At 39.6% G+C, this 64,833-nt stretch overlaps 2 protein-coding genes across 2 annotated transcripts; one reads left to right on the top strand and one right to left on the bottom strand.

Moving 5' to 3' along the window:
* Nucleotides 1-4,216: 4,216 nt before the first annotated feature.
* On the bottom strand, nt 4,217-13,491 carry sec23b (SEC23 homolog B, coat complex II component). Its single transcript, XM_085410603.1, has 19 exons — nt 13,333-13,491; nt 11,575-11,802; nt 11,119-11,176; nt 10,805-10,891; nt 10,057-10,293; nt 9,828-9,910; nt 9,575-9,719; nt 8,430-8,588; nt 8,230-8,345; nt 7,999-8,122; nt 7,782-7,862; nt 7,600-7,689; nt 7,235-7,341; nt 6,560-6,713; nt 6,312-6,389; nt 6,017-6,178; nt 5,789-5,875; nt 5,449-5,670; nt 4,217-4,829 (listed from the first exon to the last, which is right to left on the bottom strand). The coding sequence occupies exons 2-19, from the start codon at nt 11,793-11,795 to the stop codon at nt 4,740-4,742; spliced, it is 2,301 nt and encodes a 766-aa protein (XP_085266729.1). The 5' UTR covers nt 11,796-11,802; nt 13,333-13,491; the 3' UTR covers nt 4,217-4,739.
* Nucleotides 13,492-13,885: 394 nt separating this feature from the next.
* Nucleotides 13,886-37,519, top strand: ccdc85al (coiled-coil domain containing 85A, like). Its single transcript, XM_085410604.1, has 4 exons — nt 13,886-15,298; nt 16,585-17,683; nt 33,892-33,949; nt 36,464-37,519. Exons 1-4 carry the CDS (start codon nt 15,053-15,055, stop codon nt 36,480-36,482), a joined length of 1,422 nt encoding a protein of 473 aa, XP_085266730.1. The 5' UTR covers nt 13,886-15,052; the 3' UTR covers nt 36,483-37,519.
* Nucleotides 37,520-64,833: the final 27,314 nt, after the last annotated feature.

The raw sequence follows: 64,833 nt of genomic DNA, 5'->3' as shown, positions 1-64,833 counted from the left end.
CTTTTCTTTGGTTACCGCTTCAAAATATCCTGCAAATTAAACGTCTGTGACCAAACAGGAGTGAGAGGATGTCACAAGGAGGTAGGTATATTATTTTCAGAGTCTACAATCAAGAGACATACATGAATGGAAATGCAGAGATTTCATAATAAGTTGCAGACCAGTGATTACATTGAAGATCAGGAAGATTATATTTAGCCAGAAAACATCTAAAAGAGCATGTGCAGTACTGCAAAGAAAAAAATCTCTGGACAGATGAAACCAAGATTAACTTGAACTAGAATGATGAGAAGAGGAAAGTGTATAAAAGGAGAGAAACAGCTTATAATCCAAAGAATACCAAATTATCTATCAAACATGGTGGCAATGTTATGGAAGGGCCAATGGAACCGGGTCATTAGTGTTTACTGATAATGTGATTGCTGATAGAAGTAGCAGGATTAATTCTGCAGTGTCCATACTATCTGCTCAGAAGGGATTACAGTCCTAATGACTTAAAGAATACTGTTAAAGCAAACCAGGAGTTTCTTGAGGCATGGCCATACAGCAGCGGTCCCCGAGCCACGGTCGTGAGTCGTTTGGTACCAGGCCGCGAGAGTTGAGGCTCGGGTGTGAAATTTATGCTTTTCAGGAGTTTTATCATTTTTTTTAAGCGTTTTTATCGTTAACTCGGTTTCCCTGGGTCTTTTCCTGTGTGTTATGAATAATTCTTCTTAGGTACCGGTACTGGTTTTATTTTGTTGTATTTAAAGGCCGGTCCGTGAAAATATTGTCGGACATAAACTGTTCCGTGGCGCAAAAAAGGTTGGGGACCGCTGCCATATGGCATACTTTCAATCACTGAAGACAAAACTGAGTTGAGGAAGAGTCACAAACAATCAACACCTGAAGGCAGTAAAGGCCTGGCAGAGTATCTTAAGGGAAGGAAATACAGCATTTGCTCATGTCCATGGGTTCTTGGCTTTGACCTTGTGTCCACAGTTGTCGCCATACTCTTCACAGTCATAGTCAGGATGCTGTAAGAGATACTAAATGCAAAAAATCATCTTGCAGCTGAGGTAGTTCACACATTGTCACTGCTGTTCACTGGATGGCGTGGCATGTTGCTGCAGGATGCTGTGGTAGCCATGTTGGTTCAGTGTTCCTTCAATTTTCAATAAATCCCCAACAGTGTTAGAAGCAAAGCTCCCCCACACCATCACACCTCCTCCATGCTTCACAGTGGGAAACAGGAAAGTAGAGACCATGCATTCAACTTGTCAGAGTTGCACAAAGACACGGCGGGTGGAACCAAAGATCTCAAATTTGGACTCATCAGACCAAAGTACAAATTTCCACTGGTATCATGTCCACTCCGTGTGTTTCTTGGCCCAAACAAATCTCTTCTGCTTGTTGCTTTTCCTTAGTAATGGTTTCTTTGCAGCTATTTGACCATTAAGGCTTGATTCGTGAAGTCTCCTCTGAACAGTTGATGTAGAAATGCGTCTGCTGCTGGAACTCTGTGTGGCAGACAACTCTGTGTGGGGCTCTAATCTGTTAACTTGCGATTTCTGAGGCTGGTGACTCGGATGAATTATTATTTTTTTTTTTACCCTTTTAGACCTTCAGTTCTTAAAGTAATGATGGACTGTCATTTCTCTTTACTTAGCTGATTGGTTCTTGCCATAATATGAATTCTAATAGTTGTCAAATAGGACTGTCTACTGTGCACCAACCTGACTTCTGCACAACACACCTGCTGGTCCCAACCCATTAAGAAGGCAAAAAATTCCACAAATGAACCCTGAAAAGGCACACCGTGAAGTGAAAACCATTTCAGATGACTACATCATGAATCTCATCGAGAGAAGGCCAAGGGTTTGCAGGGCCGTCAACAAAGTGTAGGGTGGCTATTTCAAAAATATAATCTAAAATATAATTACTTGCTACGTAAATCCATATATCTTGCTTCATATATTTGATGTCTTCAGTTTGTATATACAATGTAGAAAGCAGTAAAAATAAAGAAAACCACGAGAGAAACCATGAGAAGGTGTGTCCAAACTTTCGACTGGTAGTGCATAGACATCTTAGCTTTCAGGCACAGAAGCCAGAATGGATTTCTCTAGTTGCTGGAATATAAAAATACAACTGAAATGTTAGGATTCGATAGGAGAAAAGAAGTTGGCACATTTCCTTACAGCTTTTCCTAAGCCTAGGGCACAAGCGTCATGAATTATCATTGATGGAAGAAGAGAAAAAAAAGGAAAAAAACTAAAGCATTAAAAGCAATTGTAATGTTCTTTTGTCCCTTGGAACATCTTTGGGTGACAGCTTTTGCACGAATCAAGATGACCAAGTATATAGACACACAGATTAACAGACACAAATTTTCCTTCAGGAGATTATTTCATATCTGTGTTCTATATGACCACAAAATACATGCAGCATAGCAATTTTTAACTGCAAAATGCATAGATTTACAAGGATATTTTGATAGTATGCACAGCTACCCATGTCAAAAGAGATTAAAAGTCATTGCACTTATGTTTTGATTTGGTCATGAATACCTTTAAAGCATATGCAGTCTCATAGCGCACATAGTAAGGGCTAAGCTCTTGACAGACACAGCATTCATTTGTATTTCCACAGCAACTTCCACTTAAAGCTGCTAAGAGTAGAATGTGCCTCTAAACAGATAGCCCCTAAGGATTAGTCTTCATAATCTGCCGTTCACTGATCCTCGAAATCATACGGTCTGGGTGCTCTGAAATCAGCTTACAGTGATAGTAGATGGTGTGTGAGTGGTTTTATGATTGGGATTGTGTTCTATGTGGGCTTTTCATACAGTAGCAGTGAATGAAAAAAAAAAAAAAGACAATTGTTTGGGTATTGGGTGTTGCGTCCAATCTGCACAGAGGATGTAGACTGTAGCAGCAGCACGGTTCATGCCATTCCAGTGCTCACACTTGCACGCAACCTTTCATATTTGCAGTGCTAGACAGTAAAGAGTATTCTTTATTCTGTTCAAGAACCTTGGTGTCTGCACTGAGCATGTTTGCCAAGAGAAAATCCAGAGCTGATGACAAAACATGATTTTACACCTAATATACAAGTGCAAGGAAAGACTATGCGGTTTCCCTGTTCTACAAAAAACAGCAACAGTGTTTTACACAGCTGTACAATATAATAAAGTTTGAGTTCAGGAGACACCTGACAGTGCACCTGGGTTGTGGAGAATGAGATAGTGAATAGGACAGGATTATAGTACACTCTAAAAAAGAATATCTAAATGTTTGTCATAGAGAACATACTCAGTCACAGCTGAGCTGAACTGATTAACTTCCTGTGGTGGGGCGTGGACTGCGGTTCCGTGTGGACGCACCTGCACGGAGGTAACTGGAGCTGCAAGTTGCATTGTGGTGTGATGCATGTGCGGCTGGCAGCCGCAGTCAATAAAGATGGCTCAAAACTATGATCTCTGGACCCGCCGTGTCTCATTCACACCCCACTTCCATTACTCAGAATTATTCAGGGAGAGAAAATCCACAGAAAACATTTAAGATCTTCCTGATGCATGCTCAATCACCCAGGTAAGTAAATCTCCAAAAGTTGATTCTGTTCATCTGGACGTAGCGTTTTGAGGGAGAAACGTTTCGTCACTCATCCAAGTGACTTCTTCAGTCTCAGCTGACTGCAGGTTTCCCCAAATCGCATAAACAGTACATTTGCATAATGAGTGAAACCAGCCCACTGAAGGAACAATGGGCTGGGAGGTCAGTTCCTTAATCTTAATTATGCAAATTCTCATGACCATTGATCAACAACGACTGATCAATGGCCATGAGTACCATTCACAGAGAGTTGGGGAATGGCTGCAATCACAGCATTGTAAGATGGCGATAGACGTACCCTTAGGCCCCTCCTCGATTCAGAGATGGTCTTTTCCTTTACACGTAAATGGGCTCCTTGACTCCGCGCTCAAACCAGCGTTCCTCCCTGTCCAAGATGTGTACTGGCCAGGACTCTGCAGTCTATTTACACCTACAGGCCAGTGGACACTCTTTCAAGGATGAGGATGTACACATCTTGGACAGGGAGGAACACTGTTTTGAGCGAACTCAGTTTTTCACTGGAAAGCACTTTGGTCAACCACGTTGTTTTTAAAGTGCTGTATAAATAAAGTTGGATTGGATCGGGACAAGAAATCAGCACCAAGACGGTACAGCATTGCGGATATTTTTTAAACAAGTGGTACCATTATAATTTATTAATGAAAACATTTCTAGACATGTCAAATTTAGCTATAGACAAAAGCAGACACAAATAATCATCTTATTAAACCTTATACACAGTCTGATGCAGTAGATACATATTTTATAAAAAAAAAAGATGAAAGTATTAGTCTAATCATTCTGCATTTCATAGGTAATACCAAATATTAAACAGAAGTAGGGATATTATTGATATGAGGACAGTTTGGTTGAGGAGAACTCTAAACATTTCTCATAAATAAGCTGTTTATTGAAAATGAGTAGACATGTTATTACTATCTTTTTTTTTTTAATATACCAATGTGCCATCACCCTTTTTTGTGTCGTATAAACATCACATTGGCCTCCAAACAGCAAACTGAAACAAGCACAAACAGTAGACTGTCTCGGTTTGGCTCCTTTACAAAACTGCAGAAATGTTAATGGATCCCGATGGAAGAAAAATGCTGTATCAATTCTTTTCTCTTTGAGGTGGAATAGCGAGTTCTATGCTGAGCTGGAAACAGCCAGTTTCTTCAAGTGGTCCATGAAGACCTGCAGGCTCACGTCATCAGTAAGGATTGGGGCTCCTGTCTCCTATTGGAACAAGGGAGGAGCAAAATGGTGATTTACTCACTTTGCAAACACATCTCATCACAACATAACTCTGACCACTTTAATGAGCAAAATGCTCGCTTTGAAGATTGGCTTATGCAAGACCACGCTCTGGTGATAATCCTATTCTCAGACTTCCGTAGATTTTCTCCTTTTCTTGCAGTATTTGTACAAAGCACTTCCTTGACTTGGGAAATAAGAGATTAGTGCTATTTTCAGCTTGCAATCTTCTACAGGTTAGCTTATCCAAGACCTGTATTTACTGACAGTTTGCCTGTCCTGTGGGTGAAAAACAATCAGGATGGATGTCTCAGAAGACTTAAAGTCAATCCTGGGATTTTAGTCTATACTTGTACAAATAGATGAAATGGAAACTTTATGGAAAATAAAAAAAAAATGTATGCATGAGGCAGGAGACAAATCCACTACATTTGAGAATTTTACATTTACATATTTGAATGTAGCGCAAAAGATATAACTATAGTAAAACTGCAAATTTGGTGCCTTTCATTAAACTAAAAACAAAACAGGCTAGTTGAGAATTTCAGTCCAAACGTTTCAAATACAAATGCAAATAAAACAGTATATTTTAATACTGTACCTGTCCCCAGGCATAGAGGTTGTTGTGGGTCTGCGATGGGTTGACCTTGGAGAGCAGGAAGCGAGCCTGGGAGCCTCCGTGCTCAGTGTCAATGTAGCGTGGCATGGGGAAGCGTGTCTGTAGGATCTCTTGAGCGTCATCCAGTGGAGCCTGCAGCAGCTGTTTGAAGTTCTCATACTCTGCCATTTCTTGGTAGCCTGCTTTTCGCCATTGAGCAATGGTCTGGAACAAAAAGAAAAAAATCCAAATGCATCACAACATACAGAGTTTTGTGTAAATAGTTTAAGCATATAAAATAACATTTTTAATGGATAATTTGTTGAAAAATCTGCTGCCTTACCTCTCCATGGTAGATAACCAGCTGGAAGAAGGTGTCCATCAGCAGGATTCGATCTGGCAGGATACTGCTACTGTCCAGGAGCACAGGCTGTAACACATCCATGACACAATGCACAACAATTTAGCACCAAAAATATAAACACTTTTGCTAGGAGCTGGCTGTTCAGCTGCCAGTGAGTAACACAAAACATTGATGATAGGATGATAGTGTTGAGCGTATGAGGCTGACCTCTGGTGGTCCGTGGAAGGAGTACGAGTAGAGGATGGGCTGGATCATGATCAGGGACTGGGTCAGGTCTTGCCTGACAAAGTGATGCCTGTAGTAGGAAGACTCATCTGGGCTGTTGTTGAAAACTTGCAGGAATGGTGACCGTCGCAAGTGGAACATAAACTGTAGGTGTAGGAGAGAAAAATGTTCACACAATGTTCACATTGTTTTTCCTAGCAGAGTATTCCAGCATAACTGAATTAAATTAGGGGGGAGTATGATAATCATAATAATGGCTACATTTGAAAGAAATTACCTGTGGATAGAGGGACAGAGACTCTGACAGTCTAAAAGATGTCGGATCATCTTTGTTGAACTGGCCAAATTTCTGACACTGAAACAAAGGAACAAGATAACGTGGTTTAAATACGTACCATGCATGACGTTCACATCAGGAGTCACAATAGATAAATATCAACACTATTCACAACACGGGTATCGGAAGTATTCCAACTATGTATTGTTAACATGTTGCAAACTCTGCTACGTAGGAGTGTCACTTACCAGGCGGATGAGCTGCCTGTCAAGCCAACGCAACACATCAGGACCCTCTTCAGACTCTGCCCTAAAGACGCCCAAGCGGGCCATGAGCACTGCAGCTGCTTCTTGGTCGAAGGATGATTCGATGTGCTGAATCTGAGATTGGGCATCTGCCCAGCTGGAGTAGTTTAAGAAAGAAAGAGAAGCGAGAAAGAGAATGGGAGGGATAGAGATAAGAAGAATAGAAGAAACCAGAGAAGCAGAGGTCAGAATAGGTGTGGTGTACATGACGCACATGCAAACAGGTCTCAAAGGCGTTGGTCTAAATTGCAGGAATGCAAACATCCTTTCTAGAGAGGAAAATATTTATGCAGTTGTCATTCTCTTGGCCTCATTAAACCAACATTTTACACTCCCAGCAATTACTTTATTGAGAACATACCAAATTTAAGTACATTTTAGGTGCAGTCTAGTTGGCCATGGTTCACATCCATTTAGATGAACAATGAAATGGTGGCAGCTGTCATTCTCTTGGGTGTATTGGAGGCTCATTAAACCATCATTTTACACACCCGACATTATCTTTATTAAGAGGAACCGGTTTGGTAAGAACATACCAAATTTAAGCGCATTTTTAGGTGCAGTCTAGTTAATCATGTTTCATATCAATTTAGATGAACAATAAAACAGGAGTCTTACTTCCTGGCGATGGTGGTGACCCGTATCCTTCTTTGTGTGTTTGAGTGCTGGTACTGGGTTACAAACTGGACTGCCCCACGTCCACCCTGAGGGACTGGTGCATTGTGCTGCAAACACAAAACAGTAGAAACAGTAAGAATGCAGTCGACAATCATTTCTATTTTACTGGGAAAGGGGGGAAAAAAAGAAGAAAAGAAAAACCCATACAGAGACACAAAAAGCCTTTGTCTGAAGAATCTTTTACTAAACAAAGCCACAATTCTTCATTACAACTATTCATTGTTTGGCCTCCTAACATTTCCACTCTTATCAGCTTACTGTAATTCTATCTAGCTAAAATGCTGAGGTTCAAGTTCTTATTTTACCTGATTCACAACTTCAAAATAGATGCCCAAAGTAGTGGAGGGGTTGAGACCGCACACCTTCCATTGGCTGGTGCCACCAATGCCCAATTCCTGCACAAAACAGAGAGTGCAATTTGATAAATATCCCAGATTACTCAACATGACAGTAAAGAATCCAAATCATATCTGGCTCAGTCACTCACATTCTCTGATACACAGGGAGACTTTGAGTTGAGTGAAACACACGGTCCAATTGCACCGGAAACCTTCAGCTCTCTCGAGGTCTATAAAGCCAGACAGAGAAAGAAATACAGTTAACGTTTTCAACAGCTAATATATGTTACCTTTGTTCTATCATTACAAATCCCAATATAGAAAGTAATCACACGTATAACTCAAAGGACTAAATCAAGCCTTTACCTTGACTTCCAGGACACCTCCAAAGGCCATGCGGAAGTCACCATTGTAGTCCTTACTAAAGACTCTCTGGAAGGTTTGTTTGAACAATGAGGTATTGAAGGAGTCTCCCATCACAATGTGCCCCCTGAAACACAGCACAATAAATTGTCAAGATTCTTAATTATTTTTTTAAAAGGGCATACTAATGCAATTACACACCTTCAATGAATGTAATAAATAGTGCTTACTTACCCAGTGAGATTAGATAAGCACTTCATTTCAAGCAGTCCAGTCTGGTCTAGGGCGCAGGCATAGATATCAATACTGTGGCCATTTGTTGCTGAACGATTGGCCAAGGCTTCATAATACTGTGAAAAACAAACAAACACGTTAAATTTATGTAATATGCAAGGAAAGGTTTCAATAAAATACAAGTACTACTGCATGCTTACCTTGGTGGCCTTTTTCAGATGGCGAGCATTGTCTTTCTGGATGTCATGCCAGGAACGAATTGGAGTTTTCAGCTCATCTCCCACCACCATTCCAGGGCCCTGGGTGGGTGGTCCTCCAATAAAAAGCATCACACGAGCCCCTGTGTTGGGGAATGTACCCTGAGGAGACAGGAAATGGACTTCAGTTGGGGTATAATGATACTTGCACTAAGTTAACATTCAGCAATTCTGTGATCTCGTGTAAAATATATCGTCAAAACTTTTTTGCTTTTATAACAACCAATATGTGCAAGTGGAATTTACATCACAAAATAAAACATCATTAACCAGTCCATTTGAAAATGAACCATAAAAGCATAAATGTTGAATTAAGGGAACGAGTTAGAATAAATGGTTCAAGGAACACGTGTAAGCAAAGGGCAGACGTCATAACCAACTCTTCCAACAGTGAGGTCCAGAGTCCAAGAGTCTGGGAAGGTCTGAGATAGTGAAATATTTGGAACTCAACCAAGTAGCCACCAAGCAGCAGGAATTTGCTTTAAATATGATGTCTGTATTTGATAACACATTCTATATAAAGGCTGATTCATTTACCAAAGGGACAAAGAGTTATCATTCAAAGAGAACAAACAAATGAGCCAGCTGATAATTGATGCCAAAAGCTGTTTGCGGTTCTCCTTTACATGGAAAAAATAAATAAATAAAAGACTCATTCATTTAGTCATATCCCTTAAGACAAATCAGTGAATCTGAAGTCAGTGAAAGAGCAAAATGTATTCTAGTACAGCTGGGGAATGTTCTGTTGTACTATCAGTTATATAACCACACAGATTAGCAGTACAAAAAGGGTGGTTGACAGTGGAGGGAAAAAAAAAAGCACAAGGCAAATAGGTAATATTTACTGTTTGTCTGATCATTATCAGACAGCGTGTGCTGTTCGGAAGAGGTACATGTGGCACAATTGTCTTTAAGAAGCTAAAGTTCAGGTTGCTGTGAATTACTGTATTTGCTTTAGTTGTAGATAAACCTTGTAAATGACTGTTCCTGTGATCATAAATGGCTTTATGTGTTCCATTTCAGATTATTGACAGTACAGCATCACTTGTATGCACTTAATGTATGAGATAGTTTTTTGTCTTTCGTACCTCCAGCAGGCCGACAGCGACAGACAGCGCAACACCAGTGGATCGGAGTGGCCGTTTACCCTGAGGGACAGGCCACGGGTCTCTCTGAAGCTCTCCCAGCAAATCTGTCAGATTCATATCGACTCGATGCACAGGCTGAAGAAACCTGAATATAAGACACACACACACGTTTTAGAAAAAAAAAAGTGCTTTGCTTTTTTTGTAAACAATAACCATCAACTGACAAACATGAATTGTTTGTGCTCCGACGTACTTGCAAGTGGCAGCAGCATCCTGAGGGGCCAAAGGACGACCTTGTTGTCCTGTTACAGCTGGCTTTGTTAAACCCAGCATCTCCTGAAATGAAAAGCAAAGGTTTTACACGTTTAACAATAGCTAACCTTGTTTTTTGTACTTTTTAATCTAAATGGACTTCCTGTTTTTTCCCCCCTAATAAGTGTGTCACTCACACCAGACTACCAAAGGCCTTTGGCTGGACTTACCTGTATCTGTTTGGCGGTAAGATCCTTGGTGCCTCGGAACACATAGCTCTTAGCAATCCCCTCGCAGCTCAGCTCATGAACTTGAACCATGCGGCCAAATGTGATGAGGCCCACAAGAGCGTTGGGGGGCAGCAGACTGAGAGACATCTGGAGAGACTCCTTGAGAGCCTGGAGATCTTCTTCTTCCAAACATGTGTCCACCACATACAGGAAGATGAGAGGAGCTGCAGGACCACGCTGTAAAGAGGCAGGAGACTAAAGTCAAAAACTGATGAAATCACATTGTATCCAAACAGTCATAATCACATAGTGAAAAACAATTGAGACTATTGTTTATGTTTTCATGTGGTGCTGTGTGGTTTGCTGCTTGCTTCGTATATATTTCTATATTACCGGCACTAGCAGAGATGGCATGTGAACATCAGAAGCTCATAGTCATACTTTCTGAATACACTACACATTATAAACTAGTAGTAGTATTGTTACAAATGCCAACCACAACAGACATCAGGCTCAAAGTGGTTTTGCTTTTATAATTACCATTTAAAATGTTTATTACAGCTACCTGTATAATTTAACTTAGGTCTACTTTTCTGTTATTACATCTGTCACTGTCAAAAATAAGGCATCCCTAAAAAAACATATGTGATACTACTGAAAACTGTTAATGTTGACCTTTATACCTTACATCTTCTGGACTTAATACAAATTGTTAAGGTCAGAGTGCAGACATGTATGCAGTATTTACCTGTACTATGTACTCAATTGTAGAAAACTGTGGCATAAGCTCAGCTGGCTGGTTCACGTCTGATATGCCTGCGTAAGAGGGAGGGAACTGCGCACACACACACACACACACACACACACACACACACACACACACACACACACACACACACACACACACACACACACACACACACAGAAAGATATCAAGATTAACCAACCTAAAAAAGGAATGTAGCTCATCAGCATTAAGTTATGAATGCAGAGACACGTTTTGGCAGCGATACGTTTCAAATAGCAGCAAGACTAAACTATGCTCTCAGCCACAGTACTTACAGGGTTTCTCTGGAAGCAGAAGTTGCAGGCCCATATTTTTGCTCTGAAGTCAACTTGACTGTAAAAAATAAGAATAAAAGTAAGAAAATAGAGGTTGTATCTAATTGTCACAAGTGTGGCTGTGACTGAAATATACACAAGGTGTATTTAGTGTTTGCAGTTCTCATGCACCACACCCAATACTAAGAACACCTCAGCATTTAGAAGTGCTGATGTGTTAGAAAAAAAAGTCAAATTCAAATCCCTGCATCTCCTTTCACTCACATTTACATTTGCAAATATAACACTTTAGTAAATAAATGTCAGGAACAGACATCTGTGGCTTTAAATGATGAAACTAAAATACTAAAAGTCAAGGAAATTATATCACATACATATACCAAAACACATGATTAAAATAAACATTCAAAAGGATACACTTTATAAGCTAGAGTACTGTTTTTCTGTGAAACTCACCATAGTGGGTTGAGCACTGCCTTACAGTTGGCCCGGCTGCAAAGAACTGGCTCATACTGGACCGGTGGCAAGTTGGGCCTCTCTTTGAGAGGTGTGAAGAGGCAGGAGACAGGGACTACCAGCCTGGTGGCTTCAAGGCGGCTCGAGGGCCAGAGGTTCCAGCTGAATCTCACCCCATCTCTGTCCTCATTTTGTTGAATGAACTCCTGGTAGGTTGTCATCACTGATCTTCAGAAGGAAAAGATCCCCCAAAATAACACAGTGAGGTTATCAGTCCCGCTGAAGAATTAAAATAATAAGCGTGGAAGTGGTAATCCAAACGGTACCACTCCAGATCTTCCGATGTTCCCTCTCTGCTGTGTACCGGCTTTCTTCTGCTAGCTGCAGTCAGCGCCTACTCTTTATACCTGTGATCTTTTCTCTCGTGTGCTATAAAAAGGAACGGATTTTCGAAAGCACGACGCACAAATTTTAACATTAGAAAACCTGACCAGCAAGTTTTCAAAGAGTGCGGAGGAATCCTGCAGGTATTTTAAAGCTCTACTTTTGTTAGCGGACGTCACTGAAACATTGGTGACGCCCTTTGCAAATCATTGCCAAGCATGCTGTTGTAGCAACTGTATACTCTCATTCTTTCTCATGACTATGTGAAGCTGCATAGTCAAGAATAAACATCAAAGGACTGCAAAAACATGCAACGTGTTTTTATTATTCACACATTACATTATCTGTTGTAATTTTTTCCCAGTTCAGCCAACTAACTTATGTGTTACAACATACCCCAGAGCCAAGACTGACAGCACAGGGTCCAGAAATTCTCATCTCATAAAACAAACAGAAAAGGTAGTATAGATTCACACAACTAAGATGAACTTGTACAACTAATTTATATTCACAGGGAAATCTATTGGTTTTTTTTACTCATTTGTTGTATTGCTCTAAGCCACTTTGCAGTAGTTTAGGTATACAGGCTATTGTTATTCTTTGATTAACTAATCTATTGTTGTAAATTATTGAAAGCATGCACTTTCATTGTTTACAAAATGCGCTTAATACACAAACTTTCCTTACTGACTGTAATATTTGGGAATGACAACTAATTTCTGCAAATACTGTTTTTCTGTGTATTTTATTTTTATTAATGCTGTCACCAAATTAATGACTCGAATTTCTCTTCAACTCTATTACTACTACGCCTGACCGCTTAAGATTGCAATGCTTAAGGCAAAGAAACTAAAAAGCCCCCGCACAATCTAATGACATATTCAAGTTTGGAATGAGGAAAAGATTTTGTCCTTTTTAAAAAAAAATGTATATTTTTTTAAACAAAGTACAAGGAAATACGGAAAAAACAAAAGAAAAGTCAAAATTTTAAGCAACTTTTCGAATTTTATGAATCTGAATAGATTTCAACACAACACACAGGCCACGTATTATCAGCAACGAAGCCACCAGTGAGAGTTGGTCTTTATCAGAACTCGTACTCATTCAAATGCTTATTTACGCTTTGTATGCTGATAGCCAAAACACAACATAACAGCAGTGGCGTTTATAGAAGACAGACTAGTTTAACAGTTGGCCTTATTTTATTAATCTTCGCTGTAAAACCGTCTCTCTTTACTTCTCTGGCACTCATCTGCATGCTAACGACACCGGGTTAGCTAATGGAATGTAGCATTAACCTACTTCCTGTCCCTTCGTAAATGAAAGTTGAATTCGGGCGGTCTACTTTCGAAGAAATTTAAGGCGAGCTCTTACCTTTTATATTAAGTTGAGCTTAGGTATGGACAACAATAAAGAAACTGTTCGGTTCGAAACGAGTTACAGCATCTGGAGGTAAATGGAGACGGATGCCCGAGAGGACACAGAGACGACGTTGACGAGATCACTCCCTATCAGCCGGGTATGCACTCCACTAGAATGACGTGTTACTCCAAGATCAGGCGTATCCTATTGGCTCGTATTTCCATGACGTTCGTACGTCATGCTTAGCGTATGCAGCGGAAGCGTACAACTATGGGAAAATGAGTTGTTTAGATCCGCTGCAGCAGTAACGTAAGCTCCGATAATCTCGGAGTTGTAGAAAGTGTTATGTCCACCGAAAATTTTGTACTGTGTGATAACGTGTTGTTCGACAGTTGTGCGGGACTTGTATTATCTCACTGTACTGACACATGTACATTGATGTACTAATGAGTATTTCAGCTGTATGCCACTTTTCTTCTACTTTACTAAATTTCAGAGAGAAATAATGAACCACATGCTTTGCCTTATATATATTTCGAAAGTTACTGTTAATTTCAAATATATGATTTTTTTTAAAAATTGTTTCCTACACACAGTCGTCAATATGTTCAAAAATGAACAAATGGTTAACGGTTACTACCCATTCTTGGTTTTTAGAGTTCATTACTATTTCTACTACTACTACTCACTTCTATTAACGTGGTGTAGTTGGGGTGTATAAAAGAAGAAAACAAATAGATGAACATCAACAAAAGCATTATTACTATTATTATTATTTATTTTTTGTGCTCAAATATGGGGACTTTTGGTCCAAACCACTTAATATAGCTACACCATACCTACCTATTTCCCACAGAGGAAAGTTCCGGTATCTAAAATATCAGCGGCTTACAATTTGAAAATCACAGACAGTAATTTAAACTTAAAGGACTACACGGTGCAACATGAGGCAGTCGAGTGAGGTTACGGACATCAGTGGATAGCCTGTTGTTAAGTTTTAGAGTATAACCTGTAAACCTGATTATTAATTCATTTATTATTATTATATTTTGGCGCTTATACAGCCTATGTTTTCTCCTAAATCGTCACACTTGCAGAAATTATGTCGTTTGGAGAAAGTACCAGAATCTTAACTTCAGAGTACCCCCTGTAATTTCAAGCGAATCCGAGAGGTAATTAACGAAGCATTTCAGAACAGTTTGCAATAATTTTGAACGTTAGGTGGCGCTGCAACCAAACTATGATTTCGGTGAGGCTCAAGCCCCCGGAGGGAGAGACCTGGAGAGAGAGAGGGAGAGAAAGGGGAGAGCTGTTTCCTCTCCCTGTGTTTCTGCTGTGCACAGCGTACTATCTCCTCTTTCTCACAGTGTGCTGAGCCTAGATGCGGCAGGTGTGTGTGTAAACCGAAGCTTTTCTCACTTTGACCACCTGACCGACAGAATCTGGATTCTAATGCATATCGGCTGCGCACAGAGTCCATTTCGGCTGTGAGGATGTTGCAGTGATAGTAGAGCATCTTCTCCGCTGTATCGCGCCCAGCCGGCATCGTCAGCTGTTGCTCTAGGAAGAGAGTGGAAGAGTGGGGAGCAACAGAAAAGGCCAAACTATGCGACTGATTTACAATCCGTAACCGTTTCCACCCTAAGTCGACCGGGGAGCGGATGCGAGCAGAGGTTGCCAGCGAGCCTCTAAGTATTTTCTGCTCTTTGTCGGTACCGGAGGAGCTGTGCCAATGGAGAAAGCGACTCCACCGCCCCAGCCTGGGCTTCAGCTCTCGATAGCGAAGACTGAAAGTCCAGCAGAGGACATCTCCGGTCTGACTGACGAGGAACTGCTCAAGTGGACCAAGGAGGATCTGGTGCGCCGACTCAGGCGGTCTGAGGCCGACAAGATGAGCGTGATTCTGGACCACGGGAATCTCATCCGGGAGGTCAATCGTAGCCTCCAGCTGCACTTAAACGAAATCAGGGGGCTGAAGGTGAGGGGGCGCGCATCGGTGAAGGATGAGATCATAGGCTTGGAGCACACCTGAGAACGCGCATAGCAGGAGCAATGCTCTGCTGTTTAGAGAGCGCCTCTGCAAACATGGTGTGAGAATAGATGGTATATCTGAAGTTCAGTGTGCCATTTCATGGGTCATATGCGATCATTTGGGTTTAGATGGATGTAAAGTATATGTGCAGTTTTGCACATGCAGGAGCTAATAAAAGCCTCTAGTTTCCATTTTAACTTTTTTGAGGTGGGAAATACGGGCTTTTAAAGTGAACTAAAAAGGGAAGGGATGTTTGTGCTTGTTAGCAAAATCAATACCAAGCTGTGCCCTTTCCACTCAGATAGAGCAATGACGAGTAGGTTTCACTTAAAAATGCTTTCTTCTAACAGTAATGTCCGTCAATAAATCAGTGGATTTGTTCATGCAGTGCTCAAATCTGATCTTGTCTTCGCATACTTTAGATTCCTAAAAAAATTCCTTCACATAAATCTACAGCAAGTGGAACACAGAATCGAGTGGCAGATGCTCTGAAACTGTATGCAGGCTTTCTCCATTTCAGTAACCTTTACCCAGTGCCTTCATTTTCTAATAAAATAATTATTGCACAGTGTCCACAGTGTTTACAGTTAAATTCTGAGAATCAGCCTGGGGTTGTCTCAGCTGAAGCACATCGGGATCATTTGCTTTTCTTGGAGACCTCGTCACCTCTCCACCCATCCAAGCAGCCTAATTACACAGGAAAGAGCTGGAGGGTACAAAAGGGGGAGTAAGTAGGAGATGGAGGATAGCGGAGAGTTAAGTTGTTACAGAAGAGGAGAAAAGAAGGAGGTCTCTTGGAGGTGAAGAAAGAATCCTTAAGTAAATGTTGCTTAGTATGAAATGTTTATGACCTTGCCTCATTTCTGTGTGGCCTTTTCCTGTCCTCCAGATGATTCTAATTTACATTATGTATTTCACATGGTACACAGTGAGTCACTGCATTTATGGGAAAGGACGTAGGATTAGGATTTAATTTCATTATGATTGCATACACCATTTGATTGCTATCTGAAAGAGCAGTGAAATGTATTCAAATTGCACAATGGCTTGAGTGATTTAGTCGAAGTTAAGTAACCCATGAAAAATGACTTTGTTTTGCAACATTTCAAAAACTAATTTGTGTTCCTTAAGGAGCATTTTTTTTCCTCAGGCTTTCTGGTTCATACACGTAAACTGTGTGTCGCTCTTTTCTAATTTCTAAATTTCTATTATTTCTCTTCTTGCTTTCACAGGACATTAACCAGAAGCTGCAGGAGGACAATCGTGAGCTGCGGGACTTGTGCTGCTTCTTAGATGATGATCGTCAAAAAGGAAAGCGTGTGTCCAGAGAGTGGCAGCGTCTCGGACGTTACAGTGCCAGCATAATGCGTAAAGAGGTGACCCTCTACCTCCAGAAACTCAAGGAGCTAGAGCTTCGACAAGAAGAGGTAATCCGGGAGAACCTGGAGCTGAAGGAGCTCTGTCTTCTACTGGATGAAGAAAAGGGGGTAGTAGGTGGTGGAGGTGGCATTGGAGGAAGTGGAGGTGGAGGCAGTGTGGGAATGGGAGGGTGCCGTAACTCCATAGACAGCCAGAATAGCTTGCTGCTAGTGCCTGGCCAGGGGTTGCTAATGAGAGACGTAGGGGATGGAAGCAGCACTTCCAGTGCAGGGAGTGCTGACAGCTCTGATCACCTTCACCATAAACAGCCTCACCTGGCTGCAGGAGTGGGTGGGGTTGGCAGTGGTGGGGAAAAAGGAAGCCCTGAGCTTCTACATAAACCCAGGTGTAGCAGCATCAGTGGAATAGGAGGTGTAATTGGAGGAGACAGGGAGGTGTCCAGTCCTGATCACCCAGCTGGGCGCCATCGGAGTACAAGCCTGGAGTACCCATACACCCTCCCTCAGCTCTGCCGGCCCCGCTGCGGCTCTATATCTGTGCCTGACCATAGTCGGGTCATGCGGGGCCTTAGTCCCGAAAAATATGGAAGGAACGTGGGCCACCGAAGTCCGGAGCAGCACCCCAAGCACCACAGCTCTGACCTCGTCCTGGGCCAGAGGCAGCACTTCCTAGGTCAGGGAGGCACCGGGGAGCTCTATCAGCGGCACAACAGGAGCAGCATAAGTAGTACAGGATGCGGAAGCCCAGAGCCCCGGCAGGCACATTTGGGGACTGGAGAGCACCATGAAAAGGGCTGTTTCATCCAGGGGGGCAGCCCGGAAACTCACAGGCACCAGTACAGCATGAGCCCTGACCATGTGAAGTTTGGCAGCCCAGTGAGAGAAGGGCAGAGGAGGCCGGCTGGAGACGAGCTGTCACCACATCATCGGAGCATCTATAATGGCATGAATGGTAGGTTTATTTGTGCCTTGTGATGTGATCATATATACTGACCTTCTATTTAACACCTAGTTTTTCCATGCACACACCCCCTTAAAGTCACGTGGATGATGTTGCCCTTGCTTGTCTTTTAAACATAAAACATATAGCAAGCTGAAATAAACTGAATTATACACCTGAATGAGTGGCAGGTTCATCAGAAGGAGACACTATATCAAAATAAGTTGAACTGCCAAACATACCGTCTTACTTATTGCACTTATTATGAGCATATATAAAGGCTAATATATATTCAAGTGTTTACATGTTTTCTACACCTTAGTCACTAAGTTACTAAATCAATGTCCATACTCTGAAGACTCTGGAGCTCCAAAACCCCATACTTTTATTCTCTCTAATTGCTTTGCATGATTTAACATTGAAAATAATACCTATTTACCTCATACTGGGCCTTGATGCTTCTCTCTACTCCATATGAAATTAGCTGTTTTTTGTCATTGTCTTCCCTTAAGGTCAACTTAGCTTTTTTTTTGCCTCTCATAAAGAGAAAGTTTGGATAACAAACTCATCTCTTCACAGCTGAGTGCCCAGGATGGCCATATTAAGGATATTCCCTCTCAAGCATTTAAAACAGCCTGAAGCCTGAAGCTTTTAGCTCACAGGGATTACTTGTATATAGAGTGACCTAATTATTTGAAACTTCGGCCAAGCTACGTATAAGTCAAAAAGGAATTTAGGCTAAATACAGTCAAAACTCTTAATTTTTTCTGTATCAGACTATTTGTTGATATTGCAGAAAATTTGTTTTAATATTTACCAGTTTCTTCTGTTTTATACTTAAGATTTATTACCATTAAATTTATATACTATCAGTGCTACTTTTGGGGGGCATATTGAGATGCTTCCTATACAGATGGTGAAGGTTGAATAGTGTGAAATATTGTAATCAAATAAATATCTCAACATATATAGATATACAAATATACAGCCATGTGCCCAGACATACTTAAGGATGAAAAGTGTAGCATTTCAGGGTTTAGTGTTACAGTTTGTTATAGCATAGAGGTGTTTTTTTCTCTGTAAACGCAGACATTTTCGAAAATGAGATTTACAGGTTAGTTTGGAATTGGAATGCACTTGTTTGATTGAGAAAACTGAGATACTCATGCTTATTCTGACTGCTGCAAAATTTACAGCATTATTGATTTTTTTTTTTCATTTCAAGAGAAATGTGGGCTGACTCAGGACAAACTGAGAAAAAACACAGGCGTTATATGAATCTTTCCAGCTCGAATGATCCACGCACAAATTTGAGTTGTAGCATTGCAACTGTTGCCACACAATGATGAATAAACCTATTAAATGATGAATTACCTCTAAATCTTTGCTCCATTTGCATCCATCTCTGAGAGATCGTGGGGAGCTAAGGATGATGAGGAGGACGAAAAATCAAAGTACCAACTTGGCTGCTGTTTAAATACCCCACAGTGGCTGATAATGATTTCTGGAGTCCGGGGGAAAAAGTGCTGAGTGGCACAGAGCTCTCAGATGCTAAAGGACAAATTCCTCAAGGTGAAATATCTACCTGACTTTGCAATATAAGCTTGAAATTACAAGAGAAACAGAAACAATTTGCACAGAGCAAACTCAACTTTTATAGCGAGGATTTTAACTGTTTTTGTTACCAAATGATGAGTCATTTATGCCAATTGGATTATTATATGTTTACCTAACAATATGCACTTAAAAACTTTACAACTTCAAAGAGGTAGTACACAGATCTTTACATATGAACCTCAGTTTACAAGTCACAACATTTGGTTGCTTTTGAGCAGTTTTGTGGGCAGGGATAGCTTAGTAAGTAGAGTGGTGATCGGAAGGTCGGGGGTTTAAATCCACTACCCTGAGGTACCCCTGAGCAAGGTACCATCCCTACACACTGCTCCCCTGGTGCCCAGTGGCTGCCCACTGCTTCACAGAGTGAATGGGTTAAATCCAGAGAGGAATTTCCCCACGGGGATCAATAAAGTATACATAAAATAAAATCTGACAAGTGACCTATTGGTGTCATGAGGGCAGCATGGTGGCACGGTGGTTAGCACTGTTGCCCCACAGCAAGAAGGTCCTGAGTTCGACGTAATCTGGCCGAGGCATTCCTGTGTGCAGTTTGCATGTGGCTTTTAACTTTTTGTGGCACTGATTATTTGATAATACTAACAATGTCTGCCTCCAGAGACACCTGAAATTAAAGCACTAAATGGCCAGTGAATGCATTTTAAGATCCACAGTAGAGCCATGGTGACCTCAGAAACTACTGTACAGTATCAAGCATGCTCTCTTCAGCCATTTTGCAATCTCTATGGATTGCGCTGGATTATTATAAAGACACACACAACTTTGATTTGGATCATAATTCTGTTTCTATTTTAAGGCTCAGCGCAAACTGTAGCTCTATGAGAGATTTCAATCTTGATGTAACCTGAAACCCATATGATGTCTGCAAAAGCCACGCCACATTAATGCCTCACAAATCCTTAACTGGAAAATGTTGTGAGTGCACAGGGCCTGGTAGTTTGCCAACTGTGGCATAACTGTTGTGAACTTAGCTCGGAGTGAAATACATGCACCAAATAGCCGTTAACCAGGGCCGTAAAGACTTCATTAGGCCTGTGTATGACAGCGGTTGAGTATGTGTGTGCCTTGTGTGAAGTCATATTGGTATATCATAGTTTGTCATCTGTCGCAATTGATGTTTATCTCCATCATGAACTTGTCGCTACAGGGCCTCCATGCCTCCACTAACCTGACAAGGGAACTAACTTTAAGTGTCACTATAGGATATTTACACTTAGATAGAGACATGCAATCAACACGTTGCCACAGGATGATGCTTTTTCTGAAGTTAACACAAAAATATCACCCATCTGATGCTGGCGGATTAGGATACACTAAAATGCCACTTAAACTAATACAACTGAAGGAGAATGAAAAAGACAAGAAAGATGAGTAGATACAGAAAAAAAGATGTGTGGGGTAGGAAACGTAAAGAGAGCAGATTTGTTGTGATATCCCTTTGTGTCATACACTGACCTAACCTTGCTGCCATGTCCTTTTTTGGATGAAGAGGAAATTTAATTCCTGTTACGATGTAGTACACTCCACTCGCTTGGATTATCCTCTAAGCCCTTTGCACAGCATTATTTCATTTTTTATGATCTTGCATGTATGCTTGTGTGTGTGTGTGTGTGTATGTTTGTGTGATTTGGGTGGATGTGCTAAAGTGTCCCAGGGTCAGTGTAGCGATGAGGGTTTATTTTCTGACAAATGAATGACTCATATTGATGTAAAACTCAACAGTAGCGAAGCTCAGGCCATTTAAATTCCTGACAAAATCCACAAAGAAAGCAAAACAACACTCTGACCTCTGTAGCCTTTTAATACAATCTGCTGCAACATCTTTCAGGAAGCTTATCACACATAGCTTATTCTCTCATTGTTACAGTCAGGAGGAAGGAATACCAACAAAATGAAAGTACTCGTGCTTTTACTTTGGTTCAACTCCGAGTTTCTGCTTGAAGAAAATAACCATTATCTTATTTTCTCATCTTGATGACATATATCCAAAAGTATATTGACTCATTTATATATAAAAAGGGCATTACAAGAAATTACAAATAAAATCAGTGCATGGCACTATAAGCTTTAACCTCCTAAAACCCGAACTCTTCCATAGCATGCATTTTTAATTTCTCTTTGATATTTGGTCACACTGGGGCCCGATGAATGTAAAAACAAAGAATTACCAGATTTTTGTTAACCTTATTTTTGTTTTTAAGAAAAGTAAGAACCACATATGAGCATATTCGTTTAACATTTTGATAGAACAGTAGCAGTATAATGTCCTCATAAGTGGATATCAGGCCTTTGTAGAGCAAAATTCAGTATTTTGGTCTAAATAACCCAAAATGTGATGTCCACATATGTGGACGCCAGGTCCCACGAGGTTAAAGCAGCAGTAATTATTGGCTTGCAAATATTAAATTGCAGTAAAAATTAAAGGCCGTTTTGACTTTGTATGCGATGAGGAGCTTTACAAATAATCAGTAACAGCAAAAGATCAATTTGACTCATAGCACAAATATCTGCCTCGTGATAAAATCCCTCTCTGATACTAATCAGCCATGAACACTACAGTCTCCTGACCCAGACAGCAGGGATGAATGTTCACTAAGCCTACAGGATCTCTGCACTGCAGAGGGTCTTCTTCAAAAAAAAGAGGAGAGACTTAATCATGTTTTCTGCTTTAGCAATCACATGTTCTGCATATTAGCTTAAGCTGCTCAGATGATCAGGAGGAGAAAAATAGGCTGCATGAGAAAAGAAAAGATGGTGCAGTGTGTGGGGAAACCTTTGCTCTATTTTCTTACAGTACATACAGTACTGCAGATGTGTGGCACTCTGTGTACTGTATTTGTAGTTTGCTTGAAAAGTGTGTGTTTGTGATAAAGACAAAGCCATGCTTTTTTTAGCCAGTGACTGCTACTTTATTCTTAGTTGTTTTAATGAAATAGCTCAGTTTGATGTGATACACGCGTTGCCTTCTCAGGTGACAGATCAAAATAAAGATACAGTATAATGTCTAGCATTGTAATGCAAGCTAGTGCTACATAATGGCTAAACCACAGATATATGAGGCTCTCATGTAATATTTGATATCAGTTTAGACAGAATATTAGTAAACCCATATTAGCCTTCCAAATATCAATAAAGCTTCATTTTTTTTGCTAGGCTATAGTGTTATAGTGCATGCATTTAATTTGAATGTCAGCAAAATATAATTCCTGTTTGGATGATTTGCTTACACTCGAATAAGAAACAGCATATAGGTGTAATATTTTGGTGTTTTATTGTTTATATATATAATAGAAAGTCTAACCCATTAGTCTGACAAATCTAATGTTATGGCAGGTAATGGGTTTGGTGGAGCATAAAATTTGTACTAAAGAGCCGCTAAAGTTAGCTGAAACTCTAATATAGTAACATCCACCCCCCACACAGTGGGGAAAAATAATACACAGTAGAAATGCTGAAGAAAGCATTTTCTAATAAAACCCCATGAAACAACCATAAAATAATAAACAGCAACTTATTCATTCTCTCAAAGAAAATGGAAAGAGCTCAGATAATATCTTTTAAAGTCTTGGATTTAGCTAATTAGCAAGACATCAGCTCAACATTACCCTAAGTTAGAGTACATACACAGTTTATTCCAGCACCTATAGTTTAGTGTTGTAATTTTTTTTAATTGAAGAAACATAGAACAGATTTATGGCACACAACTACATACCTTTACATGTTTTCCTATTTAGGTATCAAATAATGTTCCATTTAGGATTTCTCTTGGGTACTCCCAGCCCGTTCACACTCCCGAGGCGTAATATAATGATGATTTGTCAAGTCCCGCGGTGTTCCTGAGGAACGTGAAAGGTGACCGCCTGCGTTCTTATGCTACGCGCCGGGTTATGGACGAAATCCAGTAGAATAAGGCTCCTGTGGTAATACACATTCCAGCCATGTATTCCATCCCTAACCTTAACCAGCACTTTAATGATGTTAGATAGTGTTTTCCAAAGCGATTTAAGTAAAACAAACATACATGTGTAGATTCATTCCAAACGGTTTTCTCATTTGTCCGATCTTGTAATCTAGGGACGTGTTGGGTACCCGGAAGCGTAACATATTGACGATTTGTCACCTAGCGTAAAATGTTACGCTTTGGGAGTGAGAACGTGTTGGTACTCCACATTTCTAGTGAGAATTACTATCCGGGAACCACATGACCATCCAATGGCATACAAATTGACCAATGAGGTCTATAATATTTTTTTTACAAATAACTTGATGAATGCCACAAACTGAAATAATTCAGTCAAACCCTAAAGTTGTTTTGTATTCTGCAAGTGCTGCTCAAACCTTTACCTTGTGATTACATTTAAAAAAGAAATAGTTTTCAAAATACTCTCAACTAAACACATTTTTCTATCCTACTTCAGGCTTGTGGCTATTTTATAAAATCTCTCGCTATAAACCTCTCTTATTTTTCTTTTTTATATACTCAAGAGGAACTGACACGCTCTGGTCTTCCATTCTCGAGCATGTGATCGAATTAGCAAAGACCAATCCACTCTTTCATTCCATCTGTTAATCTCTATAATTGTGGCATTAGTTCAGACTGTCCAGCTCCTCTGGCTGCTGCTTAGAAGTGCTGCTGCCTGTCAGTGCAACAGGAAATCATCACTGAAGCTGTGGTCTCAGATAATGTTCTCCCTCGCCAGTGTCGTTGAAAAGCTAGTCTCTCTCTCTCTCTTTCTCACTCTCACTCTCCCTCTCTCACCATCCTAATTGGCTGCCAGTGTGAACAACCAGCTGTCACAAAGAGAGAAAACTCTGATTACAAAGCCCTGTTTCGGGAGGATGTAGTGTTTGCCAGACTGAGCTAAGGAAAGAGGGTTGAGGAAGTATTTGAGTGGATTACTGGCTGTTTTCTTCCCCTCCTTCTCTCCCTCGTTCTGTCTTCCTCTCTATAATACATCTTTTTTTGTTCCTCTTGCTCCACTCTATCCTCTTCTTCCTTGCTTGTCTGCCAAGGCGATGGATGGAAAGCATCCCTTGAAAATTTGTCAAGTCTCGCAGTCTAAGCGGCCTGGGGAAACTCAAATGTTTGTCACAGCTGCTTGGTATGAAAGGATTTAGGGGAGCATTAGGCTGGTGTAAGTCAAATGGAATAATATTATAACCAGACAGTCTCATCTGCCCTGCCATTCCAGCGTTACCTTTCAGGACTTCTTGAACTTGCTTACACGACAAATGCCGCGAAGACCAACTAATTCTTATTCTAGCAGTTTTTTGTTTTACATTCTATAACTCATTTTAAAATCCCATGGCATTGGATCTTTCTGCAAATAAGAGATGAATGTTTAATTTACAAGTTGAGTAGGCATCCCCTTATTGATGTCTTCTATCATTAAAAAATTGGTTAAAATTTCAAAGATGCTTTAGAGTTAAGGCCATCAGAGACATTCAATTCTCAAGGTGGATGACTTCATCTGCAGAGGGGAAAATGTTACTTTTAAATGTTATCATGGCCTTTGAATTTGTAATCACATCTGAGACCAATTATCCCAAACACCCTTGCCTATAGGCCATCAGAGCAGCTATTAACCCAGGAGTGCATGATTAGGCATTTTGTTTATCTTCCACTGGTGCATATCATTGTCATTTTTAATCAAGCTGCTCTAAGCTTTGTCAGTTTAAAGCCTCCTCCTCCTGGATGCAGCAAAAAGCCGTATATTGCCTCTGCAACTCTCAGACAATGCCAGATCCACACAAATACTCATGACAGTGGTAATGTCAATGGGAAATGGGGTGTAAAATGTGTCTAACATAAAAACAAAAATTGTTTTCAGCAGACTAAATTATAAATTAGAGAAAGGAAAGGAGGATGATTTTGTGCTGCAGATTTAGAAGAGAAGAGCACATAATCAAACGTCTTTCCATGCATAGAATCACATTGTCATACACTGTGGCGTGACTGATGTTATGATTATGGGTTCATAAAGAAAAAACCCATAAGAAGATAACTCAGAATTTTTGATTATGTCGGGCATTTAACTATTCGAGGATTCTCCTAAACATTTCCCCCGCAGCAGCTCGTAAGTGGCTCTTTGAGTTATGAAGGAGGCTGCTTGGCGCATACTAGCGTTGCTCCGGCTCAAACCCCAGAGGTATGTGACAAATGTTGCACAGTAGCCCCACTCATCCGGTAGACATGCAAACCCAGTGGAATGGAGAGCAGTCTTTGTCCTCTTACGCCATGCCAGTGGGGAACAGCCCACTGAGCTGAGAGGAAATTAGCTTGCTAGGCCAGGTAATTAACTGAAAGTTGAGTGGCTGCCATGTATGAGGGCAAGAGTGGGCCTGAGGGAATTTCTCACAGTCCCAGAGTCACCAGCAGTAACCACATTTTGCTACTGTTACATTTACTTCAGTTCTAGCTGTGTGCCATTCTGAGAGCTGTCAGTCTGAGGGTATCAGGCAATGAGGTGCGAGACAAGGAGGAAAGTGAAGCTGGACAGATAGACCTAAGTGAAGCATGGGAAGTATGCAGGTGAGGCTGCGAGAAGAGGGCTTGGTACATTTGCATACATTTTGTGAGCATTAGCTTAGTGATCACATAAATTACATATTAAATTAAGGTTAATTTACCTTCATGTTCGCTGGCAGCAAATCTGTGGCTAATGTGGTCACATATTTCTGGACAATGTTAAAAGTATAGCAGTGTAATATTAATCAGCAAGTCAGGGGTGCAAAGTCAGACAAAATGCTTTTACTTTCTTTCTGAAAGTAACATGTGACAATTTCACATTTCTATTAAAAATATCTGTCATGTTGCTTATTAATTATTTGTTTTAAATGATTTGAACCTGTCTTCAATTGTTTTAGCCTGCTTTTAAATGCTCATTCGATCAGTTAAATAGATTTTTTAACTTCTTCTCCCCCAAAAAAACCACAAACAAAAGTTCCATTTTTTACTTTAAACAAAATTGGCTGCCTTAAAAACTACAAGTAGTTAAATCAAATTAAAATTCTTTGGTCCCCCCTTTAAAACACAGAAATATTCTGAGATGATTTAACAGCATCTCAGAATCAAGCTGTAACAGCACGTAGTAAGTAGTGAGGAATCCTGTCTTCATTGCAAAAAGCCACATTTATGTTGGTTGTTGCGTAATCAAAATATAAACCTCTGTTTTGGTTCATCTGTCATTATCACTGGTCATGCCCGACAAAGTATGCCTCCGTTTTTAAAGCCCCTGATTGTGTTCCATTACACAACTTAAATTTTATGTTTGTGAATTCAACTTTTAATCTTCAAGAGAAACAACGTATTATTAATTCTTTATAAGGGCTCAAAGTCTTGTGTAGGGCTCATATAGCTTGTCTGTGGTTTATGTCAGTTGTTGTGCATTGTCATTGGTCATAGCACGCTGCTGCTCCTATCGGAGTGATGGCTTTTATAGCTCAGCTGTCTGTTAAAAATGAGATAACTTATCAGGAATATAGCATGTTGAAAGGATGCAGTTATCTACTTCCTGGGGCATAAATTAGCTAATGCCCATTTTGTGTGTTTGAGGTAATGGTTTTCCTGATTTACAATAAGGCACGTGTGGAGCTTCCATTACTTTACATTATGTTAGACCATGAAATGATTGGCACCACTGTCATTATATTTATGCCGTTATCTCTTACTAGTTCTCTTTCAGCGATGTCTTTTGGTCTGTGAGATTTCCTCTCCGAGATATTTAAATCAATTTTATTACCCCGACCCCCCACTGCTCCAGACTGACTGGCTCATTTCCTTTACAGTTATACTAAAAGGTACATTTAATCATTTAATTACCTGGCTTTGTGAGAACTTGAGCTGCAAATAAAGCATCTAGTACACAGAATTTCTCTGGTTGCTTTAAATGACAATTGATGGTCAATAGTGACCTGAAATGATAACACAATGATGAGTTTCCCAGTAGAAACATCCTTATTTCGATCTCTTAATATTCCGCTAAGCCCATCTTTTTATCCTTTATTAATAAGTGCTAACAAAATCTTATTTTCACTTGTTCATGTGAGAAGAGCTATGTGAGAATATGGGGGGGTGTAAGAGCAGAATGTAAAATCACATCCACACGTCGATGTTAAAGTAGACTTAATACTGGCTCATCCTTAACACTCAAATTGACAGATGGTTACCTGTGCTCTATATTGCATTATATTGTTTTGAAGAAAATGCACAAATTGTTACAGTGCATTGCATTATTTTCAGCTAAATCTAAAGGGCTTTTAATATGACACAAATGCAAAAAAAGCATTATTGTTGTTTTTAATAGCAAAGGAAGGGACAGCCTGAAAATGTGTAAACAAGTTTCAGCCCCAGGGCATGGGTCATCGATGTCCCAAGGCTTTTGGAAGATGAAAAGCAAGACCCTTTAAATGCAGACCCTTTGTGTCACGCAAAACCGCAAAGAATTCTGGGATATTTGAATATCTAATTCAGAGCTGATGAAATTACCAGTATTGTTTCCCATCCCCACCCCTCTAACTGGCACACGCATCGCAATCCTCTATACGCTGCTCTGTGCCCGGTCTGTTATATTATTCATCAGCACTGTGGTGTGATGGGTGGTGACATGTTAAAATAGAGCAACAGCAGTTTATCTTGTGAATGTCTGCTTAAATATTTAATTTGCCTTTTGAGGATCATAGCAAAACACTACGGCAGTGCATGGAACAACAACCAGCTCTTGTAGAACTCGAGGATGTGGAGCTTCAACACAGAAGACAAAAGAGGCAGAAGAAAAATTAGAGGCTACAGTTTCTATCTATAAACCATCATGAAAGAAGTCTCCTTCGTTCATAAAGTTAATGTCTTCAATTTAACTACATTTTGCCATAATTTAAGCACTGCTCTGTCAACGTAACTGAACAGGCTTGTGATTCAAGAAGCGATGTCTTTGCACGTGTTTGCACGTTGTTTCGTGAGTATGCACCGTCTATTTGATGTATGTATTTCTTTCTGAAAGCACACACAAATGCAAACACACACACAGACATCCCTCGTAGGCTCGATCAGCCAAAGGGGCGCCAATTATTCACCTCTATTCCAGCGAGTTTCATGCTCTCGTGTCTCTGTGGTCTATTTCAGCTGAACGGTGAGCCATGCAGCAGACACATAGGCTTCAAGTTATTTGCTGTTTCTCCCTGCTGCCGTCACTTACTCTGTTACAGGTCTCATGCCTCAGTTGGCCATTGCAGATTTATCATAGCAACGCGGTAAAAAAAGGCAGCTTAAATTAGGGAGGTATTGCTAAAAGCCAGAAGTAGATAAATGTATATGTTAAAAAAGAAGAATAGAGAAGAACAATCTCAACCAATAACACTAGACTGAAAAATCTTCTCTTAAAAGTAGTGAGTGACTGATTTGTAGGTTACTGACTTACTACTGGGTTTAGTGTCACCTAAAATTGAAAGAAATACTTTATGTTGAAAGTAAGTATTTTTTTAATATAGCATTAAATTGATCAGGAATGTTGTCAGTGACAGTTAATAATTATTGATATCACTAATTACATGTTCTCTTTGATTAGTGACATTTCAGGCCAAGTTGCAAAGAAGGCAGTCATATCAAGGCACAGGCATTGGCCAGTCTCAGGTATTATCTTTTATGTGAAACTCTACCTAAAAAGCCTGGAATCACTTCTTTACTGTTCATGCTGAGACCGGAGTTTGTCGGTACCATTACTGAGAACCTGTGTGGCCTCTGTTTTCCAAAGTGCACACTGTGATGTTTATGCCCTCTTGCTCAGTTGTGCACCATGTCCTCCCAATTCTCTTGCTATTCTGGTTAGAGCCAGTTTGTACCGTTCTGTGATGCGTGTAGTGCACACTGTTTTTAGCAATATCTCTCATGGCTTTATTGCTTAGAACAAAGATGCTGTGTTGATTTTCAGAAGTTCTCCTTCTTCCATTTTAGGAGTGCAATCAAACCTGCAAAGGCAGCTTCTCCAGGTGCTCAAAGAGCTGAATTTATTGCTGTGATAGAATGATTGAATTCATGATTTAACTAGCATTAGGCCTACATTGTGTGCTGAAAAACAGGGGCAATATTTGCTGTGTAAGGTGTTGATATGCCATTAAAAATCACGTATGATACGTATATGTTATTGTATTAAACATGCTTTGTCGTAGATAAAAACAAATGTCCTTTTATTGAAAAAGACAAAAAGAAACAAAACAATTTCAATTTCTTGGTGAATCAAGCTTTTTGGTGTACACTGTCACACCACGAGCTCAGTTGTTGTTTGTGAAATCTAGTAAGCAGATTTTTTTTTTTCTAATAAAGCTAATTTATCTTCTCATCTAATGCTAATCTTTTTTGTGTGAATTCTAATAACATAATTCATTATTTTCAGGCAGTAATATTCAGATATTTAAAGCAAAGTTCAAAACTATGTTGCTGTGGAGTGGCTGGAGCTGTCATAGGGCCAAAGGTGGGGAACATTTTGGACAGGCTGCTAGTCTGTCACAGGGTAAGCACAAGGACGGGGAACCACACACTCACATCTAAACCTGTGGCAAATTTGCAATCACCTATTCACCTAACAAGCAAGTCTTTGAACTGTGGGAATACCTTGGAAAGAATCCACACAGGCGCAGGGAGAACATGCAAACTCCAAACAGAATGGTCCCAGCTCGGCACCAGAACCTTTCCTTTACTGTGAGACTAGCCACTGCACCACTATTTAAAACACAGTCTTTAAGCGTGACAAAACAGTCCTGCAAAACAACAAAATTCAGTGTTGTTCTCTCGTTGTGTAATTTTACTGATTTAAAAGATAAGAACAGGCTGTGATAGCCTGGTGAAACCAAGCGTAACCAATTAGCATGTTGTTGCTGCTATATAGTGCTGCAGGGATGACCAAGCAGAACTGAAGTGGTACGAGCTTGAAGTCTGGTCTCACAAGACTGGGCATGGCCAAGCACAGACTTGACTCCACAAATACCCTGCATGTTCCTCTTTTCATTTGGTGTATGTATTATGGCCATGCATAATGTTATGCATTCTGAGCTTGCCATCACGCTCCAAAGTCGCACATAACAGCACAGACTTCAGCTGCCTGAGGGACATTAAAACAAGCTGCTCTCCTGCCAGATAGCTTCACTGACTGACTGACTGACTCTAGTTGTCTGTCTGACTGCCAGCTAAACGGAAGGTCACTGATCTACCATGCATCTCAACGGGCTTTCCTGCCCAGCCAGCCTGAATAATTTATATGGCAGATTTTTAGAAGATCTGAGGGAATGGCCACGTGAAATTACCTTGCATTGATTCTGTAAATTGAGAGAAGGAGAGAGAGAGATGAATAGAAAGCAACAGATCAAGGAGGACTGCGAGATGAGTAGTCCTGGGAGCAGGTTCATGTGTTTACTGGCTTGATTCACATGTCAATAAAAACTTGATTACCGGTTTTGATAAATTATACAGATACCGTCATTCTGATTTGTTTTTGCAGCTCCTTTATTGTTATTGCTCAAAGCCAGCCTTCTTGAATAATTTTCAAGCAATTTTCATCAAAAAAGAGTCTTTATTTTGTTAACAAAGTGTTAAAAGGTTTTGCAGCTTCTTTATGAAGTGCAGGATTATGAGTTATATAAAGTTAATAATTTGGTGTCTGGTTGCTAAGGGAAAAGGGCTATATTCAGTATGGGAGCAGCTTCTCCCAAGTCAATCTTGCAGATCTCTTTGAGGGGAAATTTGGAGGCTTTGGTGTACAGAAGCAAAATTTATGAGAGCTTACCCCCCCCCCCCCCCCCATATTATTCTAGACTAATCATATTATCTATATACTTGACCCACTGTTAACCCCCTTCCCTCTACACATCTCTCGCATGCGGTTAAATCCAATTTTGGTTTTAACATCAGGCTTCCCCATAACAGAAACAAACACCGCCTAAGTTTATTGCATGTTTTCTCACATCGTAACTTTCCTTGAAAAGGTCACAGGTGCTGGTTAGAATTCAGGAGGAGCAAGTTTAATTAGACGCTAATCAAGTTCTTTTAAAGGGATTCTCTGAATTTTGGCACACAGCTGGTGTGTAAACTGACCTGCACCATCACAAGGCAGCAGTTTATAATCCTGTGACCTGTGTGTGTGAAAGCTGACCTTGAGACAGCAAATCCATTCAAGCCAATTGTTTCTGTGAGTTACGCAGCTTGAATCGAGTTACTTCAAGCTAACATGGTTGAATGGTTGAACGAAAAACTTTTGTTTCTCCTGTGTTTTTTCCAGGAATATTCTTCACTTCTAGTTGTCTTTATAGTGTGATGCAATTGAATTCAATTTTATTTATCTAGCCCCAAATAACAACCACAAACACCTCAAGGCATTATAGATTTATACAGTGACTATATATCATTTGCTAACATAACCAGCCTGAAAGAGTCATGTAAAGATGTGTATCGATACTGCCTTTTAATGCTTTTTCTTGCCACTCTTGATCCTGACTAGATAAAGAATAGTCAAATTGTTTACATTAAAAAAAACCTGAAAATTCGATTTTATAATTGTTCTATAGTAACAAAGCCATTCTGAGTGGGAACATGCCACATTGAAACTCATGAAACACATATCCTAGGCATCCTAAGCTCTTAGCTCAGGAACAGAGGTGGCTTGAATAGGGAACACATGAAACTAATCATATGTAGTATGTGTTTGTATGTAGAAGTAGTAATAAAGGGCATATTAAATTTTGGGCTGATACAAACAACAAAAATTCAAGGCTGACCTTTAATGACTTTCATCCTTAGATATATGCTAAAGTAAATTTTAGCATTAATACAAACCTGGATTCTGCAACTGCCCACAGACCATGTTCAGAGTAACATCTTTCAAGTGTAGAAAAAGTCTAAATACAGTAAATATTGGCTTCACCTGTGTTAGCTGTGTGAGTAGAGAACAGTGCATGTGATGATGTACTTTTTTTAAACCCTGTTTGTGAGCTTTAGCCGTGAAATCAGTCCCATTCCCCACATGCTGACCTCCAAGTGAAAATACCCCCCAGCCCACTGCTGCATCTACCCAACACTTTAAAGGAGTTTTCATATCTCTGTGTTATCCTGCCTTGTTCCCTGATGACCACACTAAGGGAAGGGGCAGGGAACATAGTGAAAGTGGCTACTGGAATCTTTTGCACAACTTGGCGGTCACAAGAGCATTATAAATCTTTAATGTGAGATGTTAGAGCGCCAAGGAGAGGAAATGTGCTGAAAACATGATTATGGACTCATGGGGAGGAAGAAACCGCTGGCTAGGAGAGAAAGAGATAGAGATATCAAGCAAGGGAGCAAGGATAAAAGAATTTTGAAGGGCAAAAGAGGTAAAGAGGGATAACATTTTTTTTTTTTTGCAAAGTTTGGTCTGCTTATAGCAAAAACATTATTGCACTGCTTTACCGAGTTGTGATCAGAACTTCTCACAGAGCCATTTAAGTATGACAGGAAACCCAGGAAAAGGATTTCAAAATGACGTCAAGAGCTTTCCTTGTGTTTAGGAAGAGCAAAGTTGATTGCAATGGCGTGTTCTCCTTTGAAGGTGCAACAGTTTCACTTGCAGAGAGTGAAGTGAGCTACAACCCGCATAATCTGACAGTGGGGTAAGCAAAAATATGCTAAACTAGCACATCTATCTAACCATTACAAAGAAAAAATAATCAGCCATAAAAAGGCTTAAACCTCTGTTTGGAATTTGCCTTCCAGGTCACCTCAGTCTAGATGTTATCTTATAGGAGAGAAACTACCCTGAGGTACCCCTGAGCAAGGTACCCTCCCTACACACTGCTCCCTTGGGTTTGGATTGGTAGCTGCCCACTGCTTCACTGAGTGAATGGGTTAAATGCAGAGCGTAATTTCAGTACAGGAAATTAATAAAGTATACAAAAAGTAAGTGACCGTCTGATTCATATTTGTTTAGTTTACGAAATAAAACCTAAGAAAAGATATTATTTCAAAAGGCGCTGTCTCCATGCTGCTTCTGCTTTAAATAGGTCACAGCAACAAATAATACTTCATTTGGATCTTGTCTTATGTGGTCTAATCAGAGACGTCAAGCGTGCACTGTGCGCCTCCGTTGTGAAGTACAATCCACCAGTCAAACCTGTTTCGTGTGAACTTGAGCTGGAAATTGATTGACTGCCTCACTAATCCAAATCATGCCTGCTCACCTTGAAACAAGTCTAATAACGCAGGTGCATTTTGTCTTCTGAACTTGCAGCAAAAAGGTGATTGTGTTTTTTCTCTAAAATGCCAAATTTTCCAGAGTCTCTCATTCTGCTCAGTCACTATGCAGGGTGGGCATGTGCTGATTGGCGCCACTGTTCTAATAACAAACTTGCTGCATTCCCAGTTTGATTTCCGACATATAATTTAGCTAATAACAGAAGCTGCTACTCCATTAACATGTTTTATTTATTAGTCATGTTTCCTTGCTTTTGCAGTCTAACCAGACAGACATCAACTCTAAATCATTAGACTAATGAGACAATCCAGTCTTGTCAAAACAACACATTCAAGTCTCTTCCTCTGTCTCGTTCCTCTTCCTTTTTTGTCACAGCTTTGATATCAGCCGGCTGCTGCACCAACAACTGTAGAAATGTCAAGCTATGGGACAGGTAAGAATCCCTCTCCACCTTGTTTCTTTTTCATAAACTTTTTTTGTGTGCGTTAATTAGAATCTCTGAAAGAAGAAGAACAGCTAATGAAGGTCATTGTCTCTTCTTTCCACAAGGGCCCATAATCCTGTAATTAGCTCCTATTATTCTATTTTGCCATACAGTGTGCTGCTTCCTTTAGCTTGCGTCTTGAAACCTATTTAGTCGGATGGAGGGATTTACATTAGAAGGATTTACATGAATAAATAATGGACTCTTTCAGTCAGGAGTGTTTGAAATACATACAAAACTATTTGGACTTTATTCTCTTGCTAATCAGTAGGTAATCTGGATCTGAACCTGATCACAACAGATCCTGTGTCATTGCAGGGTCATTCCGTGACTTAGTCTGGTGCACTCCCTCCAGATGAGTAATGTGTTGGCATGCTTGATCTAGCCCAGGTGTAATCACAGTGGGTTTGCTGTGGGACTACAGAGTTAGAGGTGACCTTCTTCTGTCCCCGTATGCCATCCTACATCTTCAATCAGGCCCAGCGGGAGGCCGAGATGGTTGTGTTAATATTTAATGACCGCGAGACAAGACGTACCTCCCCCTAGAGGACAGTTGGGGCCCCCCTTGGCCACCCTTGTCGTTGTTTAGTACACCAACACACACAAACTGTAACTACAAGCCACATGCGTGCTTATTCCCCCACACATGAACTTCTCTAACATGCATATTAAGGACTGTTTGTCCTTTTTCTTTGCATTCGTTTTTTTCAATCCATCACCTTCTACAAAAAGAAAAGAATAAAGTGTACTTTTTGTCAGAAGATGATTTGCAAGCTCAGAAAAGGCAACAAGGATGTGCTAAGAATGCGGACTGCAGTCAGGCCTTCTGGTCGTCCCTTGGCTCTCCACTGAGGTGGAGACAGACGCAGGCAGGAACAAAGGAATCTGTCACTGATAAGTAACACAAAAACCTGCAGAGATGAACATCTTACTCGCTCAAACTCTCTCTCTTGCTTGCTCTCTGTCCCCCTCTCTCTCTTTCAGTCGGTCCCCTCAACAGACTAACAGCTAATAGCTATTTATTTATGCATCTTTTTTTGAGAACATGCAAAGAATAAATGGCTTTGAGAATCAGGGCTCAAATTTCTTTGTTGAAAGCTCACTCACATTTACAACTGTCGACATTGCAAACTATTGTAAGAAAAGACTGCCTTCAAGGTTAAACAGTGGAAATAAGAAGCTGGTGACCTGTACTTGTCCAGCAACAAAATACAGGCAATCGGGCCTTTTTCCACACAACAAATATTGACAGAAAACAAGACTGTGCGTAAAATGTGTGATGATTTTATTCCATTTAACTCTGTCATGTTCATTCTTGCTCACTGTCATGCTGTCATGGCTTACTGGGACTCTTAGATAGAACTGAACCAGCATTATCATTGTTAGAAACATCTGTTTTTCCTAACATAACAAGGAAAACTGCAAATATAGAAATAATTAACATAGCAATATATCTGTTACAGCTCCTATTTATCATTTAAAGCCGTATATATATTTTTAATTAATGTCCTGTTCCGTCACCTGCACACTGAATAGGATTTTGAATTACACATGCTGTAACGCCCAAGCTTGAGATTAGTGAAACACTATCCCATACCACTTGAAAAATTCCTTCTTCTCAGGCAAATGAATGTGTTGCAGTACAGTGAATAAGAAGGATGTTATGTTTGCTGTTTGTTTTTTTGTTTTTTTTTTTAATTTTTGTGGATTTATATATTAAAGTCAATGTAAAAAAAACAACTTTATTTATCCCCAAGGGGCAATTAAGATAGATGATACCTTGCATACAATACATACAATACACAAACATCACATTGGGGAGACAGGTCAGGCTATGTAGCACTGGCTGGTTGACCACATGAGCAGTGACCCGAACTGAAACCACAGAAAATGCACAACATGAGGAAAGACGAGGAGAAAAAAAGAACTCCCCCCAAAATAAACTACAAGATTTTGAGAACTTCCAAAATATAAGATACAAAACAGCTAGGACAAGCTACAAAAACACTGCAGACACTTCTGCCCAAACAAACTGGTATACAGTGCGTATATATACTTAGCCCTTAGCTCTCAGGTTTATCAGATCGGTCTGGGATGAAAAATGCCTTCCAAAATCAATCCGGTTGGTTTTTGACATTTGCTTAGGTGTTTCTGTTATTGTGTTTGAGATTTAAAAAGTTTAAAAAGATTTAAAAAGTTAAGATATTCAATACTAAGCTATTACAAACAAAGAACTCTTGAAATGAAGAGTCTCACAACCTAAGCATACCCCAGTCACAGCGAGCACAGTCACCCCTGTGACCTCACACTCACTGATTTCAGATATTTTCCCAAACACACATCATTGTTTCAGTTCGTTTTTATTTGTTCTAAAATGTCGCTCAGTTTGATAAAATGTATGTTTTCAGACCTGCTTTTAGTTTTTAGTTAACTGCAATGGCATGTCTGTCTTTTCCTGTGCAGCTTTGACGCTTCCTCTTGACCCCAACTTGGCGACCCACGCCTCTCAAAGGGAGGACGGGTTGCAGTGAGACAGCCCTCCTGCATCTCAGGCCTTGATGGACACAAGCGCCCCTGGATGCCACCTTCCACAGCTCCGGATGGTCTGTAGTCCACGGCCTCATCCATTTGCTACAGCCGTTAAACAGCCTGCCTCCATGTTTTCATTTCTACATATCGAGAGTTTGAGCAGACAGGGGTGGGAGTTTTTTCTTTTTTTTCTTGAATGATATCAGTTTAGTTGGTAAAAACTTGTGATGACTGCTACACCTAAATGGAAATCTCTCCCGGCCAACCGAGACATGGCTACCTCCTGGAGAGCACCCAGAGAGAAAGTGAGAGAGGCTGTGGATTGGTGTGAGTAGATGAAAAGGACTTTGCACTGTATGTGCTGCTACTCTCTGTTTACAAATGCAGATCACTGGTGGAGAAGCACATAAACCTTTCTATATCCTGCTGTTAAAAAACTTATTTTCCTACACTCTCCCATTTTTTTCTGCTCCCGCCTCCCCCCGCTGTCATCGTTAGAAGTGATCTTCAGTATGTGTAATGAGACTGGTGTAATCTAATGCTCTGTCTCTCAATCTACAAATCCAGATGATCACATGATTGCCATCGTCTCCTCTCTCATTCATACTAAAAATTCAGAACTCTTTCAGCCATTTCAACTGACGGTAAAAATAAGACAAAATTGTATATGTCAAAGATGTTCTAGCAAAGAAAAAAAACACATCCTCTTCCTGTGTCTTAAACCAAGATGGTCAACATTACTAGCTGCTGACAGATGTTCTTATTCTATGAGATGCAATGTTCAGGTGTAATTTTTCTTTTTGTATTATCTTCTTTGCTCCCTCAAAGCGCCTATATTTAAGCTGGGGAGAAGATTATACATTTCTCCATGTTGTTTTTTTTACAAGTCCAAGTAAAAAGTAGATTATTGGATTAGTTTTCTATATATCTATATATATAAATACTATATGACTATTATTTTTGACTTACTGGTATTAGAACTATTATATGAAAATGCATATGATACAGTATATCAAATAATAAATAGACTTCTTTATCTAAAAGTGGATTGTTGGTTCGATTTTTATTTGTGTGCTGATTGCGTGAGTGAGCTTTGCAGTTAAACGTCAGGTTGGAGTATAAGTTGTTTCACAGCTGCTGTAAATCAAAAGTTAACCCTTTAAACCCTAACCCGTCACCGGTGACGGTTAACATTTTTAGTAAGGGTGGGCAACTCCAGGCCTCGAGGGCCGGTGTCCTGCAGGTTTTAGATCTCACCCTGGGTCAACACACCTGAATCAAATGATTAGTTCATTACCAGGCCTCTGGAGAACTTCAAGACATGTTGAGGAGGCAATTTAGCCATTTAAATCAGCTGTGTTGGATCAAGGACACATCTAAAACCTGCAGGACACCGGCCCTCGAGGCCTGGAGTTGCCTTCCCCTGGTTTAAAGGGTAAATTAGGTCAGGTTTTAAAGGGTTAAATGGAAAAAATCATTCATCAACATAAATATAAGTTTAAATTAATCAGTCGCTTGCAATACTATGAGCAGCTGCAAGAAATCACATGTTAAACATGATAACCCGAAATGTAGCCACATCTCATTCAGTCAGATGGTAGACAATAGTGTAAAAATGGAAACAATTTCCTATTGAATCACAGTTGCAGTTTGCTCTTCCTTCCTCTGCAGCTATAACCTTTCCTCATATCCTGCAACATCTGCTACACTGCTAAGAATTTCTGTTATAGCTGTGTGCTGGTCAGTGTTTACAGTAAGGGTACGAGTGACACACCGGTGTCCGTGACACTCAGGTAAAAAAAACCTTGGTTTTAAATAATTATGTAAGTATTTAATACTGAGTTGCAAATAAATTGTCTAAAAGACAGCTGGGCATTTTCGCGAACGTCAGCTTAACAGAAGAAAGCAATGTGCTCGTTAGGTGCTACACTCAATAGTGCACTGTTCCATATTTGGGGACAGTATGAGAACAAGACAGTATGGGCAAAAGACAGAATGACTGGGATTATCACAGAAAAAATAGATGGTCTGTGTTCATTGTAATAAAGGAAAATGTCAGCATTTGCAGCACTGTCGTTCACTGTTTTAATGTATCCGTGATAGAGTAAGGACAAGAAGGCTCTTAGGCACAGGGGAATAACTTCTTCCGTCTCTGGCTACACAGACAAAGTATTTCCAGACTTCTTATTTGATATTAGTCTTGGAGTTATGTATCCAAGTCAAGGTCAAAAAAGGTCAGGTACGGGTATAAATACAGTTGTATTAGACTCTCACTGGGTTGAGCTATTAACAACACTAATAGTGAAAATAATTGACGTTGATCTGGTTTGATATGATTGCTCAGAGTCATTAGGGTTTACTAATATGTCCCAGAAAATCTCTTTAATGAGGGTCTGTCTTTAAATCACATATCTTTACACTGCACATATGGGAAGTCCTGCTAAGTAGATGGAAGGATCTATAACCTCTGATGGAACTGAGTGATTGCCTTATGTAGTAAGTGTTAAAGTGAAAAGGAAAAACATACGATGCAAACAAACAAATACATCAACGTGTGCACATCCTGTCTTGGTATGTTGTGTGTGTCTGTGTTAATTTATAAAGGGAAGTGTGTATGTGTGTGTGTGTGTGTGTGTGTGTGTGTGTTGTTCCAAATACAGTCATCTATGAGGTGTGTGCATTTCAGCCAGCCAGTCAGCAGCAGGTTGATTAGGACACACCCATGCCTGTTCGTCCAGTGTGCGAGCTTTTATTGATTTGTGTGCATCTGTGTATGTTTTCCCATTTCATGATATAAAGCTGCAGGTTATGTGTTTGCGTAAGTGTGTGGGTGAGAGCATGCAGCGCCCTGATCTGCTCTGCTGCATTGCAGCACGTCCTGCCCAACCCGAGGTCGCCGTCGTCCTCCGCCAGGGCATTCTTCCAAGGTCGCAGCAGGTCAATCCTCCCCATCTGCATACCCAGCCACTGCAAGGGTAAATCTATAAACACCACACCAAATCTGTTAGCTGTTAGAGCAATGAGACACCAGTAAGAACTAACACAGAGATCAGACATGTAATCTACCCAGACGACCAGTCAATCAACCAGGAAAAGCTATCAACACAAAATGAACTACTGACACAAACATTTTTATATGCAAACACATGCAGCTGGAGTCAGATACAGTGACACTTTAACTGGGAAGGTGTTAGCCTAGAGGAATTTAAACAGGGGAGTGCTTGGTTTCTACAGTGCTACTGTATGTGTGTATTCTGCTTTAGACTTGGCAGAATTTAACAAAATTACTTGCAGAGATAATATGACTTCTACATGACTAGATACTAGATTATATAAGGTTGAAACTCTGTTTAAAATTTTCTGGGAAGTGTACAGAATTTATTATTTATAAGTCAAATGAAAAAATTAGATTGTTCATTTGTTACTGACAGAGATCTGGCAGAGTAAGATTCATAGCTGTGTTTTGACCCTACAAACCTTTCTACTCAATGTAAAAAGTACATTTATTACTATGTCTTGTATTGGGCAAATTTCCCCCGTGCTCCACATTAAGCTCTTTTACATTAAAAGACTGGTATTACTGAGAGCCAGAAGTAGGTTGTCTGGATGAGGATTCAGTAAAGAGTTTTAGGATAGACAAAAAGCTTTTGCAGCCATGCTTAGAACTTTGGGAAATCCATCCATGCGACTTATGCTGTCATTACTGACTTAACACTAATAGTAATACATATCACAACCATGCATGCTTATTTAAGCCATCTGGGCAAAAAGTAGAAAAAAAAACTTTAATCGGAAAATGTCATAGCAGCCTATATGCCATTTAATTGTTTATATTCTAATGTTTTGTGTACATAAAGGCAGTTTGGGGTTGTGTTTAGTTTCATATCATCCCTGTACTCGCAAAACTTAGCCCAACTTTAACTTCAATACCATAAATTATTTTGGTAACAGATAAATAAAGAGCGTGAATTCACTAGAACTGAGAATGTTATATGTACCAGTGGTATTTATCCTCAAAACATTCATTAAATTGGCCTAATAATTTTTAATTTACAAGTATGCATCTTTATGTTTAGCTAGGTAAATGTGAAATGAGTTTAGCGATTTGCAGAAATGTGAAAGCATACAGGGAAATACAGTATTTAAGGAAAAACAGAATCTTATCCATTTCAACCTTGAAAGTCAATATTTAGTATGACCACATTTATTTTTCAAGGCAGCCAGAACTTTGGTGACCTTGTAATGTTTTAAGTAGTGTTGAGAAAAAGTTCTCCAGGCTTCTTAAAGGACACTGCAAAGCTCTTCTTTGGATGTTGGCTGCCTTTTGTTTTATTTTCAGTTAATATGAATCCACATACTGATAACAGGCTAAACCAAAACTTTTCAACTTGGATTCATTCATAACTTCATAAAACCTGTTGCCACTGAAACACAGATAGCTCAAACAAACTAATTTGGTATGTAGAAATGTGTTGAGATGGGTGGGCTATAACTATCTGACGCTCAAACACAGTATGACAGTATCCTGTGAGTCAACTGGTAAAAAAGATAATTAAATGGAGAACAATAACAGAAATTAACCAGCATGCTAACATATTAGCAATATGTTAGCATGCTGATGGGCAAATTTGTAGGTTGTAGCTAAAAAAAAAAAAGCTTGCCAAAAAATGCTTTTTGAGATTGCATTTCAGCAACTGTAATATGTCTTTTCCTCCCTACAAGTACAACCAAAACCCACTTCAATGTGACTGATATCTAGAACTGTTTATAGCGATAAAGCAAGCAAACGGGAAAGGTGTAAGTTCTGCTTTTCTGAGGAAGACTAATCAGACATAAAACAAATCTTGTGCTCAGCCCCTTGTTCACCTCACCACGGTTGAATGATCAGATTTCTTCTCTGAAGTATTTTTCTACAACCTCCTAAACAATGTTTATATAAGCCCTTGCCTATCAATTAAAAACACACCAACAAAGGATTCTGGCTGAAATATATGACATCAAGTCCTTTTCTGCTGTTTTTTTTTTCTATTAATGCATTGAAAGCAAAAAGTATCACACGATGAAGAGTGAGAGACAAGATTCTTCAGGTGACAGCAAACGAACCCTCATTCGGACCATGCATCTCACCAAGTGTGACTTTGGGGAGCTGTTTGACAAGGAGTGGCTTGTTGTACAAATACTCAGCCTCAGCTCATATGCCAGGATGTTTGGGGTTTTATTACATTTTTGCAGCAGAAGGATTTCAAAATCAGGATATCAATGATTTATCATCTAGATACAGCAGAAACAAACAAATAGATGGCTTCTATGATTTAGTGTAACACGGCAAACTGTCAAATTTCTCCTGCATGAAAGAAACTTGTTTGCTTATGTAGGTGGTTGGTGTCCCAGCGAGCACCTTAGTATAAAATGTAAAATCTGTCAATAATAATAATGCATGCTCTGCACACTCAAAGAAACATCCTCACTGATATGATTAAGTACACAAATGTTATTTTCATTTCATCACCATATCTGTGATTCACAAAATTACCATGTTCTGTCAGCATAAACACTTCTTGAATATTTGTGCCTGTGTTTGCATATTAAGTGCGGAAATAAAGTGCTTTGTCTGCATTTTTAAGGCGATCATAAAAAGAGAAATGCTTCACAGTGAATGCAGCTTTACGAAAAAGCTTGTTTAACTTCCCACTCCTTGTAGGTCACCATCATAAGCAAGACAATGAAGTCAATGCTACATACGTCTTAGACTCGTTTGCTAACGATCCATCTCTAGGACAATGGAGCTTAATTACGTCCTCTAATTACTTCACACACAAAGGCTAATGGCCAACATAGATAACAGATCTGTCATTACCACTGCATATATCTTGGTTGGAAGCTTCATTGTAAGGACACTCGCCAAATTTATCTGGGTCCTACAGCGAGAATGACTAATAGGTGTGTTTAAAATCCACTTTTTACCAAATTTAATTATTGACAAACTGAGAGTCAGCAAAAATATTTCAAATTCAAGACAATAATCTGTGACATTTTTTTCTTAGAAGAGTCTAAAATGAGCAAATCTTGAAATAATCAAATATTAAATGTTTGTTTAAATGTCCACAAAATGCAGCAGCTGTTACTGCTATCTGTCAGTGTATGTGGTGAGAGGCTGTCATGCGGCCATGTAGAGAAAATGTGTATTAGAGAGAGAGAGAGTGACAGCCAGAGAAAGTGTGGTCAGGTCTGCTTTTTATAAACTAAGCAATCAGACCCTGATAAAAACCAGCTGGCTGGGTCATGTGACCTACCAAGACTGAAAGTAAAGTCATCACATGAGAAACTGTTGAAAACATGAACAAATAATGCTTAAGTGTCATATTTCAGGGGTTATAAGCAAGACTGCAGAAAGCTTGGTAAAAAAAACTAGAGCTAGGCGTTATCTGTAACAGCATATAAACCACACAACCACACTTTTTAAAATAATGTCATTTTGACAAACAACCACAAATGGACTAAAGTGCTTCCCTGCAGCAAGAATAGGAGAAGAATGAAGTATACAGTGAAGAAGAGCACAGGGTCACCTAACTTGCTTTATTTTAAAACTATTCTGACTACAGTTGAGACACGCAATGGCCTTGCTCAAAAATAATAATGTTTCAATTGCATGTGTATGTTTTTTCTAGTTACACAAATATCCCTGATCATCCATGAGCTCTAGCTAAGCCTCAGTGCTGTTATTTTTACACGCAGCCTGCTGATACCTTAATTTATATAGCATCAGTCAAACCTTTGCACCTTTGACTGGTACAGCAAGTGCAATTTTGTAAAAGGTGTTCACTTTAACTGTCTGGTTAGTAAATATTTATTCAACCTTCGAGCCAATCGCACTTTCGAATTCTCTGTGACCATTGTCTGTAGTTGCATAACTCTAACCCTCAGGCAAAAAAGAAAAAGCCTGTAATCCTTGATGTCCTACACTAAGTGCACAGAGTGTTTTCTTCTATTGAGAGCACTGAGGCAGAAAAATAAAAGCAATTTACTCCTTCACTCAGCTGTAATCATGCCTCAAGGTTGTGTGCCTTAACCAGCCAGTCAAAACTGCTCATCTCAAATCAGCATCTTATCAAATTTAACCTTTTCTATTGATGTCTGGGTAAAATTTTGTCATATTACAATAGGAAGTATCAACTTATGGCCCAATGTATTTAATTTTTCGAGGTCATGGTTATCTTTGACGATCAAAGTCTAATCAGTTCATAGTGTTTGGCTAAACTGGAGGAACCCCCGCCATCAACTCTACACCAGAAATGCCAGCACATGAATACTATCACTTCAAAGCCTGCATTCACAAGAATAAAAGATAGGAAAGCATTGGACATACATCATAAGGTGGTATACGTACTCGTGTTATGGGCGCTTGGTAACTTGCTCACGCAGACTGAGGGGTGGGTGCACTGATTGATGGATGTGCAAGACTCATACCAGGAAGCATTCAATCTGTTTGCAGTAGCAATCTGTGTGTAATTAGCATCTGATTTATTAAAGGCAGCAGATAATTAACCAATCAGTGGACTGAGCTGCCTTTTTTAAATTCACTCTGTAAATCAAGGAACCTGAAAAGGTGCAATTCTGCTTTGAGAATTATGTGAGAACTTCTGTTATGATCCAAGTTATCTAATGACTTTTTGTAATCTATTTACTGTTTGATTTTTATTCTCACTTTTCACACCAATTAGAACAACTTGACAACTATACCTGATTTTTTCATTTTTTAAAAATGTTGATATTTTTTTCTTTATTTACGGCATGTTAATATTTAATATAAAATATTATATTCAATATAGAATATTTCATATATATAATAATATAATTTGATTATGAAAGATGGATATTATGATGTATTATCTTAATATTTACCTGGAAACTATTGGGGTTTCTGGCGCTGAAGTCCCTATCCATCTTTCTTTGTTTTCCTTTCTTTCTCTCTTTTTTCTCCATAGTGGTTGAGCAAAATCAAGAATGGTGAAGAGACATTTTAGTATTAACACAAAGCTGATATGCAGTGACAGCAGTAGAGGCAAGCAGAGCACAGGGTTGAACACAGAAGGAGACCTGTGACTGACTCATTGAGACAGGGTTGAGAATCTGAGACTGACCCTTATGCAGAGCTCCCAAATGAATCTGCCTCGATTTCTGTGACCTCTTGCCCATGTGCTGTTTTTCTGTTTTCAGTGCTATTTTCTCTTTCTCTTTGTTTTTAGAGGTAGGAACCACTATTGCAATGGCAAGGTATAGTGAGAGTGACACCAACACTGGGCTGACGTTCGGTACTGTTCTCCAGATACTGATGAGCCTGATTTATATGGTTAATGATTTTATTTTATTTAACTTTGTTGTTGTCTTTTTTCAAATTTGCTGCAAGCTGGCTATAAAGCCAGCTTAATAAACTCATATAAAAACAACAGACACAACATTATGGTCAGATAGATGAGTGAACAGTAGAGTGATAAAATGCTGAGTGGCACCACGATAGCGACACTGTGTGAAGTGTGTTATTTTTTTCTAACTCGTTTATTTTGATACTGTGACGGTTTAAAATGAGGGGGTGAAAAGTTTGTCAAATGAGGCAACTGTAACTGATTGCTGTCAGCTAAGCTTCACCTGAGCTAATTCCAGTCTCTAAACTGTAGACCATACAGGTGGTGTTGCACATGGATCATTTTTAATGGAATTATTATGCGCTGCATGGTACAGATCATTCAAGAAGTCTGCATCCAGTTTTGGTGAGTGACATTCTAGTGTTTTCTCAGTCTAACGTGATAGCTGTCCACTACAGTGTCTGTTTATTGCACCTGTGCAAACCAAATTTCTCCAGGAATTAATGTGTGAAACCTTCTGTGTATGTCCATCTTTTACAGTAGACAGAATCTGTGCACTGGACATTTATGTTCCTAGAATGTGACAGAAAATGAACTACTAAAGAAAATCCACAGATGAAAATCCACAAAGTCAAGAAGCTAACTAGGACAGCCTCAGCTGGATTCGGCTATAGAAGGAAGTCGATTTGAATTCACTGCACTGCTGGAAGGCTTGCCATGTATTAGATGCACAAACAGCACCTGGTACAGTGACAAATTCTCAGATGAAAGAAAGAAGTCTGCTTTTGGATGATCATATGCTGCTTGTTATCTCTCAGATAGTGTTGAAAAACACATCAGGTTTGCAAATGTGAATTTCTAATGTCCAACATTAGGACTTTCAATCTATCTCTGTCAAAGATCAAATTAATACAAGACCAATATCACAGCAGTGATGCCAGTAATAAGCCCTCCAACACACACACATGCATCCACACAATGTAATTATCATTTGACCCCTTACAAAAAGAACATTGGCCAGCCGAGCTGGATGGGTTTAGCGTCACCAACTTCAAAGAGTTGACAGATGTTGATCGCTGTAAGCTTTTGATGATATTAAAGTCCCGTCTCTCTTGTCCTTGCTATTTTTTATGCCTCTTCCTTCATTTCTATTTTGTCTTTTTTCTAAAGCTGAAAAAGCTAAACTATATAACAATAATTAACCACATCATTTTGTTAGAAATGTAGTAGTACAGTACCTGACAATGCTTCCAGTGTCTGCTTTTGTACGAGGCTAGCAAAGTTTAATCTCGTGCTGAAAGCGAGTTTTTTAAACTAGAGGTAAGAAAACAAATTAGACAGCATTTCACTTCCTCTTCTCACAATGATCAGGCACAAGGGTATATTCGTATGCATGCATGCACACACAGGACATGTATGCATTCACCCAGAATATGAGGTGAGAAATACAGGGCCGTCTTAGATCACTTCACTATATCAGTTTAGCTACAGGGCTTGAAAATAAAGGATGAGACGACTCCTTGGAGATATTCTTGATGACTTGTCCCCTCCTGCTCTTTACCAGATTGACATTTAGAGTCCCCCTTTTTTTCCTCTAGTTTTATTATCACTTTAAAAATGGCCCCATCAGCCATCGGCAGAAGCAGACTGCTGGAAAACTGTCGAATAAAAAAGATGTATGTGCAAACATAAGTACAATAAACAAAAAGGGATTACACATCTCTTTGTATAAATGTATAATGCATGATAAATCAGAGGTGGGACCAAGTCATTGTTTTGCAAGTCTCAAGTAAGTCTCAAGTCTTTATCCTCAAGTCTCAAGTCAAGTCTCAAGTAATGTCAGGCAAGTCAGAGTCGAGTCTCAAATCACTGGTGTAAAAGTCCGAGTCAAGTCACAAGTCTGAAACTTTGAATTTCAAGTCCTTTCGAGTCTTTAAAAAAAACAAACGAAAAAATAATGTTGCAGTTATGCTAAATGTAAATATTAGACCATGTAATTTTAAAATCTGTGTTTTTCTCAACACATACAAAATAGTGAACTTAGAAAATATACACAAATTGTGAAATTGCACCTCTTTAAAATGCAGCTCAATTAAACTTAGCTCCAAGAATAATTTTCACCGACAGTTCTGAGATACGCTGCATGTTATTCTTGGATGCGGTTGTAGGACCAGCTTTAAAATCGCATGACAAAAATATCATACACATTAAAAAAAAACTGTATCACCAACGTAGCCTGGACAACATTTGCTAGTTAGATGAAGTCAGCTATCTCATCTTAGCATATTTATATGCATATTTATAATTATACGGTTCTTGGAGTGAGTGCATACACTCATGAAGTTTAGTAACTTCCGGTCACTGCAACAAGCCCAGGTACAGTTTACCGACGGATGGGTACAGGACCTTGAAATGCACCGTGTCGAACGAAAGACCATCGTACGCAGTGGCGGCTCCTGAAAAAAATCTCAGGGGGGGCAATTTTTATGATATCGACTAAAATGACCCATTTAATGAGTACATCAAACAACACAATTTTAATTTAAATTTAAAATGAACAACCATATTCTGGCCATTTGTATAGATTTGTAAAAATGAACATGAACAGATTTTTTTTTTTTGAATGAATGAATGAAAAATAACTATTGAAAACAACAACTGTAAACTGATTGGGGGGGTGGGCTAAAGAGAGAAAGAGAGAGGGATGGAGAAAGAGAGTAAATATGGTTAAGGGTTCTTATTTGTACAAGAACTTTGCTCGTCTGTCTTTCTGAGTGGCAAATTTCTCGATGACCCTGGTGTTGAAATCAGGAAGTTCTTGTGTGAGTTTTTTCTCTATGGACAGCATAGCCAGAGCGTTGAGCCGATCCTGAGCCATATTGTTTCTCAGGAAAGTTTTTATCCTCTTTAAAGTAGAGAAACACCTCTCCGATTCTGATGTTGTCATTGGTGTGGTGATGAGGATGTTAAGAAGACTTACAGTTTCGGTGAATGTGTCTTGAAGGTTGTTTTCCATCAGAACCTGATAGAGCGCCAGCGCCAGCGTGGCTGAGTCGTCAGCCACGACTTGCGCTGGAACCAACTCCGACAAAAAGTCCTGTTGTATGCTTTTGACTTCTCCTTCGTTGCCTGGGTTAGTTGAATTTCGGGCTTGTCAGGTCCCAACTCTTTAACTTGCAGTTTTTCTGCCATTGTCCTTCTGGCAAAAGGGTAGGTTAGAAGCGATCTAACCGAATTTGGGGGAGGCTGTGCCTCAACCGTTAACAATACCGCTGCCATCGTCTCTCTCTGACCTTATAGCTCACTTAGGCTACTGACTGAGGTAAAATTCTAGAACAGCAAATCTTCGCGCGTTTTCTGCAGGGGCGCAATTTTAAGCGCCCCCAAACCATTTAATTCAGCGACGCTGATAGGTCAAATATTTATTATTTTCCCCTGGCAACCATTTAATGATAGGCTATTTCGCTGCATATCAAGGGCGCTTTGACGAGCGCCCCAGAAGAAGAAAAACACCGTTTGTTGGTTGAACTTTAATGAGTCAGCTGGTGAAAATGTTAAAATACGCCTGGCTGTATATGGGCACACACATAGTAAAACTATCATTGATGAATTTTTTAAAAATATATATTTTTACTCCTCCACATTTGGGGGGGCGGAGCCCGAGCGCCCCCTATGGGCCAGCCGCCACTGATCGTACGTATCATAAATTTACCAGTCTCACAAATTGTCGTCATAAATACAGATTCGTTAACAGTTTATTAATAGGACCTTTGAGCTCAACGGTAATTAATTAGTAGTGGAAATAATTTCTGGTACCCATCACAGAAATGTAGCAGTGACAATAATATTGTATGCTGTAATCTACTGGGCAATTAGTGATACAAAAAACCTGTTTTATCCTGTGAATAAACGTATGTGTTTTTGTCAGTGTACCATAATAACAGAAGCGAAACGCAATATTGTGTCAGGATAATTTACTATTTATGCACAATAAATAAAGGAGCATAGCGCGACAATTTCTGTTCAGCGCCAGACTTGCTTGTAACCTATATCACCAATTATGTTAAGAAAAATGACGCATTAACTACAACAGCAGACTGACCTTTGTGTAAATGCTTGGAGCAGACTAACCTGTGAGCTGGAGTGTTCTAGGACGTTATATTTGATCTTTGAATGGCTGCAATCCAGTCGCCTCTTTGTTACTTCGGAAACATGGCTCGAACAATTTCTCTTCCACGACGTAATCCGATAACAACCGATCTCTTTACCCGTCGGCTTCCCGTGGCTGTCATGCGACCGGCTATTGCAGTTAATAATACAACAGCTTCTTGACATTTTTGTGTTTCTTTTTATCGCTGTATAACTGATTTTAATTGAAAGCCTGCGTGCGCTAGTACCGCTTGCCATGAGTTCCCAGAATCCTTTGCGGTTCTACCCGTGAATGACGTCACATTTTCAATCTCTATATAATATGCATGTTAAATTTTATATTTGGGGTGAAATATCAAGTCTTTTCAAGTAAACCGGTTCAAGTCCAATTCAAGTCCCAAGTCATTGGTGTAAAAGTCCAAGTCAAGTCACAAGTCTTAGAACATTTTTTCAAGTCAAGTCTAAAGTCATAAAATTAATGACTCGAGTCTGACTCGAGTCCAAGTCATGTGACTCGAGTCCACACCTCTGTGATAAATACCTGTACATGAGCAAAACAATAAATAATTAAACTATGGTCTAATGTCTGTGAATTGCTGTTTTCTGTTGCTTTCAGTTCACATTGGCAAAAAGGTTTAATAAAGTTTTAACAAGATATACGTCACTTACTGACTTCATGTCTATGAATGCTAATTTATCCCCAGGGGTGGGTTTTGATTATCGATTTTTCGATTAAAATCAATTCTAGAAATCAGCGACGATACCCAGCCCTATTTATCACCAACGGCAAAAGGGCAAGAAGAGAATCACCGAATGACCTAAAATCCTAAAGGAGGGTAAAAAAGTTGGATTAAAATAGACTGATGATGCACACTCACCACCCAGCATACACACATGCAAACACAAATACAATAATCTGTTAATCTGCCTGCATGTCAATATGCCATTAGTGTCATTCGAAATAAGAAGAAATAGGTATCGTTCTATGAGACCATCAGCCCATCAAAGGCTTTAAGCAGATTTGTTTGGGCTTATCCTTCCTGGTAATGGAGAGACGGAGAAGCAATGAGACAGAGTCAGTGAATCATGGTTAAGGAGACTTGTGGGTGTGCATTGCAAACCATCACTGAAAAAGGAAATTTTGTTTTAGAATTATCTAATACTTTTGTTTTGGTTCACTTAGTTCAAGCATTGTCTCTTCTTACTAAGTAAAAGTAAATACTCTTCTTTGAATATTTTGAAACTATCTGGGTTGCTAAAATATAAAATAGCAAGACAAAGAGCCCAGAAAAGATGAGTCTCACTTTGGCACAATGGTATTATGTAGTAATATGTGGTAATATCCATGCTTTCATCTTACACATGTTGGAAACATTTCCTCATTACCTTAAAATGTACTTGTTACAAAAATAAATAAATAACATGTTGAAATTATGGTGGCTTTATTGATTTGTAGTATTTGAGCAACCAAAATGGTAAATGGCCTGTACTTGTATAGCACTTTACTTAGTCCCTAAGGACCCCAAAGTGCTTTACACTACATTCAGTCATCCACCCATTCACACACAGATTCACACACTGGTGACGGCAAGCGACATTGTAGCCACAGCTGCCCTGGGGCGCACTGACAGAGGCGAAGCTGCCGGACACTGGCGCCACCGGGCCCTCTGACCCTCTGTTTTGATTACATTCTGTGCCTCGACACAGCATGGTACTAACAAAAGTAAAGCTCCTACAAATTTAAATAAATCAGATTTTAAAAAGGGCTCAAGGAGACAAAATTGCACAAAAGACAGCAAAAAGATTAAATGGGGTGTGAGGCTGTTTCGTTAAAAAGATACATTGTTTCTAATTCATCTGAAGAATTAGAAACAAATTCTTTATGCATAAAGGTGAAAAACCTTCCAGGTAGGTTGCAACACAGAGAGATTTCCACTCCTCTTACATTTTAATGCATTTTACAGAGGCAGTATCAGACAGAAGGTAGCTATGCACCATCCAAAATCAATGCATTTCTTAAAAATAAAGAACAGAGGGTTTAGCCCAAGATAACAATCACAGGTAGTACTCCAGAACAATATAAAAGAGGGTGGAAAAAGAAAAAGAAGGGTTTATGATCTAGAAAGTTGCATCTGGCGAATATGTTGGAGCAGAATTATTACATAGGAATATATGGCTACTAGTTTAGCCATATATTTACAATATAATACAATACAACAGAGATAATATAATATTTACTGTAGAAATTTACAACCCCAATTCCAAAAACATTGGAAAAAAGTAAACAGAAACAGAGTGCAATGATGTGTAAAGCTCATAAACCCTAATTTTATTCACAACAGAAAATATATCAAACATATAAATTGTGAAATTTTCCTATTTCATGAAAAATATTAGCTGATTTTGAATTAAATTGCAGCAACATAAGTTGGAATTGGGCAACCAAATCTTCATAGAACACCCTGCAGGTGCTGAAATGGCCCGTCTTTTATCAACTGAAAACAATTTCACATTATGAAGCAAAAAGTAGAGCAATGAAGACCCAGGACATTTGAGCAGCAATAATTCTATATCAGACAAGATTGCTCCTCTCCCAAAAGACCATTAACTGGTTTCCAGACCATTGTTAAAAGACGAGACGTTAAACTGTAGTAAACATGGCTCTGTCTCAAGTTTTGAAATATGTTGCTGCCATCAAATTCAAAACTGCCTTAATTTGTGTTCTTAAATGCTACATTTTTCATTTTTGTGGTACATTTGGTAACTTCTGCGCATAATGTGTAATGCATTACAGTTTGTTGAGTATTTCTGTAATTCTAGCCTTTCGATGCGAGAATACTCTGCAGAGTCATTGGTAGAAAGCTGTCAAGAATAAAACAGTGTGGATAGTGTGAAACAGTGGATGACACGTGAGGAGCTTTGGGATGAGAATCAGAGAGCAAGAGACAAGCTGCAGCAGCCGTTCTGCTGCCCAGCAGGCCTCAGCCTCATTAGATTCAGCAGCAGTTTGGTTTCAGAGTGAGTGTGTGTGTATGTGTGTGCGAGTGTCAGTGTTTGCTTGCACTAGCTGGGAGGCCCAGTGGGCAGGAGCAGATGCTCCATCCTCACACTCAAAACTCCCCCAACAGAGTGTGTTAGCTTTCTCTGAGTAAGGCTTTTCTGTGCTTTGTCTCTTGCTCTGTCACCGCTCACTTGACCTTTCAGCTTCTGATACGTGATAAATGTACACCTGAAAACGTCACAGTGCAAAGCTTTCACTTTAGCTGCTGACCCAATAATAGCGCATTGCACTAAAAACTAGAAATCAGTCCATCTATCTTCTGTCCCAGATCCTGGTTTAGGGGGCAGCAGTCTAAGACCTCTCACTCTCCTGCTCCTGCTTCTGTTGGGTCACCAAGGCCACCACGTTCCCAATCAAGACTTGACACTCTCTCAGTGTGTCGTGGGTCTGCACTGAGGTCTTAGACTGGATGAGACACTCCAGAATGACTGAGCTCCTCAGCCTATCTGTAAGGGAAAGCCCAAACACCCTTTGGAGGAAGCACACTGCCTGTATCCACTGTGTCATTCTGTCACTACCCACAGCTCATGACTATAGAGCGTGGAAACATAAATCAACCATAATCAATCATAATCAACCATAATCAACCATAAATCAATCATAAATCAATCATAAATCAACCTGTAAATCAACAGACCTGCTTTTAACTTTGTCACTGGCCTTCTCTTGTCAGATGTTAGCATGCTAACACACTGATGCATGGTAAAAGTGATGCCACAAAACACAGAGCTATTCAGACAACAACAATGCCCAAAGCGAGCCATGTGCTTGAAAATAAAAAATGCCTGGAGATTATTTTAAGGGTTTATTTTGAAGCATAAATTTCAATTCCTGTGGGGATCATTTGATTGACACCAACCACAGAGAAAAAAAAAGACTCAGTCACGTATGCAGTATGAAAATATAAAGAAGCTTTTTTAAAGTTGTGGAAAGACCATGAAGCAACTATTAACGTATCTTTTGAACATAGGAAGCAAGTCCTTATGGTCAAGGATATTTATGATTACAACAACCTTGAATATCAGCCTTATCATGAGAAAATAATTTTCAACAAGGAGGATTTTGATTTTTTTACCTGCATATTATTATTTTTTTCTGGAAGAATGACTCATCCTCATCCGAAGGAGACTCATCGGTGCCTTTGAAAAGTTGAAAAACCAGGCAGGCTTTAATGGGACACAGGTGGCAGACAAGCACACACTTTACAGCATACATGCACTATGTAGTCCTTGCCCTAGATCATCCATTACATCTGGTCTCGTATGCTTTTCTCTACTATCCACTCTCCTGGCCCACCAGCTTCTTTCTATCTCCCACAAGAAGCTTTATCATTTTGTCTCAGCAGCAGTGTCAAGAACCCAGGCTAAATGGCCTTTTCCAGGACCCGTTTGGCTCTACATCGATTAAAACTCTGCCGGCCCAATGGGTGATATCAGCAGGAGTAGGAGGGGAATATGTCAGCCTTGTGATGGAGCGACTCAGCTGGGTAGAAACTCGGGTGTGGTAGATAGAGGACCGCTGAATCTCAGCGCCAACACTAGGAAGAGACTGTTTAGTAACCTGTCAGTGAGCAACAATGATTTCCCATAGTATGCAGAGAGGTGTACAGAGGTAAACAAGAGAACAGGAGATGTGCAGCGTAATGCTTATAAGGCTATGAATTCATGAAAAGTATAATATACCTTCAGCTTGAAATAAATACTACTAATACTAAATAATAAGAACTCTAACTAGCTATCTATCCATGGACGATCTAGGGCAAAGACTACATAATGCATGTGATTGCTAACAAGAAAGACTTTAGAGCCAATATAAAGATTGCGTTTGAATATACTGTGTAGTTTAAGCCTAAGAATATACCGAGTACATCTCCTACAGGACTGTGCCAATCTTTATCTCCTCAGAGAGCCAAGTCTGGAAGGTCTGTAAAATCAGGCCAAGCTGCTCTTAAAATGGCCACCGGGTGTGGAGATTTATCACACCACCTGCACACTAGTAAAAAGAGATCATTTGCTGCCCTTCCTTCATACATAAACTGGTATGCCATGCTGGGGGGGGATAACATTTATCATGACACTCTTTTCTGCCAGTTCTGTAGTCTGACATGGTGTTGTTGTGCAGTCATAAGGAAATTTATTGCTCAGTTTTATGCATCAGTACAGATGTCTTGTCAGACAAGAGTCACAATGATGTTTAATCGTATAAAGTCAGTTACAATTATCATCAGATTTGCATAATGTGCACAGGTCAGGTTTGTATTGACTTGTGGGCAAAAACAGAAGTTAGGTAAATCAGAAAACGGTCTTTACTTGGGAGGCTCATGCTATCCCAAGCAAGAAAAGCAAATCGCAACAGACAGGCTGTCCTAAAAGAACACGCAGCATATCACAATACCAATCCTGAAAAATCAGCTGTCTGTTTATATTTGCCCATATGGACCCCTCAGTGTTTATGGCATGAGGGTGGATTTTGTACACGAGGCCTTTGCTGTAGTGTTTTGCAGTGATACTCATGTTCAGCAAAGGTTGGGTTTAAGCATGTCAGCCTGAGTTTAACTCATGCAGTAACCTGGAGGACTTTGCTCAAGGGTACAACAATCACTGTGCGGCTGCAGCACAAAAGGCAGGAGAGCTCTCCAGCTGCAGCCTCATGAGCTTCTGAAACTCCTTTAAATAGAAATTGCGGTTGTTTTTGACAAAAGTGGGCCTTGACATGGTGTGGAGTGTGAAGATGCACACACAGTTCCCTTCCATTTTCAAATACACCCCCAAATCAATAGCCTGATTGAATCTGGTTCTTCCCTTCTTGCTCCCCAGGGGTCCTGTTGATTGGACTTGGCAAATTCCGTGTGTGTGTGTGTGTGTGTGTAAGACAGCAAATATAAACTTCTGTTTTCTTCACTGTACACGCAGCAAAGTTGTGACTCTGATCTGTATTCTGAGAAGACGTCTAGCCCCTAGAGCAACATCTAGCCAAACACTCTCCACCCATCTTGACGGATTGCTTTTCATGAGGTCGAAAACCCGTCCGAAAGCCACGACTGTCAGCAGATGAAATCGCCTTCAGCTGATGTATCTAATTAATCTGGTAAGTCAGTGCTATTCGAAATGACTGTGAGTCAATGGATCGCGAGTTGGCTGTGCACTGACCTATCCAAAGCCTGGCCTTTGAGTGAAATTCTCTGCTACAGTGTTTTTAAGATTCTCTTGAAGCAAGTGAAATAGGGTCAGTGTGCTTATTTAATTTGTCAGGACTTGTGTTATATTGTCTGTAAATAAGTGAAATGATATGTGTGGTTTAGTTTGATGAGTGCAATGACAATCATTTTATCCAAAGGCAAATTTTACAGAACCAAATTGTTTTAGACTTCAGTTGTTTGCTGTCTTTTCAAATAAGTCTCCATATTTTCATTCTTGGACTCTACAGTAGCTTTGCATTATTCAAAGCATCAAATAATCCTTATTTATTTTACAGTAGGCCAGTGAAGTTTCTGCCTGAAACAAGCTGTTTCACTTTCTGTTCCTAGTGTTTAATAGCAGGTGGGTTGGACTGCTGTAATCAAAACCAGAGCCATGTGCCTAAGATGATCATATTTGGAATATCCTCTCTCATCAGCTGACATCATCCAGCCCCAAGAGCAAAAAAGATAAAACAAAATCGACTACAACAAAAATTAGTTGAAATATATGCATTTTTTAATCAAATCTCACTATTATTTATAATTCTTTTCTCCTTTTTTAGAAACAATCCATGATTGAAATTCAGATTAAAATACCACTACAGCTTTTCTGATGCTGATATGCATCCTATCAATCGTATAAGTGTAATGAACTGAATGAATCAATTGATAAAGTAGCTTTATTATAATGTGACAGCTACTTTTAAACATAGAACTAAAATATAACATTTTATTTATTTTTTTCCAATTTTTGGTTATTTCTCTTAAACAAACAGTAGCTAGCTTATTGTGTTAACCAGTTTTCTCAGCAGTTAGCTTGTTGAAGCAGCTTTGGAGCAGAAATTGTAAACAGCTAGATCTCAGACTCTGCAGGCTCCGGTTAGCATGTTAAATGTTAAAAGTTCTTGACGGTATAAAATGAAAAAGACAGAACAAGCATGGTTTGTTTGGAAGTGTCACCAAGACAAAATGTCTTTTCTCTAAAAAGAACATGGCAGCACATCTTAGGTTAGCAAAATTGTATCTGTAAAACTTACAGCAGTTCTGCAACAATATCTTTTGGACAGACAAGACCAAAAAATAAGACCGTTTGTGGTGAAAATCAAACACAGCATGTCAGCACAAGCATCTGATATCCCATCATCCCTCCACAGCGGTGGAGGATGATGATTTTGGCTTATTTTGCAAGGACGGGATCTGGGCAGCTTGCAGTCAGTGAGTCAACCATGAACTCCTCTATATACCGAAGTATTCTGGAGTCAGATCAGACCAGATCAAATCATGCAAAATGGCTGAGAAAGAAAACAATCAAGATGTTGCAAAGACCCAGTCAAAGTCAAGACCTCAACTTGCTTGAAATGCTTTGGTGGGATCCTAAAAGAGCTGCGCATTAACAAATGCAAGCAAACATCAGTGAAGCGTGAGCCAAAACGTTCTTTTTCACACCATTATGTATAAATTATGCTCTATAGTACAGAGAAACATTTTTTCTGTGGTTTTATCTTAAAGTTATTATCCAAAGAAGATAAATAGCCTTTACTTCTGTCCTGCTCCTGAAAGACTGCAAAGCTATGAAGATAATCTGCAAACATGTGAAGTGAGTATAACTCTTCCAAAGGCGGAGCTACTCATCATGAGCTTAATTTTTAATAACGTCAGCCAACATAATTAGAATTATAACTTCACGTTAGAGATTTGCAAGTGGCAAAACTTCATTAATTATTCAGAACTATCATTTAGTTATAAATCAGGCAAGATCGATCAGATGCTCCGCAGAGCTGTCACTCAGAGTCACAGTTTTACAGTTAAATTATTTGGTAGGCAGATGCTAACTGAGCAGTCAGAATATTGTTATTTTTAAAGTGTGATTGATTAACTAAATATATTTCTATTTGTGTGTTTATTATTTTATAGTTTTTAAAGAGTGTGTCGTTTTTAGATAGATAGATAGATAGATAGATAGATAGATAGATAGATAGATAGATAGATAGATAGATAGATAGATAGATAGATAGATAGATAGATGACAGAAACAGCAAGGATCTGTGTTGTGCTCCCTCTCCTCTTCTCTGTGACTTTGCAGTTTTCTCCTTATTAGGGAGGGAAGGAAAGGCAGACCTGCCAGTGTCCTGTTGGGGACAGCAGCAGCAGTAACAACTGCAACCTAAAAGTGTGGGCAGAATCTCTAATGAGAGGTCTAGAAAGATAATTGATGGCAATTTTGAATTTGCTGGCCATTATACGGGCCTTGAACACTTTGGTTTAATGAGAATTAAAGATTCAAAAGCAATGCATTTTATATCAATCAGGCAAACAACCCAAGGGAGGAGAACAGCAGAGAGGGGGCAGTTATGTGCCTGAAATTAGCAGTGAAGAATGAAAACAAGATTAGTCACAGTGGATAATTATTGCATGTATATTTTTTTTTTAACATACTCAATGTAATTTGTTTTTTAATGTTTCTTCAATGCATTATCAAATTGTATTGCTATGTTGTGATTCATTTTGTTTCTTTTGAAAACAGTAGTAATGGATTTTTTTAGTGATTTCTTTTCATATAGTCTATACTTCAGTATAATGTTAAAAAAAAGCTAATTTATATAATTTTTGTGATATGAAAATGATATCTAATATGAAATTTGAAGTAAAACCATCATAAAACTTGCACTTATGGTTCTTGTTGACCAAACTGAACAACGTCTGCACATACAGGTAGTGTCCCTCTTTATTAGCCCACCTGTTTGAAAAAGAAACACAATATCCTGCTTGCAGCCTTCAAGCAACCTGGGAATGCCAGCCAAACTGTTACTATAAGAAACCATATAGATGCGGGATGGTGCGGAGGAGGCACAGGGGAAGGCAGAAGGGGAGGACAAAGAGAAGGAGCAAGATGAGAAAAGGAGGATGCGACAGCAATCACTCTGTGGGAGAGTGGTGATGACTTCAGAGAAACAGCAGGAAAAGCCTGCTGAGTCTCACCATGCAGAGACAAGGTATTTTCACCTACTGATGAGGGCAGAGCATGGTTCCCTAACACACCAATACACATACACAAAACATTTAGGAGTGCCTGGGCAAATGACAAGTTTTTTTAGCCTCTCAAAAACATTGATAATGTTAATGAAAAATAACCAAACAGAATTGATGGCTGTGCAACCATTACTAAAGCTTCACACCAACTCGTTTTCCCTTCACGGACTTGTTGGGACTTGTCGGCATGTCAGTAAATGGCATGCGATGATGGCTGAAGACCACTGTAAATTTTTTGACTTTTCAAACCTTCACTTATCCTAAGCAACTGAGTGAGGCTCTGTAATTTGATGTAATTGATGCCTATAAAGCAGTTGAGGGCTATAAAGAGATATTAAAACATGTCTATGCCATAATTTAACGCGTGAAATGTCATTAACAAATGGCAGTTAAGGGGAACTGTGAATGGTAATAAACACTCTGGAAGACCAAGAAAGTTTTCTGATAAAACTGCATATCCGCTGGGCAAAAAAGGCATTTCTGCTTTCTGTGTGGCACATTGCATGGTTAGAAAGCAACAAATTCCCAAGCTGCAGATTTGTTACTTTGTAGCCATAAATAATTTTTTCTTTTTATAAAACTATTGATTAGGATGGATTTAATCTGTAAAGTAATTATAGATATTGATCTGAGAGATCGTGTGGGCTTACCATCTTTAAACTTTAGGTTTCTGTGATGTTCAGTGCAGCCTTTGTTTGAAGGGATAAGCTGGTCTCTGCTGTGTCCATGAAAAGCATTTCCAACTGAGATCCTGTACTAAAAGAACCCCAAATTACTCTTGTGACCTAACTGAGCCCACTTCGATAGATAATTCCCGTTATGTAACCATCTTAACATGATTAATAGACTGTGAGAGCCGTCTAAGAGGTGACTTTCGTTAACCTTTTATGGGTATTTCCCTCTAGAGGATCCATAAGAGGCTTGGTTATTGTCTGTTTCACCATCAGGGCCAACGCTGTTTGCCAGAGTTGACATACTTCTGTGACGTACTGCCCCTTTCAGTTGGAGGGGAAAATGAAGTCCATAAAGTCAAACATATTTTCCAGTAAGCACATGAAAAAAGCTGACGATGTTTGTTGCCCTCAAGTTTCTTACAGAGACGGGCTCACAAAAGACACACAGTAGACACACTGCAGAAGAGCATTCCAAAGATAGATGTATATTTGTGTACATAAAATGCTGCATACATCAATACAAACACAACACACCTCTATCTGCATGGGCACATGCATAAACATTCAGAGAGGCTCGTGACAGCAGTGGGTATCCAATAACACTGTAAGGCTGCACAGTAATTACTGCAAAGGCATTTGAAACCTCCCCTTTGGAGATTCAGATGCGATGCTCTGACAGCACGGTGAGACACTAACTCAGGCTCCCTGAGTTCCATACTTTACATTATACCATTTGTTCTGAATGCCCTGCTCTAAAGGCTGACCTGTCATCATCTTTTTTTCTTTACTTTATGTGTGCCATTTCACTAAAAGCACTGGTGCAAGTGTGTGTGTGTTTCCTGCAACATTCACAGCTTGCCATATGACATCTGGAAAGGCATTAGGTCCACTAGCAGACAAGCTTAGGGTATTATAGAGCAGAGACTCTAATATGCCATTCTGTATCTTCCAATTACTGGCTATTTCATGTGCAAATTTTCACACTGAACCTTGCCAAGAACCTCAGACAAGAAATATAAATATTAAAACTTCAGGTTATTTTGTCAGAAAAGTAAACAGAAAGGCCAGATGGTTTTTTGGGGGGTTTTTTTGCTTTGAAAGTAGCCAAGCATCGAATGAAAGTACAATAAGAAGGCACAATGCAGTCACTAGAGGACTGTAAGACTGGTATTTTTTGGACCTACAAATATTTAACTGTAATGCAATCAGAAGGCAGGAATAGTCCACTAATTTAGCTTTATTTCTTTTGGACAATAAACTGTTTAAAAAGTTTATGAAAATATTTTACTCCACATGGTCATCCTCCTTCTCAAAACCTACAAACACACAATTAAACTTTCTACAACTACTCACAGTTTGTTTTAGTGGTTTTGCCAGTAGCAGCTACAGTAGCCTTGTGGCTTTATCCTTAAGTAGCAGGAGCGGGCTGGAGGGTATGCCAGCTTTCTTTTCCAATACAGTCCCTAGATTCTTTTTCTTTTTCAGTCTTGTAACATAGAACAAAAAGTATGAAAACAAAATATGAAACAAAAATGATCTGTTAGTTGTGTCAGAATATAAAAAACCCAAATCACTTTACATGGCCAAAGTATATATACTTTAGTAGTACTTCGGTCCTTTCCATAGAAGGGGTTATATAAGTAATACAATTCCTTAAGCTGGTCCTTGGTAACTATAATATTGTTTAAATAAAACTTCAGTCTATGTAAAAGGTAAAATTGCATGATATGACTTAGTCTGGATATGATAATATGCTTAATCCAAAATTATCTTATTTGTGAATGTTTATTTTACACAGATGGCATGTAGACATGTAATAAAATTATAATAATCATCATAGAAAAAATATAGGCTTCTTGCTCTTACTTAGGAGGAAGCGCAACAGACAAGGTGAAAAATTTTGTTTACATACTGCTGTGACCTCTCACACTGAGCTGCTGTGTTGTCCTAATACAAAACATAATCGTAAAAGCAAGGTGAAAAGTGAAAGTGAAGACACTGCTGAGCCTACTGCCTGCTTGTACGTGAAAAAAAAGCTGTTCCATATGCTGGCTTTAATTCATTAAGTCAAGTGATCACCATTAGACTAAAAGATAACTTAGAACCAAAGCTCCAGTCTGTAAATACATGATGGCATATTGATGATCGGATTCTCTGCACCAAACGTACACAACACATAAAGAGTGCTACCACCCACATGTCTACACCCACAGAGTGAAACATGATGCTGCCTTCTTAATCTGACTGGTCATCTCTGGGGTCAAGGCTGACACACATCTCCAGCATTCTGACAGTGATTTCCCTTGTGTGCTGTAATGCAGCTGTCACCTCAGTGTTCCCCCGCCCTCCGCAACTCATACAAAACAGTGGACAGACTGCTTGACAGGTCACTGGCACACAGACAGAGCTCAGTCTCCTTGCACACATGCCTCTCTGGAGTTCCTATCCCTTCCCTTCTACTTGGCTTTGCATGTTTAAATAGATGGCTTGCTTACTATTCAAACCCTAATTGTCTGGGAGGCTGGTTTATCTCCCCAGATTTGCTCAGAGAACTGAACAATCTGTTCACTAAACTTTAGCAAGAAACAACTCTTTGGTTCCTGACTTTCTAACCCCTACCTGCCTGGAACTCCATACCCAGCTCTAAGAATAAGAGTCTGGCTGTGCACCTGCTAAGCCTTCTCCCTGCAGAGGGACCTGGGGAATGCACAACAGAGAGCCTTTTAATACGAATATTCAGACAGGCACCTGCAGGGACAGCTACTGCGAATCACCACTGTGCCTTTGGGATCAAGAGATCACTAGCAGCGATGAAAGACACATGGCTACTGACACAGAGATTCTCTCATAACCACACATTTTTTTCAGACGAACATCATCTGTAGGTAAATTAAAAACAGGAGATTTTATTTTTCCTATAAGATCGTCAAAAGTTTTTAAATTCAAATAAGTAATTACACCCAAATGCATCAGAAACATTGTTTTTTTTGGTTACGAGATCACCACTTTGGTCCAGACTGAAATAGCCAAATACTTTTAGAATAAGATTGGCTGGATCTAAATGTATGAGCTATTATAAGAGATGTGATTGGTTCCCAGAGGATGAAACTTCCTCACCTCTCATGTAGCACTAATTACACTTTGGCTAAAGAAACACAACTGTAGTGTGTTTACTGCTAATTAGCAAATGACATTAAGATGCTATGGCGAATGCAACCCCCCCATCTTTTATGTATCATTAAATGTTGATGTTTGCACTTGCCTTAAAATGCACTCTCAGTACTCCATATTCCAGCACATTTTACAACAACAAAATGCCTGGGAACTGATCACTAATAGCAAATTCATGCCAAATAGTATATAGCTAACAAAGTGAAAAAAACAAGAAGCTAATGAATGAATTTTGTTTTTCATTTTTTTTCATGTGCCCCTAAATGAAACTGTGCATAAATTAAAAAAGCACTTAAAGGGTATTTTTAAACCAAACTACTTTACATACAGTATAGTTTTAATTTTGAGTGCTTTATTTCATGTTCTTATTTTACTCTTATTTGTTCCAGCACAAGAACATGCACTCCGCACATATGAGCACTCCCACACCTGCAGAGAGCACCCAGAGGGTGTCCATATTGTTGCTGGGGACTTTAATAAATTATGTTTTAAATCTGCATTCCCCAAATTCCATCAACATGTTAAGTGTCCTACCAGTGGGGACAGGACACTGGACTATTTGTACAGTAACATCAAGCAGGCCTACAGAGTAAAACCCCTGCCCCACCTAGGACAATCTGTCCACCTCTCTCTGCTCCTCATCCCTACCTACACCCTCTCAAGAAACAAGCCCTGTACGACTGCAAACCAACCAACCCACTCAACCAACATCATCATCAAGTATGTTGATGACACCACCATGATTGGGCTAATTTCTGATGGAGATGAGACAGAATACAGTTTGGAGGTAGAGAACTTATCCTGCTGGTGCTGAGAAAATAAACTGAAACGGAACATCCTTAAAACAAAGGAACTCCTAATGGACTTCAGGAGGCACAGACAGGTTCACTTCCTTCTCATTATAACTGAAACATGCGTGGACTCTGTCTTCACCTTCAGGTTTCTGGGCACCAACATCGTCCCTGGACCCACAGGCCGAAGAGCGGCTGCACTTCCTCCGTGTCCGGAGGAAGAATAACCTGTACTAGAAGCTGGAGAACGTGCTTGCCTCCTGCCTGGGTGTTTTGTACGCAGGGGCTACAACTGAGTAGGCTGCCCTCTGCCACCCCTGGAGGCCATCGCCAGATCGTCCTATCTCAGGAAAAGCAGGGCCTCTGGTCAGTGCCTCAGGTCAATCAGGTCCCACACCTCCAGACTCTCAAACATCTTCTTCCTCTGGGCCATTTGGACTGTCAATAAACATTATCCCCACACACCCCACCCTTGCCAACCCACCTCACTAGTCTGAGCCATGGTCTGAGTAACCCCCATCACCGAGGCCACTCACACATGGACTCTATTCAGAATAAGTCTTTTCTTTGCATTACTTGCAAGCACTTCACTTAACACTACTTAACATTAACTGCACTGGCAGCACCTATAAAACCCAGAAAGGGTGGCGGATGTAGAACATCGTGAGTGCAAGTAGGGATGTGCCATATCATATGGTCCATGATAATGACAGTATAAATTTTTATCTGATATAAAAGTGTCATATCATGATATCAATGACATAGCAACACCATTAATTTTTGTTCTCGAGTGCACAGAACAAAGACACATGTCAAGACATGTCTGACAGCGAGAGCTACGTGACAGCCTCCAACATTGATTTAGTAACAATTCATCAACCTTCAACAAAGCAACAGACTTTGTAAAATATGCAAGAAAACTGTTCCTGCTAAAAGTGGATGCAACAAACTTATTTCACTACTTGAGACAAAAGCACACCAATGGGTGCATTTAGACTAAGAAGGTACATGAGAAGAAGAAGGTAAGTGGGTAATCAAACAATTCCACCAAGCATCTCTGGAACAATTGCTACTTGCGTTCACCTGCTTTAAGCAGGTTGTTAAATTCAACATCCCAGGTGGAAAATATTTTTCAATTCCAATTTTATTTTGTCTCAGTATTGTATTTAAGTATTGTTTAGGTATGTTAATCAGTTATTCGTTTACTTAACCTCCTAAGACCCGAACTCTTCCACAGCATGCATTTTTAATTTCTCTTTGATATTTGGGCATATTGGGACCCGATGAATGTAAATACAAAGAATTACCAGATTTTTGTTTCTAAGAAAAATAAGAGCCACAAATGAGAATAACCCAAAATGTGATGTCCACATATGTGGACGCCAGGTCCTAGGAGGTTAAATTTCCAGTGAAAAAACTGCCAATGCTACTTTCATGGTAAAATCTGACTTCTGCTGCATCAATACTATCGCACTATAATGCTGCTGCTGCTGGCACCTTGTGGCAATGGATTCACACTTTGAATTAGGTAGTCTGTCATCAATGACAGCAGCTCATTGGAAAAGAAGGATGGAAAATGCCATTCATTTTGTTTGCACAAATGAATGCTGCTTATGGGCTGCATTCAAAACAGTGTTCAGTCTTTTTTTTTAATATATTGTCAGAAATATCATTATCTCAGATATAATTTTGAGGTTACGGTGCCCACCCTTGGGTGCTGATGCACCTCTGGTAGGAGATACAGGATTAAGAAAACATGCACGAGCAGATTGAGGAACAGGTTTTTTGTTTTTGTTTTTTCATTTTTCCCTGTGATCAATAAGACTATTGAAAAAATAACACACAGCAGACACACAAGTTTACAACATACTATCTCACAAACAGGTG

This window comes from Rhamphochromis longiceps, linkage group LG6, assembly GCF_057381845.1.
Source record: "Rhamphochromis longiceps isolate RC_006_pf linkage group LG6, R_longiceps_female_GT1.1, whole genome shotgun sequence".
In the NCBI taxonomy this organism is placed as follows: domain Eukaryota; kingdom Metazoa; phylum Chordata; class Actinopteri; order Cichliformes; family Cichlidae; genus Rhamphochromis; species Rhamphochromis longiceps.
Note: the sequence above shows the minus strand (reverse complement) of the source record. Positions and strands in the feature narration are given on the sequence as shown.

Excerpts from the sequence above, each read along its gene's own strand:
- sec23b (XM_085410603.1), bottom strand. The coding sequence starts at position 11,795 with ATGACAACCTACCAGGAGTTCATTCAACAAAATGAGGACAGAGATGGG. Across the intron at positions 6,179-6,311 it reads CTCTGTCCCTCTATCCACAG|TTTATGTTCCACTTGCGACG; the intron begins GTAATTTCTTTC and ends CTACACCTACAG. Across the intron at positions 5,671-5,788 it reads TGGTTATCTACCATGGAGAG|ACCATTGCTCAATGGCGAAA; the intron begins GTAAGGCAGCAG and ends TTTTTGTTCCAG.
- ccdc85al (XM_085410604.1), top strand. The coding sequence starts at position 15,053 with ATGGAGAAAGCGACTCCACCGCCCCAGCCTGGGCTTCAGCTCTCGATA. Across the intron at positions 15,299-16,584 it reads ACGAAATCAGGGGGCTGAAG|GACATTAACCAGAAGCTGCA; the intron begins GTGAGGGGGCGC and ends TTGCTTTCACAG. Across the intron at positions 17,684-33,891 it reads CATCTATAATGGCATGAATG|CTTTGATATCAGCCGGCTGC; the intron begins GTAGGTTTATTT and ends TTTTTGTCACAG.